General features: G+C 45.8%; 3 protein-coding genes across 4 annotated transcripts; all 3 read left to right on the forward strand.

Annotated features, from left to right (window-relative positions):
* Nucleotides 1–3,286: 3,286 nt before the first annotated feature.
* Nucleotides 3,287–17,935, forward strand: FASTKD5 (FAST kinase domains 5). Its single transcript, XM_084855318.1, has 2 exons — nucleotides 3,287–3,415; nucleotides 14,025–17,935. The coding sequence occupies exon 2, from the start codon at nucleotides 14,060–14,062 to the stop codon at nucleotides 16,532–16,534; it is 2,475 nt and encodes an 824-aa protein (XP_084711444.1). The 5' UTR covers nucleotides 3,287–3,415; nucleotides 14,025–14,059; the 3' UTR covers nucleotides 16,535–17,935.
* UBOX5 (U-box domain containing 5) lies at nucleotides 3,287–34,088 on the forward strand. Of its 2 annotated transcripts, XM_084855319.1 has the most exons (6): nucleotides 3,287–3,415; nucleotides 24,165–24,265; nucleotides 27,882–29,073; nucleotides 30,473–30,634; nucleotides 33,082–33,253; nucleotides 33,804–34,088. In XM_084855319.1, the coding sequence occupies exons 2-6, from the start codon at nucleotides 24,212–24,214 to the stop codon at nucleotides 33,856–33,858; spliced, it is 1,635 nt and encodes a 544-aa protein (XP_084711445.1). In that variant the 5' UTR covers nucleotides 3,287–3,415; nucleotides 24,165–24,211; the 3' UTR covers nucleotides 33,859–34,088. The 2 variants fall into 2 exon arrangements, with proteins under 2 accessions (XP_084711445.1, XP_084711446.1); XM_084855320.1 differs by lacking the exon at nucleotides 33,804–34,088 and having other exon boundaries at nucleotides 33,082–33,390.
* A 26,729-nt stretch (nucleotides 34,089–60,817) lies between these two features.
* Nucleotides 60,818–66,011, forward strand: LOC146343576 (vasotocin-neurophysin VT-like). Its single transcript, XM_084855321.1, has 3 exons — nucleotides 60,818–61,000; nucleotides 63,600–63,801; nucleotides 65,693–66,011. Exons 1-3 carry the CDS (start codon nucleotides 60,818–60,820, stop codon nucleotides 65,854–65,856), a joined length of 549 nt encoding a protein of 182 aa, XP_084711447.1. The 3' UTR covers nucleotides 65,857–66,011.
* Nucleotides 66,012–71,010: the final 4,999 nt, after the last annotated feature.

Consider the following 71,010-nt stretch of genomic DNA (forward strand, 5'->3'; position numbering starts at 1 on the left):
TTCGTAGCCAGTCATTCACCCGTATTTTTCGTTCCCTTTCTATCCCTCTTCTAACTACTGGAAGGATGAATGAGAAAACTATCTGGGCCCCAAAGTTCTTGAGTTTCCTTCCCAGAGCTTCAAAGTCTGACGCGATTTCTTCGTAGCTCCGCTTGGCAGTATCATTTGTTCCCACATGGATGAGAAGAAAGGGATACCTGTCAGTGGGCTTTATGAGTGCAGGCAGCCTTTCAGTCACGTCTCTAATTCGTCCTCCCGGGAGACAACATGCCTGGCGAGTCCACGGGTCTTCGCGACATACTTGGGTCTTGATCCCACGCAGCAAGGAGTCTCCCACTACTACCACTCTTCTCTTCTTGTTGCTGTAGGCCTGGGTTTCATCGCCTCTGTTTGACTGACCTTCAGCCTCTTGCTCACTCTCATGTAGGTTCCCCTGTGATTCTTCCTCTGCAGGCTGTCCTCCAGTCTCATCCGCAAGTACCTGGAATCGGTTCCACAGCTCCACTGCTTCCACTGGTGCAGAGTGGCGTCTAGTTCTTCTTCTCCTGTCACCCTTTTCCAAGGAGTATCCTCTACTCCATTTTTCTTCACCTCAGCATTTCCCACTGCCTCATCTTGCTGTTGCTCTTCAAGCTTCTGGTCTTCCCTTTGCTGCTGTAGTTCCCCCATTCTGTCCAAGAACTCTTCGTGTTCTCTTATTCCCCGGAGGGTCGACAGTCGCCACTCCAGTCCACGTACTTTTTCTTCCAGCAGCGTGATCAACTTGCACTTGTTGCAGGTGTAGGCCATGTTGTTCTCAGGCAAGAAAACAAACATTGCACACACCTTGCAGGTCACCACCGCTGGAGAGTCCTGTCCTTCCATAGCCTCTTTTCCCTTTTTGTGTCTAGCTTTGTGATTGTTCTAGACTAGCCTGTGCCTGCTCCTCTACTCAGTAGAGGTTAAAAGCAGAGTCCCACTGGTGTGGAAGTGTGTGTTACAAGACAAATAAATGGAAAAAAGTTAGTTAAAATAAAAAATAAAAATAATTTTAAAAAATGTTAGGGGCCTCCCCCTTGACCTCCCCTGCCGAACTCCCCTGGCCAACTCCTGTTTGCTCCCCCTGTTCACTCGCTCTGTTCGCTCGCTCTCTGGGAGCTTGCCTGCTTCTGTAGTCCCTGGACCAGCTGGAGCAGCTTGCTCTGCTCTGCTCTGCACTGCTCAGCTGGGAGGCGGGAAACAGACTGAAGCTTCCCGCCCAGTCAGCTGCTGGGAGTACTCAGGCCACACCCCTCCAATTCAGTTGGAGCTCTCAGAAGCACCTGGTGAGCTCACAGCCAATCAGAAGGATAAAGGGCAGCGCCCTGGGCTTCCTGCAGCCCACTTACCTCTTAGCCTCTGTCTCCTTTGTCTCTTTTGTGTAACCTGCATGTAATCCGATGTAACCTGCATGATGGGGGGAAAGTGGTACCCTAAACACTAGCAAATATATCGTGGCATGAATGCTTGTGGCCCCAAACGTATGTTACGGTACATAATAAAACATTGTACACCACTGCTCTTTACATTATAGGAAACAAGCATGTAAATAAAAAAGGTGTGTGTGTGTGTGTGTATAATCATAAAAGCACATAAATCGAAGCAGCCTCAGAAAATTTAAAACCTTGCTTAATGGCTTGATGAATAGGAAGGTTTTGAAAAGACAGAAACACTGATGCCTTTCTGTTCTCTTCTGGGAGGATGTTCCAAAATCTGGGGGCTATTGCTGAAAAGCCTGACTGCTCTTCACTGTCATTAGAACTTGTCATAGGCAAGGAAAGGACAGCAGCAACGCCAACTCCCTGGAAAAGACCCTGATGCTGGGAAAGATTGAAGACAAAAGGAGAAGGGGACGGCAGGGGATGAGATGGCTAGATAGCATCACCGATGCAATGAATATGGACTTGAGCACGCTCCGGGAGACAGCGGATGACAGGAAGGCCTGGCGTGCTATGGTCCATGGGGTCACGAAGAGTCGGACACGACTGAACAACAACAAAGGCCAACTGACTGGACTTCAATTGCAGCGTGGGCTCACCCCAGTAGAGGTGACCTTTGAGGTATAAACGTGTAACCATCAATGTTAAATGAGCCATTCCTACGTGTGTCAGAAGTTAAGTCCCACTGGTTCCAAGAGGACGTACTCTCAAGGGAGTACGTCCTCTTGGAACCAGCACAACAGCACAATCCTATACATGTCCTCTCAGAAGTGAGCCTTGCTGAGTTCAAAAGGGCTTATTCCCAGGTAAATGCCTATAGGATTGCAGCCTTACGGCACACCTATGCATGTTTAGACAGAAAAGAGACATGACTGGGGAATGTGGGAGTTGTAGGCACTGCAGGGAGTTATCTGCAGTCCTAGACACCATTCTAGGGAGTAAGCCCCATTGGGCTCAGTGCAACTTGCTTTTGAGTAAACATGTTTAGGATGAGCACTGTAAGGTGGTACAACTGTTGATTACACTGCAAACGACTAACGCAGGAATGAGTGTCCCTTAGGGCACAATCTTACACATGTGTAGCCGGAAAAAAGTCCTGCAGTTTGTAGGGCTTTTTTCTGTCTAAGCATACACAGGATTGCACCCTTAACGATTCTGGAGTCCATCATCAGTGGCGAACACAGGAAGACGCCTACGCCACACCCGGCCATCGGCTCATCTCTACACACTGCCAAGGCACTGGCTCTCCCAGGGGTCAGGCAGGGGCCCTTCCCAGCCCTGTCTGGAGATGCGCCAGGGGCCTTTTACATGCAAAGGCAGCCGGGCATGGCAGCATCAGGCTGTAGGATTGGGCCTTGCTTCACTGTGACGGCGCTACTTATTTTGGCATGCCACCCTCACCCACCGGCGCTTACTCCCACGTAAGTGTGCACAGGAAAACTGCAGAGGAACAACATGGGAGACAGTCTCCCAACACCGCTCAAACGAATAATCGTCTTTATTAGGCCTCCAGCGCCTCGGTTAACCACACCGGGCCGATTTATGAAGTTCGCCTTGACAACGGCAGCAGCGCACAGCCCTAGCAACAGCGGCAGCGCCCTCTGCCGGTCGCACGCAGGCTTGATCCCCGCGACCCCCCTGGGCATGCGCACAACAGAAGAGGGACGCGGCGCCTGCGACACCAAGCTGTCCAACAGCGCCTGCGCGAAGGCTTCTCCTCCCCCCTCCCACCCCCGGTCCGCCTCAAGCTGGGGAAGGCTGTTCAATTCCGTGAGGAAGAGGATTGACCCCAGCCGCCTGCCGTAAGCCGCTTCCGGAATTACGGCGGCGAAGTGGGTGGCGCCACGTGACCGGAAGTGTCCCTGTGGTGGGGAGGGAAGAGGGGACTCGCTAGGAGCCGCGAGACCTGAAGGCGGAGGGGACGACGAGGACAGTCACGGCAGGGCGGCCGGTGCGCGGTGAGTGAGGGGAGAACGGAGGCAGGGCGGCAGGGCCTCTCGCCCGGAGGAAGAGGAGGCGCCGTAGGCCGGCCCTCTCCACGCCTGTCGCAGAGGGCGAAAGGGCGACGCGCTGACCAGGGATGCGGGCGGAGCCCCTGCACTGCGTCACAGTCGGCGCCTCCTAGCCCCGCCCCCAAGCGCTGCGTCATAGCAGGGCCCTTCGGGCACGTCACCCCCGAGGAGTGACGCAGGCCGGCCGCTTCTCGCCCCTTCCCCCCCGCGCGCGGCATTGCCACGCCCCCGGGCGCTTGCGTCACTGGCGCCAGGGGCCTGGCCTCGAGCCCCACCTGTCCTCAGGTGCCTCTGTGCTGGCGTCTCGGAGTGCCATGGGCCGTGCTCGGAAATCAGTCTGGGTGGATGCTTCCCCACCCAGGTGCCTTCCAGATGTGTTGGGAATACATCTCCCACCATCCCCCAGCCAGCTGGCTGGGGGATGCTGGGAATTGTCGTCCAACACCTCTGGAAGGCACCTGGGTGGGGAAAGCTACTTTCTTTGGGGAAGAGGTAAAGGAGTCCAGCAGGGGAAGAGGATCTATTTCTAACGGATTTGGGGTGATGCAGATCTGTTAAATCCTGTACAATGGGCACAGCCCTCTTTAATGGAGTATTTCACATGTAAGTTTTAAGGCAAGTGCTTGCCTTTGCCAATATAGCCCAGCTTTTGTCTACTCTGATTGACAGCAATCTCCTTAGTCTCAGGCAGAGAAGAGCCTTTCCCAGCCCTACTCCCTGGGAATCTTTTAAGTGGAGAGGCCAGTGGCATGCACCCTGCCATCAAGCTGTGAGCCCTCTTCAAATGCATATTTTTTCATATACTGGTGTGCATGTGTGTTTCAGGCGCCATGGGGCTCAGGTGAGGAGCCCTAGGAGGCAGCTGGCATTCTGTACAACATGTTCTCCCCTTTCTATGTGTGACATTTGCAGGGCAACTGTGCAATGGCAAGTATTTCTCACGCATACACACATACCAGAATTCTACAGATTTTCTATGCATGGTATCTGTATATAAATATGCCCTAACATTTTCTCTGGTTGTCTCTGGGCACTATCTTTAATCTTTCTTATCACACTAAAATAATAATAACATTATTAGAGTTCTTGTATCAGCCTTTCCCAACCTGGTGTCTTTCAGGTGTTACGCATTTCACTTCCTATCAGCCTCAGTCAATATGGCCAATGGTCAGGAATTTGGGGAGTTGTAGTCCAAAACTTTCCAAGGGCACCAGGTTGGGGAAAGCTGTCCTATATGACCTAGGCACATAAAATAAAGTTAAAAGATACAGGCCCTACTTTCAATCTTGCTGACTAAGATGAGACACATGAGGTAAAGGAAATGACATCTTTATCTGTTAAATATCACTGATTAACACCTCACAGTTGCAGGCTACTGCGGAAAGTGTTATAGAAATTTTGTTTATGTGATTTATACCCTTTCTTTCCACCAAGGACATATTGTTCAAGGCAGATAATAGTAAGAACCAAAATTTAGAATAAAAATTTAGCTAAAACAAACTGAGCCTACCCTCTCTTCCTTGAAGGAGGGGGCATAGTTCAGTGGTAGACCACTTGCTTTCCCTGCAAAAGGTTCCAGATTCAACCCCTGGCATTTGCAGGTAGGGTTGGGGAAGCCCCCTGTCTCAACATATGAAGGGCTAGATGGACCAATGGCCTGACTTGGAAGGATGCGTCATGTGATAATATGTATGTTAGGTCTACTTGTCATAGACGTTGGACACTGTCTTGTGCAGTTTCCTCTCACTGTGGCTGAATACCCCAAGTTTGGCGTGAGAACTCTTGTATGCAAGTGGGAAAGTTTAACTGAAGAAGGTGTATGGCTGCAAATGAAGGAAAGGGCTCATGCTAGCTTTCTGGGGGCGGGGATCCTCCCCCCATCCTCAGAATAGCTTATGAACATGGGTGGTATGGCAAATAACAGAATTCAGAATATATGCGTCATCAGATTGCAGTTGCTGTTTAAAAACAAGGGCAGACTAGAAATTGTTTGTGGAATTTATTTTTCTGTTGAATTCTGCAGTGTGACTCAATGGAAAAAAGCTAGCAGGGCTACGTTACTACTGCATGCAGCATGGGCAGGCTCTGCTACTGCAGTCTGTACTGGTTGATGCAGCCCCTCCCACTTAGGCCAGCAAGGCCTCTTGCTGTGTGTTGTGACATATGCCACACTGCCTTGCTGAGCTTTGAAACCTCTTCTGCTTTTAGAACCAGCCCTTCCTATACCACAAGACACAGTCAGGTTATGCAGCTCATAAGTCACCTTGAGTGGCTCCATTTTTTTAGCTTGGGAGATGATGGATAAATTCTCTTCAATAAATACATAAATGTGCGAGGCTGTATCCAGGCCATCCACTTCCTCTCTCTGCCAGTTTCTTATGACATCTGTACAACCCAGCCCTTGCGGGATCTTAATGCCCTGAAGCTAATCTGGGCTGACCCTGCAGCTGCTTGGATGACAGACCCTCTGGGAGAGATCTGTAGGTGCCTCTTTCTAAGAGCTCTGAAGGTGATATATGATAGAAAATTATGATGGGTAAACAAGGAAGACACACTGAATGCATTCATTGCCTTCCCTGTATGTCTTCTGTACATATAGTGAAATGCAGATTGCTCTGTACAGGGAACCCCCTCGTGGTTTTTCATGTATGTTACAGCAGCACTTTTCCCTTGGGCCTCTAGAGGGGTAAGCAACTCTAGATGCCCAAGAGCCAAATCCAGCCTCCTTGGAAGTACCAGCTGTCTCCCCACCCCGCTTAGCAACCCAGAGACAAAGCAAATGCGTAGCGAGTGATGGTTTTAATGAAGGGGTTTGCTGACAGTCTACTTCTGTGTGTGTGTGTGTGTGTGTGTGTGAGAGAGAGAGAGAGAGCCATTCTTAATCCCCTCCTCAAAGTGGCCCTACCATAGAAACTCTTCAATATCCAGAGCTCTATACCAAATGTATGGAGTTGCCACTGAATACAGGCTATTTCAGTTGCATGCTGCTGGCTTTCTTGCATGTTTTGCCCTATGAGTCACTTCATGCACATGATGAGGTATGATGGCTCTAAAAATGATATAAGGCTTCTTTTCCTCTGCACTCCCAACGAATATGGCCACCCTAGTTCTGATTCACTGGATTTTATTTTTCAGCAGTTGCCACCCAGGAATAAGAAACTTGGCACTTAATCTGGCCGTGTATTACCAGCATCTCATGCTGACATGCTTCACTTTTTCCCACTGCATGATGGGGTAGAAGTTAGAGCATTTTCTCCAGAAATGTGAACGTTAGCCTTCCTGTACTCAGGCTCAATGGTACCTCCATTTACTTAGCGCCAGGTGGCAGCAGCAAATTCCTTTCCTTTAGTCCAAGATACGTTTCTGACTTCAATGTAATTTTATGGGTTTGGGGTTTTTTAACAGGTTGTTTTTTTTTACAGAAAAAATATGTGTGGTCTCTTATAGGGGTAAAAGCAGCTTGGAGGCATTGAAACTGCTAAGGAGCAGCTCTGCTGTACATCAGTCTTTCTCCTTCAGATTGCAGGCTTGGCAGCTGCATTCTGTAAAACAAAAGTCTGAAAAAGAATCTTGGACTGAAACAAAAATGTGGTGTTCTGCATTAAGCTTGGAGTTCCTCTGGGGTTTGTTTCTTTGGGAGAGCCCATATGATTTGCACACAGAAGGTCCTGGGGTTCAATCACTGGCACCTCCAATCACAAAGGATCAGGAAGAAAGTAATTGGAAAGACCGTCTTTCTGAAACCCTGGAGAGTTGCTGACATTCAGAGTAGACAATACTGGGCTAGATGAACCAGTAGACCAACCTGACATAAATCACCATCCTATGTCTCGATGGTGCTCATTCAGATTTCTAGCCTGACTTTTCCTGAGCTGATGGACAACCGTATTAACTCCACCAAGGGTTCTTCAATCCACTGGTGTCCAGCCCTGCAATTATTTAAGGAATGCATTCTCAAAATGGACTGTCCAGTTCCCAGGCCATGAGAAGAGTAGCTGCTGCGTATTGTAGCGAGTGCTTCAAACCAGAAGATACATAGGATTGGCAGGGCCAGATAGCAGTGGAGGGCAAGTGATCCCAGTAGATGATGGTGGATTTCTCTTGAGTAGTGGAAGGAGGGGGTTGCAGCATAGGGAGAGTGCACATATTATATGACATCTCCAGTCAAAAGGGGGTTGGATAGCAAGACTGGAAATATCTTTGGAGGAGCCTTTAGAGAGCTTCTGGCAGGCAGAGTACTGGGCTAGACAGACTAATGCTGTAAATTAGTTTAAAGCAGATCCATCTATTTTAAAAATCCTAAACCTCTGAAACAGGAGTTCAGCAGCAAGCAAAATAATTGGGAATTTCTGACTTGAGGTCAGCAGCTAGGCTGCCTTGGATCTTTGGGGATTCTTCTTTGATGTGTTCCACTTTCAACACCCATCAGCTGCTGCTCTTTGTTGGCTATGCTGCAGCATTTCATTGGGGAAATCGAGTCCTGAATTGCATTCTTGTGAGCAGTGCCTGGCTTACTCCTCCTTTCCTGTTCTGACAATACAGTGCCAACCTAAAGTGGGGAAAATGTTCATTAAAAAAATAGAATATATTTTTCTTCCACTTACGTTGTTCAACAATGGTAGGTTTTCTTCTGACTCTAGAACTAAGTGCTGCAATGTCAGAGCAGATAAGCTACCTGCAGTGTAATGGATAATTGAGCTGAAATCTGTAAACTTAGCTAATATTGGCAGCTTGCGGGACTATAATGTAACTTTATTGCTTTATACACTTGTTCTTTGCACTCTGCGTCCCATCATCATGCAGTAGATAGAGTGCCTGATTTGGACTGGGGAGGCTTGAGTTAAAATTCCTGCTCAGCCATGAAGTTCTCTGTGTTGGTCACCATCTTAGTCTAATTATCTCCACAGCGTTGTTATGAGGGTAAAATAGGGAAATTTCATGTGCGCTGCCTATGTTGAACCATCTGTATTTAAGTCTCTCTGTCATTGGTAAGCTCAGCCTCCAGCCTGAGAGCAGGTAATGCTATAGTAGGGGTGAGGCTAAATATTTGTGAAACTGACCAGAGCCATGGCGGGTGATCTTGAGCTCATTATTATGGCCCTGTTTGGGTGTTCCTTGCCCCCTCCATCACGTCCTGACAGCCTGACCCCACAGCTTTCCATGTGTTGGGGATGAACTGCAGTGGGGAAGCTGCCTGTGCAATTTATTACCCCACTGCAGAAGTTCAGCCCCAATGTGTGGAGGGCTGCAGGGCCAGGCCATTTGGAACATGACAGAGTGCGTCCCCAGTCCCCCTTCACGCGATGGCTTCTAACAGGGCTAATATCTCAGCTTAATCTGTCTGCTGGGGTGGTTGTGAGAAAAATATGAAAACCTTGAGTTCCTCGGAGCACGGGTGGAAATACAAATGTGAAATATGTGCATTTTATAAACAATAATATAGTAATGTGATTTGCAGATGAGAATAACATTTCTCACTGCTGAAACATCTCTCTTCTAGGTGGGAAGGCAAAGCAAAATGATAGCAGGCAGTGCTGTGTAGAGAGAGCTTTTGAGAGCAGTAGTGTGCCTGGTTATACACACTGTTTATGGAAAACTTCTCTGATGTCCCTCTACAGAAGGAGCAGAGCAAGCAATGATTGAGGCAAGGTTGAAGCTGGTGTGAATCTTAAAGCTTTTTAAGTGGTAGGAAGCCATATGCCACCTCTAAACCAAAATATTTTTTGTTGTTGCAATGTTTTTTATTATATTTATTTGCTGTCATAACTGCAAATGAAATGAAAAACAGGGAGATGGTAGGGGTAGTTTCTAGATGATCAGCTTGGAGGAAATGTGAAACAAGTTTTCAAGTCGATCTGACTCAAGGTAAAATTGGAAAAATTGAACAGCTTTGGATTATGAAATAGTTTCTTTTAGAATTTAAGACAAAGTATTTATATATTGTTATCCAGCCCCTACTCCCCACAAAATGATCTCTAAAAACTATGTGACAAGAACACTTCTAGAGAGAGACTAGAGATGTAAAATGTCTGGAAATAATGAAGCCATGGGGAAAAATGTTTTTTAATCCTCTCTGTAAGATTCACAGCATAGTTAGTTCTTTCATTTCTTATTAAAATTATTGATCTAAAATTTTACCAATAGACATTTATGCTCAGTTTCCCAACATGTGAGTAAAGTCACCATTGTATACTTGACAGTAAATGTGCATTATTGATAGTTTGGGTTTTGTTCTATAGAGTCCGATGTTTCTGATGCTGTAGCAGTCGTTCAATGTAATTCTAATCTATTCAGACAATAATTACATATTTACTAATTGATTTTACTTTTAATAGTTTTAAAAATAATGATAATTTTATGAGCAAACTAATACATAAAATCACTTTAGGAACAGAATGTCTGCTGTATGTTCCTAAAGCAGCCCTCCCCAACCTGCTGCCCTCTGGATGGTTTGGACTACAGTGCCTAGCATTTCTGACCATTGGCCATGCTTCCTGAGGCTGATGGGAGCCAATATCTCAGCTTAATATTAAGTCAAAAATATCTGGAAGGCACCAGGTCAGGGAAGGCTGTCTTAAAGCAACAAAGTGACTTTAGATCTGTAAAGAGCGCTAAAAAAAGTATTGCTTATTTTTCAATTTTTCCCCAAATTTCTGTTTTTTCCTGGAGTGAGGGGAAATGGTTTTTTCCCATGGCCTCAAAATTTCTGGAATTTTTTACATCTCTAGTTAGGAACAATAATTGGGTTTGGGAGGCTGATGAAGGTAGGACCATTTTATCCCATTCTGACTGCAGAGTCCTTGCCCTGGGCGGAGAATAGAGCATGCATTTGGAACTTTAAAGATCCCAGCACAACAGTTGAGTTTATTTTATTTTTTGTTAGAGAAAATATTCGTTGCTGCAGTTAAATATATAATCTTTACTGTATCTGGTGTTGCAACCACCACAGCAATACTGTTCTGAATTACCTTTGCTGGGTTTTTGCCCTCTTATGCCTTTTGTCCTTATATAAGCATGGCATGGAAATCCATCAAATACTGTTTCTCGTCTTGTTTCTGTCCATCTTAGACATTGGCCAGCACTGAAGAAAGTCATTTGCCTTCTCTTCACTCTTTAGGTTGCTAGTTCTTCGGAAGAAATCAGTATCTGCCCAGCTCTTATGCTTGTGACACTGGAAACTTGAAAAATTTCATATAGTTCCTCCTAATGTTTCAGCTTTTCACTGATTTGACTTTGAAAACTTCCTTCTAGGAAGTGATGGTAGTTCCTGGAGAGCTAATTGAAAACCTTATAAAGCCAAATGCTTCTTGGCTCAGTTCAGATGTCCTTGCCATTATATTACACCACACCCATTTCCATATCTGTTTTTGGTTTGACATTGGAAGTCAATCTCAAAATGAAAAATAGTAGCTTAAGTTTTACTTAATGGTAAAAAAAAAAAAAATCTTTTGGCTTGATTCAGATAACATGTTTCTACCTGTCCCTTTGTTTCTCCCCTCTTGTGCGTAGATTCCCTGGTTTGCTATAGGTATAAGTTTGCTGTTGCATTTAAATTCGAGTTAGCACTAACTAGGGTTCCCCAAAAACATGCTTAGCAAATCCCCTTCAAAGAACAGTTTCAAATCATGTCTTGGAGGCATTTATGATTAGTGCTAACCATAGTTTCTGTTTCAGAGAGAACCACAAGCAATGGTTATAGCAAACTATGAGAGGAAGGATCCTCTCAAATGGCACAAAAGCCAGGAAACTATCAAACAATAGCTGGTTGCGGGGAAAGGGGTGGTGCCAGGAGAAACCAAGGTTGTAAGCAACATTTTGGCATGGAGACCTCAGCAACTGGATTGCCTTTCCTATGCAGATATGGCTCCATGTTTCCATAGGAATGCTGCCTGGCAGCTGAGGTCTTGCAACGGCGACTTGGCTTTCTTTCTAAATGGAAGGAAAAACCCAGACCTCTCAACACTGTAAAAATGTCAGTCTCCCATTACCAATTTTTGGGAAGGTTTTGCCCCCCCCCCCATATTTATAGAGTTTGAATGTATTTGGTTCAATTCTAGTTTGAAATCAAACATTCTGTTAGAATAGCCAGTTTGTTTAAAACAGGTAGGCAATGTGCTGCCCTTGGACACCTTCCTTGGTGCTCACTTAGGTGTCCTAGCACCCACCCACCCCAAATTACCAGCATCTCGGATCACTGAAATAAGTTTCTGCTGGTGCTGAAAACTGTGGGTTCAGAGGAGTTGCTTAGTGTATTGGGGTTCAAGCCTCACCTGTTCAGTCTTTCGAACAGGTTAATTGTCCTTTGCCACACCTCCCATCATGGCAGCCATGTTGTGGTTCCTGCAGTGGTTTTTCAAATTGCCAAATGTGCCCACCGCTGAAAAAGGTTGCCTATCCCTGGTTTAAAAGCTGGATGTTTCATCCTGTGAGGTGGCTCCTCAGGCATGAATCCAAAGCCATCTTCTCTTGCCAGGGCCATATGGACTAACTGAATCAACATTGCTGTCTGCCCAACAGCATACAGGAACGTTGGGGGGGGGGGCAGCGCTTGCTTTTGCATCTTGCTTTGAACATCTCCTCCTTCTAAACAGCCAATTTAATGTTTAAAAAACATTTAAACTTATTCTTTATTTCTCATTCTTCAGGGTCAACAAATCCCCAGTGCCTTGACTGGCTTCTAAAGACCTGAGACATTTAAAATGCACTCACTGAAGTTGAGAGAGATGGGCTGCAAATTGACAGTTGTGAAGATTTTTTTAGCTAGGGCTGTTGCCCAATTAAAGAAATGTTTTTTGATAAGGGTATTACATTTGCTTACAAATAAAAACAAAAAGCACATGTATACATGTGTCATAGCAGGCACCATCTTAGTGGTATTCCCTCTTCTGTGTGTGAGAGAAGGGAGCATGGCTATTAAGATGATGCTTGCCATCTACAGTTTTTATAAGTGTCATGGACTGGTAGAAGGGAAAACAGGAAAAACAGTGTGCCCCCCTTTTTTGCCCTTCCCTCGGGGGCCTATTCTGCTGCCACCAGGTGGAAATCTCTCTTTTTTTTCTGGCTTTCTGCACCAACCCAGCCTTAAAACTCTTTGAGTCTCAGGTATCTACTTTAGGTAGTATGGGGGTTGGCTGTTAGATGTGGGGTTGATAACCCAGAAAGCAAAAGAGACCATGGAATTTCAGTATTAGTTTAAGCTTAAAAGTTTAAACTTTTACTGAAGAAAAATGTTAATAGAAAAATTTTATAATCTGAACAGATACGCGGAAAAAATCCAGGTCCCTTCCAAGCAATATCTTACTGTCATTGGTCTAGTTCTCTCAATCAGTTCTCTAGTTCCAGCAGCTCTGCCTCCAGGATTTTGGCCTGCCTGCCCTCTCTCTCCTTGCCTTCCAGCCTCTCTGCCTTTGGCTTTTATCTTCTAAAGGAAAGTTTATCTCTAACTCCATGCAATCAGGAGAGTAGTTTTTTGTTCATTTCTGTGAACTAAGTTTCTATTTCCTGAACTTAACCCCCCCCCCCTTTCTCTGACCTTCTGTTGAGCTTCATAATCCCTTGGCTTCCTGAATAAAACTTCCTGAGCTCTACATTCTACCTAAACATTTGACCTCTAAACTTTTAACCTTGTGGCTGAAACTGACATACACGCACGCCCGTGGGCACACACACACACACTTAACCCCATAAAGCTAACTACGTACAAAAATGGTGGACAGCTCTATTCCTTTACAATAAGTACTTGTATTTAAAAACTGTATTTCAAAAACTCTGCCCAAGCAAGTTACTTTTTAAAGTTTCATAAGTTTTGTTAATCAATTAATCATTGCAGTCTTACTTCTAGCAATGGATCCATTTACAATTTAGCAATGATAGCTTAGGGCGTTGATCATGAAACTGTGAATTGATCACACTAGTTGTTCAAGCTGCCAGAGGTTAGGGTAAAGGAGGCACAAGACGTTTTTACTTAATTGTCACGGGTTGGATCCCAGCAGGTGCTTCTTAATTTTTTTTTCCAGAGGTAAGCCCTGGATGTCAAAATGGTTGCTCACCCCTGCTTTATTTAAATAACCTTGGTGTATTTCCTTAGTAAGATGTTTGAGAGCCACCATTGGTCTCATAATGTTTGGTAGAATTGGTTTATTTTATCTTTTCCTTCTCACAATTCTTATGAAAGTTTTGCACAAACTATTCCAGGGTAACTTAAGGCATGCTCTTCATACACATGCATGATTGTATACATATATAAATCTTACTATGTGTGTCTGGTCATGTAACTGAATACCTAATCTCTGAGTGCAAGGCACCTGACCGTCACTTTTGCAAAATAACTTGATTGTATGAGGGGATGAATAGGACTGTTAGCTGTGGAGTTAGTAAGCTTTCTAGCAGACATCCAGTGTGCTGTGTTTGTTTGAAGTGCTCGGTAGATGTTGCCTTTCAGAACGTATCTTGCTATAATGTTTTAAAGGGTTAGTTCTTTTAAAAAAAAAAAAAAGGAAAGAGAACCCATCATGACAGTTGGAAGCCACTCATTCTTCATCTGCCCTTTTTTCAGTACCTGGAACCAATTCTCACCTGGTAATTGTGGCCATGGCTACGGGGATAATATGCCGAAGAATTGCAGGGCGATCTTGCAGGGCAGCTGCATTTTCTACTACAACCAAGGCTGGGTGTAAGAAGATATTCTTCAGAAAGGCACAAGAGAGCCAGAGCACCAGAAAGGCAGATAAGGGTTCCAAGCATACTGTCACACTCAGATTGTGGAAGCCTGCAGAATACAGGGTATCGTTTAATCCCTCAGCCTACCCAGGAACCAAATGCATAGATCATGAAGGTGCCTCAAGAGGTCTGGAGGAAGAATCACTTGACAGTGACTACACCAGAATCGGCGTCAAACAGATCCAAAATACATATAGTGTTACCTGCTCACGAAGGCTTTCTAGCACAAAAAATGTGTTGCTGGATTGGGAAAGCAGTAAGCTCTCCAACCAAGCTGTCTTGTTGCAGCCAACTAAACTAGCTCCAATGAAAGATGATGGGCAAACTGCTTGTGTGGAGGCCTATGACACGAAGGAAGATCCTAGAGCATTCCAGAAGCAAAGGCCTGAATACAGATCTCTCTGTTTCAACAGATGTGAGCTCCCTTCTCCCCTTTCCATGGAGGAATTTAACCTGATCCTACAGAAAGTCATTGTGCTGAAAAGTAGCCTGAAGCCAGGAACAATTGCAGATTATTTCTCCAGGCTGAGCCACTTGCCAGCAGAACAGCACATACGTTTGAGGTCCGATACCAGGTTTACTACACTGTGTCGCTATGGAGTTGAGAATGTCCAGCACTTTGATATTTTTGAGCTTATTGTGGTTTTAAAGGCGTTTGTCTGCTTAGCCGTTCCACCCACCCACTCTATGCTGAATGTGTATGAAAAGGAGTGCTGCCGTCGGGCCTGGAATATGAGCCTGGATCAACAGCTGCTGGTGGCTGACCTGTGGCGTTGCTTAGGGTGCAGTGTCCCTCGGTATTTAGATATTGTGTTGAGCTATGTTAACTTGCATTGGCAAGATCTCACTTTGACCCAACTGGTTCAGCTAGCTTACATCATTGGTGAAGGCCGTAAAGCACCTGAAGAGTTAGTGCAGAAACTAGACATCTTGGTGTTGAAGCAGTTGGACTTCCTCAACCTAGAGGAAGTTGGCGCCATTTGCTTAGGCTTCTTCAAGTCACACAATGGTCTTTCAGAACGTACTATGCAAAAAATTGGAGATAAAGTATCTGCCCACATGGCAGATATGAGTAATTATGCCTTGGTGAATGTCCTTAAGATGTTTCGCTTCACTCATATTGATCACACTGACTTTCTGAAGGAGCTTGGGAATGTTGTTCCTCCTCGAGTACCGGCCATAGGCATTCAGGGTGTCATGCACATAACACTTGCCTGTTCAGCTTTGCATTATCTGGATGAAAAGATTATGAATGCTGTCGCCTCTTCTGTGCCTTCCAGGGCAGCTTATTGCCGAAGCAAAGACGTTGCCAAATTTTTGTGGTCTTTTGGGTGCTTGAACTACAAACCACCCAATGCAAAGGAATTTTATGCCAGCCTCGAGGAACAGATCCACGCAAAGATGCACGAATTTCAGAAATTTCCCGAGCATTTGCTCACCTGCCTGCTAGCTCTGGCATTTGCAGAGCGGTTCCCGAATGACTTGATAGACTACACTCTGAGTCCTGAGTTTATCAAATTAAGCAGCAAGAATAAATTTGACCTCCAAAAGGACTTCTTCACCCTTGATGGTACAGTGGAGATTGAATGTCCTGGCTACATGGGCAATCGCCTTGCGCCACAGCTTAAGCAAGAGGTGACAGAGATGCTGTGGAACTTTGCCAAGAAGGATATCTGCTTGAAGCAGGAAGTCACTGAAGCTCTGTCTCTACTGGAAGACATGTTGGGCGGGCCCCAGTATGTCAAAAACCACATGATCTTGCCTCACACCAGATCAATAGATCTGGAGATTCATTTAGACCCTGACCAAAGACCATTGCCATTTAACTCAGAAGTTGTTACACCAGTAAAATTAGAACTAAAAGAGAATGGACTACCCCTTACAGATGACTTAATGAATCAGCTTTTAAGAGGAAGGTCGAGTAGCCAGTCCCCTGTGGATGACTATGAAAGCAAGATTGAAATGTGTGCCCAGGAAACCAAAGCAGTACAGGAGCAGTCTCCATCCACTTGGAATCATTTTGCGGTTTCCAGTGGAGTTCCACTTACCGGCGCCATCTTGGATGCTTTGACTAAATCAGATGCCTCTTGTGAATGTCCAGCCCCTTGGCTGAATGAGCCACACCGTGGAGGCATGAAACTAGCTGTTCAGGTGTCCAATAGGAACCACTACTGCTATGGCTCAAAACGCCTACTGGGGCTCCACAATTTGAAAAGGAGGCAACTCCGTCAAATTGGATACAGAGTGATAGAACTACCTTTCTGGGAATGGTTTCCGTTACTCAGACGTAGCCGTTCAGAAAAACTGAGCTATTTACACCATAAAGTGTTTGGCTCTTTGGTATAACAGAAAACCAAACTGTCATGTAGAACCAAAATTCTAAAGCTGACATGCTGATGCCCTTACTTTCAATCAGGTTCTGTGGCACACCGTAGCTGGATGGCTTTCCACTGGAGTATAACTGGCTTTTCCTAAGCTACTTAATTGGTTTCATCTCTTTGCAGGGCCCATTCCTCAGTATTCTCAGAAGGAGGGATACACATATCTAGCATGTTCCTTCTTTTGTAAATGGATTTCACAGTAGTTTTCCTGTAAATAAAATGTGTCTTTTATGTGACTTTACCTGCTGCTTTTTCCCCCTAATGGGGAAGTTATCATTTTTTGAAAGTTAACAGAGAGAGAAAGCTCTTCCAAGAATTAATGATACCAATATGGTCCAGTGGCAAGATCTGGAGTTAAACCCCAGTTCACCTATAACTCGAGCGAGTCTTAACAGTTTTGGTTCCCCATTTGTAAAATAGGAATTAACTCTATAACAAAGCAGATTTAGAGATACATAAATGAGAGAGAAATTATAAAATAATTGGCACGTGAAACAATATTTTAGTATTGTTTCTTGGGTATTATGCTAATAAAAATATCTGGTATTGGTAAGGCATTGTGGGGTAATGTTGAATGCTCACATAAGCATAACATCTTTTCACAATCCATTCCACTTTAATCACCTTTTCGTTCAGAATAGTTGGCATGTGGGGGTAAGGGGTGGACTTTCCAGTGTTTCAGATAAGTGACTGGAACCTATCACGATTTAATTAATCTACATTTATTGATCTTAGACACTCAGAATGGTGATTTTTTAAAAATGTTACTAAACATGAGATCCAAACCAAAGAGCTGTTGATTAATCAGAAATTATGCTGAAAATTCCCCACTTAGATTTCCAACCACAGAAAGAGAGTAGGCATTTGGTGTTATTAGTCAAGTTCCATTGATATTCATATGCACGCTTTTATTGCATAGGCTTGAGTATTGCCATGCCTTTGCTTTACAGATGGCATCTAGCTTAACAAGTGGGTTTGCAGTAATTTTTGACAACAACCCTGCACCACGGCATGCTTCCCTCTCTCAAGGCTTTGTGCTGGATTCAGAATGTCTCAGTGGAAGAATCCCATCCTTTTGGGGGGGTTTAAACCTACAGCTGGGCTGTGAGCTATTGCTTCTTGTGAAGGAGAATGTTATAACCATAACAGATGCACGTCACCATGTTTCATACATATTTATTTATTACATCGCTATACCACCCAGTAGCTGAAGCTCTTTGGGCAGTTCACAAGAGTTAAAACCATAAAATACAGCAACATAATATAAAACATAATACTAAATTTTTTAAAGTGCAAAAGTACAGTATAAAACCAGAGTAAAAAACAGCAGCTGTGTAAATATCTGAAACTACAATAACAAATTTAAAACAGTAAAAACTGAAGAACTGAAAATGCCTGGGAAAATAAAAAGGTCTTTCCCTGGCACTGAAAAGGCCACAACATAGGTGCCAGGTGAACCTCTTTGGTCAGGACGTTCCAAGACCAGGGTTCCACAGCTGAAAAGGCCTTCTCCTTAATAGCCCCTTGCTTCACCTCATTTGGCAGGGCACTGAGAGAAAGGCCTCTGCGGACAATCTTAGCATCCAGGCGGGTACATATGGGAGGAGACACTGCTTCAGGTAATCTGGCCCCAAGCTGTTGAGAGCTTTAAATTTTAATACTACCACTTTGAATTGGGCCCGGAAACAGACTGGAAGACAGTACAGATCATAAATCACTGGTGTAATATGTTCAGATCAACCGGTCCCTGTTAACACTCTCTCTGCCCTATTTTGGACCAGCTGACGTTTCCAGACCATTTTCAAACTGAGCCCAACATATAACATGGTGCAGTAATCCAGGTGAGAGGATACCAGAGTCCAGGTAAGGGCGTAGTTGGTGTATCAAGTTAAGTTGATAAAAGGTGCTCCGTGCCACCGAGGCCACTTGTCCCTCCTGTGGCAATGCTCGTTCCAAGAGCACCCGCAGACTACAAACCTGATCCTTTAGGGGGAGTGCAGCCTCCACAGAACAGGTTGAACATCACTTAACCGGGCAGATGAACCGCCCACTAACAGTACCTCTGTCTTGTCTGGACTGTGTCTCTGTTTATTGGCCCTCATCCAGTCCTTTACCCTGCCCAAGCTCTGGTTTACTGGGGGCAAAGGCTAAAGTGAGTGGGACCAAATACACACTTATGTGTGTGTGCACAAATAGACAGCACATACAAACACTTGCTCACTTATGCTTACTTGCACATAGCACAGTCCCCCTCCTCAAAATGCCCTCCACCGTGCTCCAGTTTGGCTTTTAAAAGCCTCCAGTGGCACCAAGGGAAGCTTTTTAAAGTCTGATTGCAGTAAGGGAGGGGCAATTTTTCACGGGGGATTGCAGCATTGGGGGTATTAGGCCTTCCCTCCCCAGAAGAGATATCCCTGAAAATGCCCCTCTTACTGTATTTAGCATTTTTCAAAGCCTCCATTGGTACCAATAAAAACCTACATGCATGGGTTGGGGGGTGCACGGGGAAGCAGGGGAAATTCCTTCTCTCTTATCAGTGATCCTGCCTATCAGAGATTTTAAAAAATCAGATCTGAGGAGCTGGTGGGGTCTGGGGGAGGGGGAAGTAGCCCGCAGGCTGTGTTCCCCAACCCTGAACTGTTACGAACAGAGTCATGTTTGAGTTTTTTTAAATGCTTAGATTTTTTTTTAACGGCATCACTTTCTTGCCTAGGAGTTGTTCCTAGGAGTTGTAACACAATCTCCTATATACAGTCAGGGCCAGAAATATTGGAACAAGGATAACTGTTTTGGCAGTTGGCCTCTGTACACCACCACATTGAAGTTGAAAGGAAACACACCCAGATGGGAGCGAAATCAGGACTTTCAGCTGTAATTCAAGGGGTTTGACAAAAGTGGGCCACTAACCATTCAGGAAGGACAGCCAGTGGCATACACACACACCCATCGTTGGTGGCTCATAGGTAATGGAACAAACCAACATCATTTCAAACTTAAGGATTGCCTTTAATACCTGGATGAAAATCCTTTGCAGTCAATGACTGCCTGAAGTCTGGAACCCACGGACAAGACCAAATGCTGAGTTTCCTCCCTCAAGATGCGTTGCCACGCCTGTACTGCAGCTGCCTTCAGCTGCTGCTTGTTTGTGGGTCTTTCTGCCTTTAGTCTTGTCTTCAATAAGTGAAAAGCATGCTCTAGTGGGTTGAGATCAGGTGACTGACTTGGCCATTGAAGAACATTCATTCATTCATTCATTTATTTATGATTGCATTTATATCCCGCCTTTATTCCTCTTGCAAGGAACCCAAGGCGGCTTACATTATCCTCCTCCTCTCTGTTGTATCCTCACAACAACAACCCTGTGAGGTAGGTTGGGCTGAGAGTCTGTGACTGGCCCAAAGTCACCCAGTGAGCTTCCATGGCCAAGTGGGGACTAGAACCCGGATCTCCCAGCTCCCAGTCCGTCACTCTCACCACTACACTACACTGGCTCTCCCACTTCTTTGCCTGGAGAAGCTTTTGCTGTATGTTTTGGGTCATTATCCATCTGCAATATGAAGCGGTGTCCTATCAGTTTGGCAGCATTCGGCTGAATCTGAGCAGAAAGTATAGCCCTATACACTTCAGAATTCATCCTGCTGCTTTTATCAGCAGTCAGGTCATCAATAAACACCAGTGGCCCAGTTCCATTGGCAGCCATACATGCCCATGCCATAACACTGCCTCCACCATGTTTGACAGATGATGTGGTATGCTTTGGATCATGAGCTGTTCCTTTCCTTCTCCATACTTTTGTCTTCCCATCATTCTGGTACAAGATAATCTTGGTTTCATCGGCCAAAGAATCTTATTCCAGAACTGGGCAGGCTTTTTTCGGTGTTTGCTGGCAAAGGCTAATCTGGCCTTTCGGTTCTTGAGTGTTACCAGTGGTTTGCACCTTGTTGTGAAGCCTCTGCATTTACATTCATAAAGCCGTCTCTTGACTGTAGATGTTGACAGTGACATGCCTACTTCCGCAAGAGCATTCTTGACCTGGCTAGATGTTGTGAAAGGGTTCCTCTTCACCATGAGCAGAATTCTGCGGTCATCCACTTTAGTTGTCTTCCATGGTCTTCCAGGCCTTTTGCTGTTGCTGAGCTTGCCAGTTAATTGCTTCTTTCTCGAGGTGTTCCAAACTGTTGTATTGGCCACTCCCAATGTTTTTGCTATCTCTCTGATGGGTTTACTTGATTTCCTCAGCCTAATGATGGCCTCCTTCACTCGCATGGACACCTCCTTGGACCTCATGTTGGGAGTTGCAGTGAACATCTACCAAATGCAAATGCAACACTCAGAACCACCTCCAGGCCTTTTATCTGCTTGATTGGTCATGGGGTACCCAGGAAACAGGCCACACCTGGCCATGCAGCTGCTTGTCAGCCATTCGTTCCATCACTTATGAGCCACCAAGGATGGGTGTGTGTGTGTGCCACTGGCTGTCCTTCCTGAATGGTTAGTGCCCCACTTATGTCAAACCCCTTGAATTACAGCTGAAAGTCCCAACTTCGCTCCCATCTGGGTGTGTTTCCTTTCAACTTCAATGTGGTGGTATACAGAGGCCAACTGCCACAACAGTTATCCTTGTTCCAATATTTCTGGCCCTGACTGTACTAATCACACACAGGGCTCTCCACATCTTGAGGGGACCCAAAGGAGAGGGAAAGGTCACTCTTAGACGTCACACTAGGCCTTGGAGACATCTCCCCTCAGACTTCCACATGCACAGTATTGGTGGCAACCGCAAATAATAGTAGCCACAAGATTTGTGGAGACCTCTGGGGAGGGCTTGGTCTCTCCTGACTGGCATGGTCATGCTGTTTAGGGATGATGGTATAAAAGACAAGCCCCAAACCCAGTTCAGGTGCTAGAAGCAGTTGATGCTCATCCATAGCAGAAAACGTTCCTGCCAGCTCCTGGACCTGACTCTGATTATTCTCAAAACCAGAACGACTCCAACTATTCTTCAACATGTCCCTATATCTTCTTGTTCCCCCCTTGGCTTTGGACTGATACTCTTTGCTTCTTGACCTTGGCCTATTTAATGACTAATGCTAGCTGTTGCATATCGCTCAAATCGAGTAATTTATGACATTAGAGGTATAAACAAGCCAGAGGCAATTTCCAAAAGAAATAGCAACATTTATTGATTAGCATTAAGGCACATGCAGTGAAACAGTTCATTTTAGCTGTCAAATGAGAACTGGCATTTACAGGGTTAAATGCAAGCCCAAAATGCCTTGGATGCTGACAATCCTTGCAGATATATATACAATGGCTTTAAAAACATAGGAAAAATATTTATGAGCTTGTGTATGTAGCTTAATATCGAAAGGGGGGAAATAAGAGACAGACAGGCATGGGGTCCAATCAGAGTTCGCGGTGGTGGTTTTCTTCTGTTGGAGATATGGGTAGGGATGTTGAAGCAGGGATTGGGTGCAAAAAGATTGGAAATTGCTGCAAAGAGATGTGGGCGCAGGAGAGAGAACTGTTGGGGCTGGGGGAGAAGGAGACAGTGAATCCTGAAGGAATGTGGGTAGGAAAGTTGTAGGGCCTACGTCAGGGTAGAGATACTGCAAATGGGGGTAGGGGTGCGGGTAGACATATTTAGGTACAACGAAAACTGAGTGAGTCACTGCAGGTGAAGGAATGCGAGGAAAGGACAACCTGGCAGCGTTTTCAGAGGTATTCAGTGCTTATGAGCACTTAGCCAACAAAATTCTAAATGATAGAGTAAAACCTTAGCAAAATATAAGGGCAAGAAAGAGCAATTGACCAACTGAGAGGAGGACAGAGGTGAGTCACCAAAAATATACATCCTTAATCTATGTGGCTGGTGTGCAAAGCATTTGAACAAGGGAGCTCTTCAGGAATACAAAGAGCGTGATAGCAGCAAGATCCCTTCTTGCAACAAAAATGAGGGTTCCTTGAGGTAAAAGTTCCTAAAACTGGCTTCTAACTCTACCTGATATTCCTGTTTTGGAGTTTAACAATTACAATACAGACACAAGCTGTGTTCTCACTTCCCAGTTTCTTGTCAATGTTTTAAAAGGTGCCAGCTGCCAGGAGATGGTTCTGTGACTCCTTCCCTCCTGGCCTTGATGGAAGCTGGGAGAGATCTTACATTAGTGTAAAGGTTGAATGCATTCCCAGCCAGGCACTCGCATGGCAGGAGCCTGGGATATATTTAACCTTTTAGCAAGTAATATAAGGGAGGAATGACAAGATGCTGGCAATTAAGGGAGACAAAAGACTCCGCCAGATACTGCATCCTTGTCACCCAGACAGAATTTGCAGCTTCTGAACTCTTGGAATGGAGGCAACTCTTTGCCAGTTTGAGTCTGAAATGGTTCCTTTCACTCCATGGCTGTGTCACTGCTCAGAAATAATGGGTTTGTGCACTTGGCAACATGGGGCAAGCAGGCGGAAAGTCGCCAGAAAGAGCCGTTGCAGACCTTCTGTGATCCTGTTTGTGGGCCTTTACAGAAGGACGTTCCCTGCACTTCTCTACAAGTAGGATCATGTCCAGTGAAGCCTTGTGAGCCTCTGCTTTCTGGGCTGGACATGTCTGTTCTTTCGTTCTGGACAGAGAAGGAAACTGATGAAGGATGCCTTTCTCCAAGTAGGAGTATGGATTCCTCCTTAAAGGGGATTCAGGCAGAATTCTTCCCTTCTACTTCCAAGGCTGCTCTCAGTAAGAACAGAAAAGGCTTTGAAGCATGCTTGTTAAGCATTTAGACTGAACAAGGCCATAGAAATGGAGATGCCGTTGTTACAACAACCAAGTGAACTCTTTGTAGGACTTGAACATGGGATTCAGTCATTCAAAGGCAAATTGCATGGTGGGGAAAGAAATTGAAAATTGCCAGTATCCTAAGTCCCTCCCTGCGGCACCTCAAAAAGGAGATTGTAGAACTGGAAAAGTGCAGAAAAGGGCAACCAAAATGACTGAGACTCAAGCAACATTGCAATGTTTGAGATTCTTTAGCTTGGAAAAAAGGTGAGTAAGGAGGGGGCAGGACATGATAAGACGTGTACAAAATTATGCATGGTGTGGAAAAAGTGAATACAGAGAAGTTTTTCTCCGTTTTTCCTAATACTACAACCAGGAGCCATCCCATGAAGCTGAATGTTGGGAGATTCAGGACAGACCAAAGGAAGGCCTTCTTTCTTCACACAGCGCATAATCAAACTGTGGAATTCACTACCCCAAAATGTAGTGATGGCCACCAATTTGGATGGCTTTAAAAGGGGGTAAGACAATTCATGGAGGAGAAGGCTATCAGTGGCTACTAGTCATGGGGGCTATATATTACCTCCAGTATCAAAGGCAGTTTGCCTCTCATACCAGCAGCTGGGAAACATGGGTGGGTCCTATTGCACTCATTTCCTGCTTGTGGGCTTCTCCCAGGGCAGCTGACTGGCCACTGTGTGAACAGAATCCTGGACTAGATAGGCCTTTGGTCTGATCCAGCAGGGCTGTTCTTACGGTTTTTATTCGCTCACAATTTGTTCCATGCAATTTTTTTAAAGACACCTTCTGTATGTGTTCGTTTTAGAGCGAAAGTGAAGATTGGGAAGCTGATTTTCACCTCAAGCCATAAAGATGGTGATCAACGCCTGCCTTCCACAATTCAAGCCAAGAATTCACTGCAACAAGGTATTTTGTCTGGGGTAAAAATAGCACAGGAGACCGGCTCAGAGCAGCAACTCTGGGTCAGAGGAGTCACTGTTCCAGGGACCGAGGGGCTCTTTGACTCAAGAGCTCATTGCAGAACTAAATCGGCAATGCTTATGTATGAGGGCTCCCTGCTGCTCATGCCAGTCCTTTCTGAGAAATATGGCTAATGGCACCCATGGAGCGGCATCCGGCAACTTCTCCCAGCAACTTATTTGCATGGTGCAACCTCCCTCAGAAAAGCAGCAGGCGACTGGATTTTGTAACTCTGCACTGCAGAGGTGCAACTGCAAAGCAGACTAGGTTTGCTAATTGGCCTGTTTAGGACTGGTCAGGCATTCCAACCTTTGGCCTGGAATTTTGACCAGACAGCCCCCCCTAAATAATCTGGTTTTGTTTTTTCAATCATCAATAGCTGAGCAAAAGGCTGAAGAGAAATGGACCCAGCGGTCATTGCTCGGTGAGGCTAAAACAGTGCAACTTTGGTTCTCCCACCCCTAATGGGAGAGTGGTAGCATCATAATGAAGATCAGAAACCAAAGTGCTTGCATGACAGAGCAACAGTCTTCCTACCTTGCAGGTGGCCAGTGGCTCCCTCACAGGCAGGTGTTCTGGTACTAAAGGAATAACCAAAACTCCCCACAGTGGAAAGGCAGCTTTGCCAGTTAATAAAATTTACTGGGCATCTGGGAAACCTTGTGCATGGTCTTGCTACACTAGTGGAATCTCTTTCCACATCAGCAAATGATAAACATGGAATATGCTTCCATAATTAGCGTGGAGTCCACTGCCGTGACTTCAGAAGGGGCTTAAAGAAATTTATGGAGGAAGTTCTAGAAATGGCTATTGGCCATGATTGTGAAAAAGAACTTGCAGGTTTAGAAGTAATCTTCCTCTGAATACCAGTTGGTGGGAAGCAATTGTGGGAGAGAGCTATTGCCTTTGAGCACTGCTTTTGGGCTTCCTGCTAGTGTCTGGTTGACCACTCTGGGAAGCAGGGTGCTGAACTTTGGTCTAGTCCAGCAGGGCTCCTCTGCCACTTCACTTTTCCTCGTGCATCTTTTCAAGAAAGTCTTTTAAGGAGTAGAAACTTGCTTCACACACACATCCCTGCCCAGATTCTCAGGATGTTGAACTCTACATGCAAAATATACACAGCCCTGATTACAAGTTTCACTACAGATTCTGGTAGCACCTGCAGAAGTGAGGGAACCTCCACTATTAGCTTTCCTCTCCCCCTTTTTAAAAAGCAGATTTCTTCATTGTTACAGGGAGAGGGTAAGGGGTTCAGAGAGGAGCCTCAGGTTATTAAGGAATGTTTCTACAGTGGTGGGAAAAAGTTTGTGAACCCTAATGATAATTACAAAAATTCCATAGTTTTACCATGATAGCCTTTGTGAGTCAAATCCAGTCTTTTTCTAAAAATCCAATAGGGTTTATATTAACCAGTCCCATGTCTTGTGAAATAAAACAATGTATAACTTAGGCAAACAATGAGTACTTAAGAGTCAGAGTATGTGCGAACCTCTTGTTGTAAGCGAACCTCTTGTTGCGTCAGTTCAATTAAAGGGAATAATTAGAATCCGGTGTTTAAGCAATTAGGTAGATCTTCAGGGGTGAGTTTGGAAGGCCCCATCCTATAAAAGGATCAGAAACCTGAGTCTGGTCTTCACTATACAGTTGTGTGGAAACACATCATGCCATGATCAAAAGACATCACTGAGGACCTCAGAAAAGCAGTTATTGCTGCTCATCAGTCTAGAAAGGGTTACAAAACCATTTCTAAGGATTTGGGGCTCCACCAATCCACTGTCAGACAGATAGTCTGCAAATGGAGATGGTTGAAGTCCACATTCACTCTACCCAGGAGTGGTCGTCCTACCAAAATCTCTCCAAGAACAAACCAATGCAACATCAAGAAAGTCAAAAAGAACCCCAGAGTAACATCCAAGGGTCTGCAGGCCACTCTCACCTTGGCTAACGTGAGTGTCCATGACTGAACAAGAATGGTGTTAGTGGGAGGATGGCCAGGAAGAGACCACTGCTCTCTAAAAACAACATTGCTGCCCCCCTGAAGTTCGCTAAAGATCACATAGATGATCCTCAAGACTTCTAGAACAATGTTCTCTGAACAGACAAGTCAAAGGCAGAATTTTTTTGGCCTCAATGAGAAATGTTATGTTTGGTGAAAAACAAACACTGAGTTCAAACAGAAGAACCTCATCCTAACTGTCAAGCATGGTAGTGGGAATGTGATGGTTTGGTCCTGCTTTGCTGCCCCAGGACCTGGAAGGCTTGCCATCATTGACACAACCATGAATTCTGCAGTGTATCAGAAGATTCTAGAGGAGAATGTCAGGCTGTCTGTCCCTGAGCTGAAGCTGAACCGAAAATGGGTCATGAAACAAGACAATGGTCCTAAACATACAAGCAGATCTACAAAAGAGGCTGTGGAAGAAGAAATGCCATGTTTTAGAATAGCCTAGTCAAAGTCCAGGCCGAAACCCCATCGAAATGTTGTGGCAGGACCTGAAGCGAGCAAGGAAGTCCTCAAATATCACTAAGTTGAAAGAGTTCTGCAAGGAGGAATAGGCCAAAATTCCTCAAAACCAATGTGAGAGACTGAACAACAGTTATAGGAAATGCTTACTTGAAGTCATTGCTGCTCAAGGGGGTGCCACCAGGTACTGAATCTAAAGGTTCACATACTTTTTCACACATGGATATTAAATGTTGAATCAGTTGTGGATACATAAATGTTGAAAAAGCATGTTTGTGTGTTGTTTCTTTACTCAGGTTATCTGTTGTTCTTTATCTACGATTATGGGGTCTAATAACATTTTAGGTTAGAAATATGTGATAATCCTAAGGGGTTCACAAACTTTTTCTTGCCACTGTAAGGGCAGCCTGCCTGTCTTCCTTCTCCTACGGTGACTTTGTGTAGGTTCTTGTGAAGTCAGCTATTATTCACCTATGTGTAACTTCCTCCATGCTATGGCTGAGCTGCACATCAGGTAGGTGCACCTCTGTGTGGGAAGAGAGGCATTGCAGTGCAAAGGCATTTGCTGTCTGGAGACCTTCTTTAGTCAATATGGCCTACGTGACTTCAAGAGCAGTGTTGGTAGTGGATTGTCCAACTCCAGGCTAGCCTTTCTTTTCAGGGTACAAAAGAAACTTGTAAATCTTCCTGCTGACATGGCGTGGTGATAGAGCAGACAGGGCAGTCCCAACTAAACATTGGAACCATGGGTGGAAAATGTGACTCTTTGTTTTGATTAATTACTCACGTATATATGGAGAAAGTAGGGGCTTGGTTCAACCAAAGTTACGGGCTTAATTCCCAGTTACCTCGATGGGAGAATTTTAAACATGCAAGTTTAAGAGTGCAATCCTATACATGTCTACTCAGAAGTAAGTGCCCCTGAGTTCAATGGAACTTAGCCCCAGGAAAGTGGGTATAGGATTGCAGCCTAAGCGTTTTAATTGTGACTGGGGCTTGCCCTTGATGGTTGAGTTAAAGAATTCTGCTCACTGTGTTACAATGACATACGAAGACAGTTGAAAATGTTTTCAGAATCCTTTTTTGTTTGAACTGTAGATCTCCGCTGATGGATATGAAGTAGAAAACCTGATCTCAGAAGACCTTGCCAAGAGAAATCGTGGTTTCCGCTGTGAATATTTCATCAAGCCCCCAGTCCATGTGACTCTTTCTTTCCCCTTCAACGTAGAAATTTGTCGGATTAATATAGACATCTCCTCAGGGGGCTGTCACAATATCACTGGCCTGGATATTTGCACATCTACCTCGTCTGGGAAAGCCTCTTGGAGCAGCCTGGAGTCTTCCTTCTCAGGTCTAGCCGGTCAGCTTGCCTTGGACAAAGAGATTTTCACACTGGTAGGCAAAGCTGTGCTGAAGAATCAAAGCAAAGTGACATTCAGCCACCGAGGCTTTAAGCCGCGGCCCCCTTTCCATCACCAGACGGACACTCTCTTCTCTTTTTCTGGCTCCGCATCTCTGGACCTGTGGAACAAAGGCCCAACGTCCTTGAGCAGCGTGTCACACTTGAGAATTTGCATCACCCATGTGGCAGGTGGTGGTCTCCCTTGCATTAAGAAAGTGGAGGTTTGGGGCCAGCCAGCCAAAGCCTGTTCTCACGAGGTGGTCGACAACGTGCTCCGGGTTGCCTCGGAATCCTTGGCACAAGGCTTTGGAGGGCAGGCCGCCAGCCTCCCGTCGCCCATGGAGAGCGACATGGTGCCCTTTGGCAACTCTGACAGCCAGGAGCACAAGCTGATGGATGCCATTCAGGACATCCCGGAGGAGTTCTTGGACCCGATCACTCTGGAGGTAATGACTCTCCCCATGCTGCTGCCTTCCGGCAAGGTGATCGACCAAGGCACCCTGGAGAAGTGCAACCGGAGCGAGGCATCTTGGGGGCGAGTGCCCAGTGACCCCTTCACTGGGGTGGCTTTCAGCCAGCACGCACAGCCCCTTCCCCACCCCTCTCTCAAGGCAAGAATAGACCACTTCCTGCTCCAGCACAGCATTCCTGGCACTAATCTCCTGGGGAGGGCTCAGGCCTCGGGGACGGTGGTCGCCTCTTCTATAGCCATGTCTTCTCTCAAAAGGAAAATAGACCTTGTGGAACAGAACCCGGGCGGCCACCACAACATGGAGCCTTTCCATTTTTCTACAACAGACTTTGTAGTCACGTCTGCCTTGGAGTCCCGTGCTAAAAAAATGAAAATGGAGTGTGATTCAAACTCCTTCCAAATGGACTGCTCAACAGGTACCCTGGCCCCTCTGTTCTCTCTTGCAGGAGGAGTCCTGCCCCATTGGCCCACAACATGAATTGCGAGTGCAGTTTCTTCTCAATGCTTAAAACCTTCTGCAGATTGTTTATTTTATTGAAAGTATTTTTATGCTGCTTCTCGGCCAAAAAGGCTCCTGGAGCAGCTTACACACAGTCAGTAAGAGCAAGGCAGTCCCTGCCTGCAGGCTTACAATCTAAAAAGACACGACACGCAAGGAAAAAGGAATGTGAGGGGGGAGGAAAAAATCAAGTAGCCTCTCAGCAGGGCTCGTGGGGTGGCCTCGCTTCCCCTCTCATTATTGGTTGTCCAGATCCATGTGACGCTTTGTGGAGTTTATGGGGGTGGGTGGTGAGCTGGCAGTTATAACTCCGTCGCTGGCACCACAAGATGGGTTGTGTGTAAATGTGTCCTGTCCTCATTTCATGCAGCTGTTTCCCATTTGGATTGGTCCTTGCTCTCTTTCCACTACATTCTTACGTTGGTTAATTCTACATCGCCATTACTCTTTGCCTCATTTTCTTTTCTTTCTTCCTTTTGGTGAAATGCTTGATGTTTGCAGGACTATTCATTCTGCCTGTCTGCATTGGGCAACATAGCATCTGGACTTGGGTTCTGATCGTGGTGTTCTGAGAACTTCTCTAAAAGAGGGTCTCTAGATCTCATGGTTATTGAGAAAAACTGGGCAACGCAAGCTGAATGGGTAGATACTCTAATGGCCCAGAGGTGGAAGTGCCTTGTTCCACGCACAGTTTCTGTCACCAGTCTCCATGTTTTCGTGTGTCATTTCACACACTCCCTCCTTCATCCCCCTTTACCACCCCAGTCTTTGCCAAAATAACATGAATTCCGAGAACAAATGTCTGTCGTCCTTTTTATTCAGCCATGTGCCCCCTGAGAACTTCTCTGAAATGGAATTCAGCCCTCGGGCTGAAAGAGGTTCTGCCCCCCTCGTTTAGGACTGCCTCTGATCCACAGTATTGATGACTGGAGGGTGGGTGTATCAATGTTGGTAGCCATGCTAACTCAAATGGAGTCTCCATGTTCAGAGGCAATGTATCTCTGACTACCAGATGCTGGTATTTATACCCTGGCTGGCTGCTGGTGGAAGCTGAGTGCTAGACAAGCAGGACCCTTCACCTGATCCAGGGAGGCAGCTCTGACATTTGTAGGTCTGTTTGGGATTGACCACTGGCACTGAACAACACAAATCTAATGACGCTATTAGGGAGAAGGGATGGCAGGTGTTGGTTCCTTTAAAATAAATTGGCTGATTTTGTAACTCACCCAAAAGACCGACTTGCCAGTTGACTTGTTGCTTGATCCCGTTATAAAACCAGAATGTCTGTTTCTAGATTTTTGCACCTCTCCTTGCAGATCTGGTTTCTCACGAACAGAGGCTTTCGGAAAGCTTGGATAGCGCCCTGAACTCTGCACTCAGCAATATGCCGTTGTTCACAGCTAGCTTGACAAAAGGTCAGCAACAGCCCCACGGCGGCGGCGGCTCTAGCAGCCTGTGGAATGCAAGCAGCGCACATGGTAAAAAGGCATGCCGTTGAGGAGGGGTTGGTCGGGGTGATCATGCTTGGCTTTCCCATTTCTGAAAGAGGCTGGGAAACAGGCTGGGGGAGGTGGACAGTTCCCTAGACCACCTGGCACTCTGAGAACTAGAATCTTGAAAAGCCCAATAAGGCAACTTCTAACGTGGCTGTTTTCAGGCGCACGTCTTCAAGATGCTCGCTTCATGTTGCATGTTTGTAAAATGTTCTGAAGGCCTGTTGTGTGATAGTTCTGGGAAGAGTCCCAAACCACACAGCAGCCTAATGTAGGTCTTCTTTTTCCACCCCACCCCACCACTCCAAGTTTCCAAGCACAACTGAATGCCTCACTGTTGTCATGCAGTGGCCTGATAGCCTTCCTTACTTCAAGCCTACTGGATCAAAACAAAGCGCCTTCAGTACAGCATCCTGTTTCCAGCAGTGATGAGAAGCCATATAAGAGGGCCATTAGAGGAGGCACTGTACTTTTTCCATTCAGTAGCCACGTTAAACGTGTGCATGTACCCACTCGCACATATGCACCCTGCCAATTTGGCACAGCTAGAAGACAGATGTATTGCACTGTTTTCTGCGGCACCTTGCCACATACAAGAGAGGGGTATGAGTCTCATCTTCAGTGTGTGTTCTCATGTTTTTTAAGTATATCAAGGTAAAAGAAAGTGACCTAAGTCTAGATACAGGAACCTAATTGAAGTCCAGTACTACTATTTTGTTGTTGCAAAGGCATTAGAATCATAGGACCACAGAGATCATCTAATCCAACCCCCTGCTCAATGCAGGCTCTGCACTGCAGGCTGCAGCTACAGCATCCCTGACAAATGGCCATGCAGCCTCTGCTTAAATACCTCCAGTGAAGGAGAACCTACCACTTCCCAAGGCAGTCTGATCCACTGCTGAACAGCTCTCATTGTTAGGAAGGTTCTCCGAATAGTTAGCTGAAATTATATTTATTTATTTATTAGTTTTATTAGCCACCCATCTGGGTGGCTACCCAGCCACTCTAGGCGGCATACAATACAAATAACAACACAAAATACAACATAATCAACTAAACAAAACAACATTGCTCTAAAAACCCTAACCCACCCCAAATGCCCACCTGAACAGCCAGGTTTTCAAAGCCTGGCAGAAGCTCATCAAAGAGGGGGCATGGCAGAAGTCACTAGGGAGGGAATTCCACAAAGTGGGGGCCACCACAGAAAAGGCCCTCTCTGTTGTCTTCACCAGCCTAGCTGTCCTGGCTGATGGGACAGAAAGAAGGCCTTCCAAGGCCGATCTCTTTGAACAGCATCCCTGGTGTTGCTGGAGGTGCTCCTTAAGACAGACTGGGCCACAACCGTATAAGGTTTAAAGGTCGATACCAACACCTTGAATTGGGCCTGGAAAACAACCGGTAACCAGCGCAATTCCTTCAGCACTGGAGTGATGTGATCTCACCAACAGCTGCCTTTAATCAGGCAGGATGCCACGTTCTGCACCAGCTTCAACTTCTGAACTGTCTTCAAGGGTAACCCCAGATAGAGCGTATAACAAAAGTCTAGTCAAGAGGAGACCAGGGCATGAACTATTGATCGGAGCAGATGGTTATGGAGGTAGGGGCACAGCCGCCCTATCAGATGGAGTTGGTACAGCGCTTCCCGGCTCACAGCTGAGACCTGAGCCTCCATGGACAGCTGGGAGTCTAAGATGACCCTGAGGCTGCTTCCCTGCAGTTTGCATCTTTGGGTTCTAGTCCTACCTGTGGAAGCTACGGAGAACCAGTCTGCTCCATCTTCTGCCTGGCAGCCTTTCAGATATTTGAGGATTACTGTCATGTCTCCCCTTAATCTTCTCCAGGCTAAACAAGCCCAGCTCTTTCAACTATTCCTCATTAATTCATATTCACTTATTTATTTCTGTAGATTTGTCAAATTCTTGCAATAAAGTAAGGGTTTGTAGCTCTTAAGCATCGTTTGTATGTTTGAGAGTCTCTTTAAAAGTAGGAAACCAGAAAATGGTGCTCCTCGAATTCTGTAAGGAAACACCCCTTTGATTTGTTTGATTATTTATAATTTGAATACTGATTCTCTTTTTGGTGCAAAATCTGTATATTTTTGGCACATGGAGCTGGATATACTGAATATGTTTAGGTTTTTGTAGCCTCCCCAGTCACAGAGGCTTGGGGCAGGTAACAATAGCAACAGCAACAACAAAACCCGTTGAAAATGGATTGATGATTATTCCATGAAATTTCATTACCCTTTTGCAATTTAGTCCTGAGCCTTTAAGGCTAGCCCAAATGGTAGGCCTTGCAACTCTTCAGTCTGCAGGGGGAGGGAGTTCCTTCACTGGGGGACAGCCCCGAAAATGTATTGCCAATCAGCTGTTGCTGTGGGGCTCTCACATGCATTTCTTCTCTGTGTGTATGTCTTTTTGTTTTTTCTGCAGAGCATAACAGGAGCAGCAGCAACGCCCAAGGATGCTCTTCCTGCTCTCGGACCTTTTCTTTGTACTTCAAAGCAGAACCTGTTTACCAGCTCCCTTGCGGCCACCTTGTATGTCGTTCTTGCTTGGCTGAGAAGCAGAAGTCTTTATCGATACTGTGTATGAATTGTAAAAGGTTGGTTGCCACCCATGACATCATGAGGGTCCATTTCTAACAATTTTTTGTGATGCGCTTTCTGGAATTGGGTGATCAAAAAAAAAGTGAGCTGTGGGGGACCAAGGAGCAGGAGATGCGACTGTTCCCCCTCCTTTGAGTCGTGCAAGGATAGGATCCTACATAGACCTTGCAAAAAGGAACTTTGTGAGGTTCTGAAGAGGACTTGGTGCCCTTAGAGAGAATAGACGGGGCTGTAGTATTGTCAGTTGTGCCAGAGCTAAAGCGATCAAAGGATAATAAAGCCATATGCTTCTCTATTTTTTTTCCCAAAAAGCTCATTTATAGACAAAAGTGGCATCCATGTAACCACACTCTATTTTGCCACCTTTCAAACAGCCCAAGCGTAGATGGCTTCTTGTTTTGGGGGAGGGATGCTAAAAGTTCACATCCATGTGATCTATTCAGTAAGAGCTTTTTGGTTAAGGTGAAGAAAGTACATGATTGAGGAGAAGATACCTGCCATGGCACCTGTCCATTATCGGCATCCTCCCTGCCTTGTTTTTTCCAGACATGCAAAAAACAAAGAACAGGCCCACGGCTTGCCTTTTCTGAAGCCCAAGTAACTACCTGGGCGAGGGGAGCATTGGGCAAAGTTTGAACAGTGCTGGTGCCAATTTTCATTAGTTGTGCAATCTGTATAAAAGGTTAGTGTGTAATATATACACACATGCACCTGTCGTCACTCTTGATTTCTGTTGTGCAGCTGGGGAGGAGGGGTGGTCAGCTGTCTTCCTGTCTAGCAGAAAAAAATGTATAAGCCTTAATAAAATTATGGTCAGAAGTCGCTGATCTCCTTTCGGCTTATGACAGTTGTATTTCTTTCTGCTTGTTAAGATCCTTTCATTAGATACACACGTAGCTCATCTAAGATGCTTCTGATTTAAAATCTCCAGGGCAGATTCACACATGACACTTCACATATATGGACACGAAGGTGGAAAATGTATGTGCCATCATGTGAACAGTGCACAGCTGCTTATGTTATGCACATGCCTGTATATACAGAAACATGGAACCTGCGGCCAGTCACGGTGTCCCTATATACACTACCCTTATTTAAATCCCCCTCTTCCCCCTGTTCTCAAACCCACGCTCTCATCCAGTTGCTCATTGAACCCTGTTGCCAATGAATCACATCACACAGACCTAACACTCTCGTTCTGGAACCCAAATGGCTACTAGGCAGGGGTGTGATGAGGGAGGTGGCAAGATTCACAGTTAAGCTCAAAGGCCTGTTTTGGGCTGCACTCAAGATTATACTGTAAAACAGCGGTGTGAACGATGAGCTACTTTTGTGTTCACTTTTTGTACCTCGCAGGAAGTCTACATCATATGTGGCAGTTAATGGTGGGAAATGGGTGGAGAGGAGCAGGAAGGAAGGATAGGTGGAAAATGTGACTTGGGGGCCTGAGGAGGTGGGGTGGCCACAAGAGAGGACTTCACAATGCTCAAGATCAGGAGGGCCCGTACACCAGGGAAGGCACATGAGGGAAGCAGAAGACGAGAGGCAGGGCGACAGAGTGAGTGGTGGCGAGATGTAAATCCGCCTTTCCCAACCCAGTGGCCTCCAGCTGTGTTGTACTGCAATTCCCATTATTCACAGGCATCATGTCCACTGGCCAAAGCAATGAGAGATGTGTGTGTGGGTTGGTTTGAATTAACCCGCTTTCTAACTGTAACTGCCATCTAACTGTAACTGCCATCAGTCATGGGTTCTTTTAAAACTAATAAGTAAAAATAGAGGTTTTCCCCCATGTGCACCTACTTCTTGGACCCACATAATTGTTAGCAATAGGCTCTCACTGTGCAAACAGTTGGAGATGTAGATGTTTCTGAGAGGAATCCCCCCCCTTCCTAAATGGGAGGGATGCAGGTGATGCTCCTTAAATGACCCAGACAACTGCTGTGGTAGATGTGAGTGGCGGCAACTGCCAGACAAGGCTGTTTTCATGGGGAGTGCAGCAGTAACTTGGGAGTTGGGGGGACTAGGGCTTAATAATGGTAGAGCATGTGCTTTGCATATAGGAAGCCCCAGGTGCAATCCCTGGCACCTCCAGGAAGAAGGATCAGATGGCAGATAGTTGGGAAGCTCCTTCTCTGTCCTGGGACCCTGGGGAGAGACTGCCCACCAGAGCAAACAGTCCTGGGTTATATAGACAAATAGTCTGGCCTGGGAAGAGGCCGCTTCCTGTGTGCACCCCCACCAACACCCACTGAATGTTTATGTATGAGCTGCACAAAGCTAATCTTTACTTCTAAAGCAGGCTTCCCCAAACTGGTGCCTTCCAAATGTGTTGGGATTACAACTCCCATAATTCCCAGCCAGCGGAGGAAGGCTATTCCAAAAGGATTTTACATCAGTAGGACAGAATTGTGTGACTCTTCCATGTTTAGCGTGCAGTTTCAGCCAAACCCCTGTTTTTTTGTAATAGGGCCACACGAAACGGCCTCCTACAGGGTAAGACGATCAGCCTGTCTTGCCTTGCGGTGTCTCCCAAGAATGGCAAACAGCTGTATGGAACGTTAAGCCATGCTCTTTCCCAGTCCCGCTACCTGGATTCCTTTTAATTGGAGGTGGGCATATTGGAAGAATTTGGTACCTTCTGCATACAAAACAGGTGCCTCTGTAGAGGAACTGTCCCCCCCCCCCGCCCTTCCGCCATAGTAGTTAAAGCAGATGTGTAAGAGTGGGCTGTGGGAGTCAAAGCCTCCCAAACAGACACAGCAAATGTCATGGAAATCGTTCATGTTGCATTCTCATTGCTGCCCTTTTTGGCATCCATTAGCTAATATTCAGTGGGACAGAGTTTAATGGGGCTTCTGGAACCTTCCCTATGTGCAAATGGCTGCTCTCTGTTGTCATATTACTGCTCCTCTGTACCTCATTTGAGAAGGTTTACCAGACAGAAGCGGGCTTCGTTGAGCTGCATGTTTTTATGTATCCTCCCCTCACCCCAACCCGGTCATCTTGTTTCTACTTCACAAACTTCACTTCCTTAGCATAAATCAGGGGTAGTCAACCTGGTGCCCTCCAAGTGATTTGGACTACAGTTCCTATATGACCCAACCACCCTGGCCCATGGTCAGGGATTATGAGAGTTGTCCAAGACATCTGTAGGGCACCTAGCTGCCTACCCGTAGCATCAACAGACACCATTCTATTGTAATTTAATTCTGGGAGAGGCCTGTTCACTGGTACACACACTGGTCTTCCCTTGTTTCTCGATTTGAATGCTCAGCAGCTGAATACGTGTGAGCAGTTGGTTGTAAAGCGGTGCATTTGAACTAAGGGGAGGTCATTGGGAAATTCTGCCTGTGGCGTTTCATCAGTTGGTAGCTCTGATGCGGCGCTCATTGAGTGGTAGCACGTATGTCCGTCTGTGTGGGAGAAAACCAGCCCTATGTAGAGATAGATACAAGTAGTGCCCAGAACCTTCTGCATCATCTCTAAGACTGCCGTCCAAAGTCATAGAATAGTCGGGTTGGAAGGGGCCTATAAGACCATCAAGTCCAACCCCCTGCTCAGTGCAGGAATTTAAGTCAAAGCATTCCTGACACATGGCTGTCCAGCTTCACCTTGAATGCCTCCGGTGTGGGAGGTAATCGGTTCCATTGTCGTATTGCTCAGTCAGGAAGTTTTTCCTGATGGTCAGCCAGAATCTGGCTTCCTGTAACTTGAGCCCATTATTCTGTGTCCTGCACTCTGGGATGATCGAGAAGAGATCCTGGCCTTCCTCTCTGGGACAACCTTTCAATTACTTGAAGAGCGCTATCCTCTGTCCCCTCAGTCTTCTCTTCTCAAGGCTAAACATGCCCAGTTCTTTCAGTCTCTCCTCATAGGGCTTTGTTTCCAGTCCACTGATCATCTTCGCTTCCAAGTAACTCCCCTTACTTGAAGCAGTTTCCATTGAAACAACTTCCTGTTAAACCTGGTTGGGATTTGGCTGCAAAGCCCCTATTCCACAAGGCTACCTGGAAGTACTTCTAGATTCTAGTTGCAACTGGAGGGAATGCAGTGGTTCAAAGCTAGTGGGAAATCCCCCAAATTTTGGCCATGAATGCAGTAGATCAGCCTCCCTCAACCTGATGTCATCCAGATGTGTTGGGCTGCAACTTCCATCATTCCCAGCCAGCACAGCTATGCTGGCTGAGAATGATGGGAGTTGCAGTCCAACGCATCTGAAGAGCACCAAGTTGGGGAAGGATGGTCTGCTGCATTCTGTCAGAGTCTACAGCCTCTATTCTGTCAGCCCCTACAGATGCAGGTGGCCCCCACCTGTGCTATAGGCATTATAATACTAGTTTACCTCCCAGCGCTGGTGTGACTGTTACAGAAAGTATATGTGATGCTCTTAGAATGCTTATGGAAAACGCTACATAAGTAATGGTAATATTCCAGTCTGGCATAATGTCAAATGCAGTATTAGCAAATTGCATACTACAGCTCCGATCCAACTGTGTGTGGCAGCCAGGGCCATGGGCTTATAGCTAAGAAGGAACGCTGCCAATCAGCTCCCGTGCACGCACGCACAAGCACCTTGGCTCCCTCTCCCAAACAGGTGATTGGTGGGAATCCAAATATGCTTGTACAGCCCCCACCAATGTGTGTGGATCGCCTCTTTATGCGTGCAGGTTCCTCCACACCGATGGATTCATGTGTAGAACCCTCCAGCTCAGTAATTCCTAAGCTGTGTATGCTCAAGACACACTAGAGTGGTAGAAAAGATGCTGAAGTGTATCTCGGAATTAAGCCCTCATGTTGGATGCTTCCACCTTGCTATGCCCATCAGAGTGGGGGAGGCATGCTGGTGCCCCGCCCTCTCGCTGCCGGTATATGAGCATTGACATCATCCTGAGCAAGTAAAGGTGCCCTGGAATTCACTGGTGCGACCTGCACTTTAGCTGATGACTGCAGGAGAAGCAGCATCCTGAAACCCCAACTGATCAGGTAAAGGGGAAAGCAGGACACCACATGGCAGTATTAACTGGGCCATCCTGCATTTGCAAGGACGATGGCTCTCCATTGGTCCTGGAAGCTGACCGGAAAAAGTCCATGTGTGTCTCTTTGAGCACAAGAGTGGAGTGTGGTTCCAATGTTATCCATGGGGACTGGGCCCCAGATACCAAAAGTTGGGGAAATACTGCCCTAGCTGGCTCAGGCTAACACTCAAAGAAACTGGAAACCTACTCTGGTAGAGACACGTTTAGTGTCCACTGCAGCGGTAACTGGCGGTAAGACACTCATACTGGACCCTTCCACCTTGCTGCCCTTTTGCTGCCTTCTCTGTTGTTCTTAATGGTCGATTTTTGCCTTTAGACCCTGAGCCAATCCATCAGCTGATTTCATTAAGTGATTCCAGGCTGGGAAGTCGTTTTCTTAACTCGGAAAACATTTCATTAACCTTCCTTGACTTTAAAAAGTGTAATTGCATTTTAATCTTTTATTCCTGCATTATCATTCTACACACCGAGTAATTTGAGGGTGAATAATTCCTGCTAATGTAATTTTAACATACAGTAATCTGGAGTCTGCCCTGGTCTCATACTGCTGTCATTCAGTCTAGAAATGATGCTTGGGATGGTGACCGGCTTTAAAATAATGATAATGAAGTTCTCAGTTTCCATGTCATACTTTTGCAGACTTGTTTGGAGGCTAAAATTGGGTCTCTTTCAAAAGCTATTGAGAACTGAAGGGGATGGGAAATCTGAGATGAATATAATTACAGTTTATTGTTTATAACCGTTTGCTTATATTAATTTTTAAGCTGTTCAAATCAAAGAGGCAGAACAGACTATTAAAATACATAAAATAGCACATTAAACCAGAAAAACTCTCCCTGCAAATAATCTAAAGAGACATTTGTCCAAGTGAGATCACAAGTATCCAAGAGATACAAGCCTGTGTACAGCGTATCCAAGAGTTTATGATTTCAGCATGTCCCAGTAGAAGCCGGGGCGGGCAGCTTGTGGCCCTCCAAACATTTTGGCCTACAGTTCCATCATCCTTCACCATTGGCTATGCTGTCTAGAGCTGATGCGAGTTGTAGGCCAAAACATCTGAAAGGCCCCCAGTTCCCCAGCCCTACAGCAGAGGCAAACTAGCCTCTCCTTAATTTCAAGAAGGCAACCTGGGGTGCAATCCTATGCAAATTTAGACAGAAAAGCCTACAACTCCCAGCATGCCTCACCCAGCATAGCTGGCTGGAGCATGCTGGGAGTTGTAGGCCTTTTTTCTGTCTAAACTTGCATAGGATTGCACCCTAAATTTGTCAGCTGAAGACCATTTAAACCAGAGAACCTCCCCAAACATTAAAAAAGGAGAAGCAGGAGCCCAGTGCCCTAAAGACTGTGGAATTTTAAACTATTCACAGCCCTTTAAGGCATGATTCACGACTAACTTAAAATTTAGGGCATGGTTTAGCCAAAGTTAAGTCCCATGGATTGCAGGGTGAGAAATTTAGGAATGTGCTCAACTCTCTGATTGAAGCAACTGACTTGCAAGTGCTTAACGTTAGTTGGATCATGTCCTTAAATTCCAAAAGTACAGAGATATGGGTGATTTCCTACAGAGATTCACGAGTACTAAGATTATATGTATCTGGTGAACTGAATTCTACTCGATGAACGCTAATACATCCATTAGTCCTAAGGTGCCACAAATCTCTTCGTTGTTGCTGCTGATACAAACTAACATGGTTGCCTCTCTGTAAGATAACGTATGTAACAGGTTGTTGGTGATTGATCTAACAGCACATTGCATTACTAAAGGTTTCTGAATCCCAGGGGGTAATCAAGCAAATGGCTTTGTTTGTTATTTTGTGGCTTGTCCTCACAGATGCCTTTTTGGAGCTCTTCACAGCCCATTTGGATTTCACCATCCTGAATAATTTGATATTATCTGCAAATGTGGTCACTTCATTGTTCACCCATAACTCCCAGATCATTTATGAAGAGGTGAAATAGCGCCGGTCCCAACTCAGGTCTTTGGGGGCACAACTACTTACTTCCCTCCACTGGGAGAACTATCGATTTACTCTAATCCTCACCTAAACATTTCTTTAATCAGTATGCTACATTACATGTTTACAGGTAAGTGCTAGAGTTGAGAGGCATTTCCTGACTCCAACCCTGTCTCCAACTTGAAAATTTTAAAGTTTCAGATACCTGGGAGAGCAGGCTGAAACCTTAACAATATATATTTATTTATGGCAACTCCACAACATTTTGAAAAGGCACCCCTCCCCACACACACACACACACACACACACACACTTCCCCAACAGTGGAAGGGCAAGGGATAAAATAGAGCCAATGATCTAGCAGGGATAGGTACCAGGAAAAACCTGCCCTTAATAAATGGCTCCTTGTTAACCTTGAGATAAGTGACACGTGGGATGCCACAGGGTTCTGTCCAGGGTCCAATTCAACATCTTTATAAATGCCTTGGACAAAAGATGCTCATCCAATTTGGCAGTAACACCCAACTGAAAGTGGTAGCTAATACATTAGAAGACAGAAACAGAGCTCAATGTGAGCTTGACAGGTTGGACAACTGGGCGAAAACTAACCATGCATTTCAGCAGAGATAAATGTAAAGTTCTCTATTGAGGTAGGAAAAATCAAACGTATAAATACAGGATGGGGAAATGCCTGTCTTGATAGCAGTACACATGAAAAGGAGCTAAGGGTTTTAGTAGACTACAAACTAAAAGGAGTCAGCAAGGCGTTGTGACAGCTAACGCAATTCTAGGCTGCGTCAACAGAAGTATTGTGTCCGAATCAAGAGAAGTAATGGTACCACTCTATTCTGCTTTGGTCAGACTTCATCTGGAGTCCAACTCTGGGCACCACATTTTCAGGAGGATATAGAAAAAACTGGGACGTGTCCAGAGAAAGGCAACAAAGATGGTGAGGAGCCTAGAGACCAAGACCTATGAAGAAAGGTTGAAGGAGTTGGCTATATTTAAACTAAAGAAGAGACCATTAAGAAGTGATACGATAGCCATCTTCAAATATATGAAGAGCTGCCATATAGATCAGGGGTAGGCAACCTTTTGGGCCCATGGAAATGTGAGAAACTGTCCTGGGCACAAGCATAAAATGGCTGCTATGGGTGGGCATAGCTAGTCACAAAGGACAAGTAACCTGTCTAGAGGTATTCATGGGAAATTAAGATGGAAGCAGCTAGAGGCTCCCACCTCCCTTTTGAAGCAATCCCAGCTGCCAGTAAGAAAATATAAAAGTATTTTTTAAATAAAAATTGGGAGGACTAAGGTGCCTCAGCGGCATCAAGGAAGGTATTTTCCCCAACCTGGTGCTCTCCATTTGCGTTGGACTGCAATGCCCAGCATTTCCCTGAAGAGCACGACATTGGAGATTCTGCCTCACTTGACATTAAGCAAGAGAGGGTTGGTGGACCACAGCTGGGTCATTATGACACCAATTCGCCTCAAACACACCTCTTCACTCCTCTGCCCCAGGATGTTAAATTCTTACTTGGGTACAGACTATATTACAGCCATTTGGCCATTTCATCAAGTATGTATGTGGCTTTTTCTGTTTTAATAAGGCCAACTTTTCCTCCTTCGTTGTAAATTGGATAAAGTACAGTTTAAGCTACGCTTGAAGGAGTAATGTCCATTAATTTCCCTGTCTCCCTTTAAGTGGCTCTGACAGCAGTTTCTCAGGCACCGTGGTGCTCTCTGCTCTAACTGCCAAATGGACATATAGATAATATAATTTTATATAGCTTTGGCCACTGCAGGAAAGCTAAATGGTACCAATTTAAACACCTTCTGTCACTGTAAGGTTTATGTTTCTCACAGCCACCCATCAAGCACTAGGTTTTCCCCAGTGAAGGCTGGTGTTTCTGCTGTCAGTGGGGTGGTGAATCCAGCCTGGGTTTCAGCCAGAACCAGTCAGAACTCTAAAGGAGCTATCCAAGGCAGTAAATCCACTCTGGGTTTCAGTCAGAACCAGTCAGAACTCTAAAGGAGCTATCCAAGGTACACACCTTGGATAGCTCCTTTAGAGTTCTGACTGGTTCTGGCTGAAACCCAGAGTGGATTCACCACCCCACTGACATCAGAGCCACCAGCCTCCACTGGTTTTCCCTCAAATGCCTGGGGTGAAACCAAAGCACCTACCATTATTGCAGGATTGGAGGATTTGCATCTTTATATTATGGTAATGTTTGCTGTACATAGTTTTTAAGAAGGTTAACGGTGGTACGACGGAGGCGTTGTTTAGAGACATTATTTATTCATTTAAATCACATTTATCCCACTCCTCGGCCAAAAGAACTTCCAGAGCAGCATGCATACAATCAATATAAACAAGACTGTCACTCCTTGCAGGCTTACAATCTGAAAAGACATGACACAAAAGGAAAACGGGATGGGGAGGGAAGAGAGGGGTCCAAAGAACATAAGAAGAGCTGTGCTGGATCAGATCAGGGTCCATCTAATCCAGCATTCTGTTCACACAGTGGCCAACCAGCTGCCCACAGGAAACCCACAAGCAGGACACAAGTGCAACAGCACCCTCCCGCCCATGTTCCCCAGCAACTGGTGTACATGAGCTTACTGTCTCTAGTACTGGAGGCAGCACATAGCCATCAGGTCTAATAGCCATTGATAGCCTTCTCCTCCAGGAATTTGTCCAAGCCCCTTTTAAAGCCATCCAAATTGGTGGCCAGCACTACATCCAGTGGTAGCAAATTCCATAGTTTAACTCTGCACCGTGTGAAGAAGTCCTCCCCTTTATCTGTACTGAATCTCCCACCAATCAGCTTCATGGGATGACCCCATTGGGTTCTAGTATTTTGAGAGAGGGAGAAAAATGTCTCCCTCTCCACATTCTCCACACCATGCATAATTTTGTGCACCTCTGTCATGTCTCCCTTCAGTCACCTTTTCTCTAAGCTGAGGGAAGAAAAAGGTGGTTATACCTTCTTCTGGAAAGGACTGCCTGAACAAGAACGACGAATACATGGAGTAGGCTTTGCTATTAAAAATGAACTTATGAAGCTCTTGTCAGAAGTTCCTACTAGCATTAACGAACGACTCTCAACCCTCAAATAAAACTCACCCCAAACCAGCAGGCAACTATTTTAAGTGCCTATGCACCAACATTAGATGCTGATGAAGACATCAAAGAAAAATTTTACTCCCAGCTGGACACCATCTTATCAGAGATACCTAAGGAGGACAAAATTCTCCTCCTGGTTGATTTCAATGCAAGAGTTGGGCATGATTTTGATTTGTGGCTGGGGACCACTGGGAAAGAAGGAGTCGGCAACAGCAACCAGAATGGAATTCTACTTCTACCAACACACACTTTCGCCAGAAAAATAAATTTAAAACATCATGGAAGCACCCTCGGTCAAAGCACTGGCATCTCCTAGATTATGTAATTGTCCTTGCCAGAGATCACTGCGATGTACTCCTCACCAGAGCCATGATGAGTGCTGACGACTGCTGGACAGACCACCGATTAATTCGTTCCATGATGGCCATTAAGATTGTCCCTCAGCATAGGCTCCAAGGAAGAAAACTAAGACATAAAATCAGTACCCAAGCCCTTCAAGAGCCTATTAAGTGAGCCTGCTTTCAAACAACTCTCAAGGAACACCTACCTATGGAAACCCCTGAAATGTCAAGGAATATTGGAATAAACTGAAGACCTCCATTATCACAGCCTGTGAAGAAACTATTGGATACCAAACTAAGAAACATCAGGATTGGTTCGATGAGAATGATAGGGAGATTGAACATATTATTGATAAAAAAATGAAAGCCTTCCAAATATGGCAAAAAGACAACAACTGTGCTGCTAAGAAAAAAATCCGCACCAGTGCAAAGGCTGAGGTCCAAAGAAGAACTAGAGAACTTCAGAACACCTGGTGGATAAAGAAAGCTTAAGAAATCCAGCATTTTGCAGATGCCCATGATGTATGGGGCTTTTTTAATGCCACAAAGGCCATCTACGGACCAACAAATCATGGTACAAACCCCCTACACTCAATAGATGGTGCCAAACTCCTAAAGGACAAAGAGTCTATTGCATAGGGATGTCAGAGAATTCCGCCACAGATCTTGGCGAGGCCGAATGCCAGTGCATTCGGCCCCCCGAAATCCATGGCGGAATGAAGCCCCCCACCCCCCCACCCCACGAAAGGCACGCGAAACGGGACACTTAGGTTCGCGCTGCTTTGCGAATGGCGGCCGCATCTGCGGCTGCCATTCACGTCCCTATTTTTGCCGTGATAGGCTACGTAAATACTTACATAGCCTTTCACGGCTAACGCAGGGACGCCATTTGCGTCCCTGCAGAGGCCGTGATAGGCTACGTAAATATTTACGTAGCCTATCATAACAAAAAAAGGGAACGCAAATGGCGGCCGCCGTAGCCTCCTAAATATTTACGTAGCCTATCAGGGCAAAAAAACAGGAATATAAATGGCGGCCACTACGCCATTTGTGCCCCTGGTTTTTTTTTTTTTTTTTGCTGTGATAGGCTACGTAAATATTTACGTAGCCTATCACGGCCAAAAAAGAAGCACGCAAATGGCGGCCGCCGTAGCTGCCACCATTTGCGTCCGCAGGCTCCACTCGGCGCCTGCGAATGCACCCAGCCAGCGGCTCCGTGGAGTTGCCGCAGAGCGGAGCTGGCCGGGTTAGGATTTCGGGGGGAGGTGCGGAGCGCCTCCCCCCCCACACGATCACCTCGTCAAAAAGGTAAGTGACTTTCGTACATCCCTACTATTGCACTGCATTGGAAAGAGCATTACCACAATCTCCTTAACCGTAACTCTATTGTGGCTGATGAGGTCTTCTTGCAAATCCCACAAAACCCAGAGATGAGCTTGCAGTATCCCCTAATTTGGAGGAAGTCAGTAAAGCCATCAACCAAATGAAAAATAAAGCTAGCGGACCAGATAGGATCCCTGTTGAAGTCTTTAAAGAAGGTGGGCCTGAAGCTACACGACAGCTTCACAAGCTCATCGAAAAAATCTGGATGAGGAAGGAGATCCCAGCAGACTTCAGGGATGCCATAATTATCACTCTCTTCAAAAAGGGTGATAGAACAGATTGTGGAAACTATTGAGGCATCTCCCTTCTAGCCACGGCAGGCAGAATCCTGGCAAGGATCCTCGCAAACTGCCTTTTACCTATCTCAGAAGACATCCTCCCTGAATCCCAAAATGGCTTCCGCTCCTCCAGGGGGACAGTGGATATGATCTTCACCGCACGACAGCTCCAAGAAAAATGCAGGGAGCAAAACCAACCTCTGTACATGGCGTTTATTGATCTGACCAAGGCCTTCGACACTGTACACCGAACCGCTCTATGGACCATCCTTTTGAAAACCAGATGTCCTAATAAATTTGTGAACATCTTGCGGCTCCACCATGACGACATGATGGCAACAATCGTGGATAACAATGGCTCTCAAAGTGACAGGGGTGCGCCATTGCTCCAACCTCATTTGCTATCTTCATCGCTATGATTCTACACCTTGTTGAAGGGAAATTTCCCACTGGTGTAGAAATCATATATCGAACAAATTGAAAACTTTTTAATCTCAGTAGGCTGAAAGCAAAAAGTAAAGTAATTACAACCTCTGTCATAGAACTTCAATATGCTGATGATAACGTGATCTGCACACATTCAGCGGAAGATCTCCAAATTATTCTAAACATCTTTGCAGAAGCATATGGAAAACCTTGGCATCTTGCTTAACATAAAAAAAAAAGTGCTTTACCAGCAAGCACAAACCAACCCCTCTGTAGCGCCATCAATCCAGCTTAACGGTGTGATGAAAGCCGACATAGACGCTGAAATTCAGCATCGCCTGAGCTCTGTGAGTGTTGCATTCACCCGAATGAAGTATAGAGCGTTCGAGGATTGGGACATTTGCAGAGAGACCAAAATGCTTGTTTACAAAGCCATTGTACTACCGACCTTACTGTATACCTGTGAAACATGGACCACCTATAAACGCCACCTCCAACTTCTCGAAAGATTTCATCAGTGCTGCCTCCGAAAACTTCTGCAAATTACTTGGGAAGACAGACGGACTAATGTCAGCGTATTGGAAGAAGCAAAGACCACCAGCGTTGAAACAATGATTCTCCAATATCGCCTTCGCTGGACCGGCCATGTTGTTCGAATGCCTGATCATCGTCTCCCAAAGCAGCTACTTTATTCCCAACTTATGAATGGAAAATGGAATATTGGTGGACAGCAAAAGAGATTTAAAGATGTTCTCAAAGCTACTCTAAGAAAATGTGACATAAGCATTGAGAACTGGGAAGCTCTAACCCATGAGCGTTCCAGCTGGAGGTCAGCCTATATTAAAGGTGCTATGGACTTTGAAGAAGCACGAGTACAGGGTGAAAGGGAGAAGCGAGCTCAGCGGAAGGCGTATCAAGCAAGCCCTCACCGTGACCGCCTCCCACCTGGAAACCTGTGTCCTCACTGTGGGAGGCTGTGTGGATCCAGAATTGGCCTTCACAGCCACCTGCAGACCCACTGCTAAGACTCTACCCCTGGAAGACGATCTTACTCGGTCACAAGTGATCACCATGATGATGATGGGTCCTCATCCATCAAGGAAACCTGTGCTTCTGTCTACAGTGCTCTCTCTCTCCCTCTCTCTGATTTCAATAGGCCATACCAGCTTTCCCCAACCTGGTGCCCTCCAGATTGTTGGACTACAGCTCCTACCATCCCCATTGGCCAAGCTAGCTAGAAACACAGGAACTGCCTTGTACTGAATCAGTCAATCTACCCCAGTACTGTCAACACTGACTGGCAGGGGCAGTTCCAGGCAGGATTCTTTCCCAGCCATACTCGGATCTTCTGCATGCAAAACAGGTGCTCTGCCACTGAGCTATGGCCTTTCCAGCACATCTGGAGGGCACCAGGTGGGGGAAGGCTGGGCTTTAGAAACAGCATTTACCCTACGAGCACTGAGTGCTGCTCCATAACCTTCTCATGTTCTCCCAAATTTCTTTGCCCAATCAACTCCCCTTTCCTTCACTGTCTTGTGGCTTCTTTTGCAACAGGCCACATGCAGCAGACCTTTTGGATGTGTTGTTCTGTTCGTTCTCTTTTCCTCTGAGCCGTCAGTGCTTTGGCCTCCTCCCCCCTCATTTTCTCCCCCTCTAATTGAACAATGAAGGCGACCTTTAATAATTGCTTCTAGAAGATGAAAGGAGTCTTCCCGGGGAAGCAATGAGCCCTCTGAGGGGGGTTTGCTGACGTGTTCGTTATTTGCAAGATTCCCCTTTGCATATTAATTTCACGTTCCTGGGGTCACTCCCTGCTGCTGTCAGGCCTGGGATGCTTCTTCCTTGGGGAACTGCACCGCAGGGATGGTGTAGTGCATCCAAGGAGGAGTGTTTGGGGGAGTGCAGCTGGGCCTGGAAAAGTAAGAACACAATAGGATGACTAGGGAGGAGCGGGGGCTCTGTTCATCACCTCTCCGCAACCCTCCTTCCTTTGGCAGTAGTTCTACTGTAAATTAGTCTGAAGCAAGCATGGAAAAGAAAAGAAGGGTTTAAATGGAAACAAAATGTGGTCTCCATGTTTAGTTATTTATTCATATTTATTTATCTGTACATTTATGAGTTGCCTTTTGGCCTAAATAGAGCCTCCAGGGCAATTTACAGTTAAAACTTGCAACAATTTAAAAACTTTTTTAAAAAATTAACAACAAACTTTAAAACAATTTGAAAACTTTACAAAACAACTTAAACCTTTCAAAACAATTTGAAAACTTCAAAAACACTTTGAAAACTTTAAAATGTTCCTACTGTTTATCAGTTATGCCAGTGGTGTGGAAAATAACTAAGCAAAGGCCATGTCATCTCGGCGTCATCGTGCCTAAGTGGCAGATTCCTCAAAAGCCTATAACTGTTGTATTTTTCTTTCATACAAAAGAAGAAACTGTTATGACAGTAGAGATAATTATCTTGTTTCCACAGCAAGTCACCCCAGACCTATGAATCGTCGTCCTTGCAAAAAGTTATAGGGCGCTGAGAGAAGAAGCTGGGGGTGGTGGTCCAGTAAAAATTTAGTTGATAATGAGCAGACATGCGTGCTAGGTTTGGCTGATGTCACTTATTTAGCCACATTATGATTATAAATGTAACTGGTGAGTGTTGATCTGGGCTGCCTCTGGGTTGACAGAGCTGCCTACGTTGTACATGAATAAACTCAAGTTGAATCTTACCTGCGTGTCCAGAGCTTAATTGGGGGGCAGCTGGGCACGGACCTCTAAGTCCAGTTAGGACTTTTACCACAGTGGCCACTAGTCATGGTGGCTATACGCTACATCTAGGACCAGAGCCAGCATGCCTTTCAATACCATTTTCCGGGGAATGACATCAGGGAAAGCTATTCCCCTCATGCCCTACTATCAAGCATCCTGAGGTACTGTAGCTGGCTGGGTGTTATGGGAAAAAGGATGCTGGACTACACAGGCCTTTGGTCCGATCCAGCAGGGCTCTTCCTATGTTCTTATGAGTTCCCATAGATCCAAGCCTTGAGATCCTCTTCAGAGGAACTGCTCTAGGTGTCCCCATGAAGTGAAGTGAAATGGCTACCAAGAAGAGCAGGGAAGTGTACTGTCTTTTTGGTGGTGGCTCTCTGGTTATGGCATGCCCTATCCAGAAAGGCTCACCTGGCACTTCCTTTCTAGTCATTTTGGTGCCCAGTAAATACTTATTTTTTAATTCTCCAATGCTTTTAAAAAATCTGTGCTTTCAACCACAGTATCCGCTATATATTTGTTAGCCATGTGCTTTTATTCTGTCTGCTGGACTTTTTTTATATATACTGGGAATGTTTATGCCCCAAACTGTCATTTTATAATCTTGACACTGCAGTTTATCATTTTATGCTGTAAGCTGCCCAGAGAACAATGTTATTGCATGGCTTTATATACATATAGTAAAGAAATAAACAAAAACTAATCACCCACCAGTTGCCTCTTTTGTAAAATAGGAGGATGGATTGATACCCTTGAGTTTAAGTCCCTTTGTCCACGCTCCTTCAGTTTCTGGCTGCCTGATTTATATTTTAGACAGACATGGCAGCATGGCATTGATGCATATTAATTACACATGACTGCACTATCAGATGCCCTCCAGACATCTCCCTCTGGGATCTAGTATCGACCTTCATGGACTCTGGATGCCAAACATTAAACTCCCATATGTTTCTGGGGCTGGCACATTCTACCGGAAGCATTAGCTCCAACCAAACCTGGGATGTCCCTAATTATTATGGCACTTGGCCATTCCTCCTGCCGCTGGTCAACTGCCCCACCCTGTTGCCTCATCCTACCTACTCTGGGATTTGTAGTTCATAACAGTGCATGCCCAATAGGGAGGCACAACATCTCTCAACAAGGAGTCCTAGAATTTCCTATATAAGTCCTCGCTCGCTCACTTTCTCTCTGTCTCTCTCATTTTCTCTCTGTGTGTTTTAAAAGGAGGGCCTGCCCGGCCACTTCCCTTTATATAAACATAAGTAAATAAATAAATACATGACTCTATATTTCATGCCTATATTTCAGAATATCCCTATAATTCTGTTGTAGGACTGCTTCTGACTGGTTCCACAAATTCTTACAGGATTTCTGGAGCCAGTCAGAAGGCATCCCACACAGCAGGGGTGGGTAATACATGCAGCCCCTGTCACTGGCCCCCTGCTGCCTCCCCAGTTCAAAAAAGAAAACCTTTTAAACAACAAAAACTTGTTGTCTGTAATCCTATGGAATGCCAAAAGGGACAAATTTAGCTTGTTTTGCTTGTTCAGAACCTGTTGGGGTGGTGCAGCCTGCAGGGGGAGGCCAGGGGCGAAAATGCCTCCCAGATCGCCCACAACTGCCCATTCCATAATATAAATATTTATATTCTGTGTTAGATTGTAATTTAAGGTTTTAATCTTTTGTAAACTACTGAGAAAGCTTTGGCTATTGGATGGTATAAAAATGTAATAAATAATAATATAATAATCCCTGCCATACAGATACAGGGAAAGGAGGTTGCATGAATATCCCCAAGCATGATCTATAACAGGAGTTCCCAACGTGGTGCCCATGGGCACCTGATTTTTTTTTAATCCCATTTTTTTAAAGCATACATGGATTTGTATGAAATACATAGAACTTTCTAGCAATTATACATGGGCTGCGACAAAAGGGGACCAAATACCCAAATAAATATTCATCTGTTGTTGTTGTTGTTGTTGTTCAGTCGTTCAGTCGTGTCCGACTCTTCGTGACCCCATGGACCATAGCACGCCAGGCCTTCCTGTCCTGCGCTCTCTCCCGGAGCGTGCTCAAGTTCATATTCATTGCATCTGTGATGCTATCTAGCCATCTCATCCTCTGCCATCCCCTTCTCCTTTTGCCTTCAGTCTTTCCCAACATCAGGGTCTTTTCCAGGGAGTTTTCTCTTCGCATTAGGTGGCCAAAATATTGGAGCTTCAGCTTCATTATCTGTCCTTCCAATGAGCACTCAGGGTTGATTTCCTTTAGGATGGACTGATTTGACCTCCTTGCAGTCCAGGGGACTCGTAAGAGTCTTCTCCAGCACCACAGTTCGAAAGCATCAATTCTTCGGTGCTCAGCCTTCCTTATAGTCCAGCTCTCACAGCCATACATTACTACTGGGAAAACCATAGCTTTGATTAGACAGACCTTTGTCGGCAAGGTGATGTCTCTGCTTCTTACTATGCTGTCTAGGTTGGCCATAGCTTTCCTCCCAAGGAGCAAGCGTCTTTTAATTTCATGGCTACAGTCACCGTCTGCGGTGATCTTGGAGCCCAAGAAAGTAAAATCTGTCACTGCTTCCATTTCTTCCCCTTCTATATGCCAGGAAGTGATGGGGCCAGATGCCATGATCTTCGTTTTTTTAATGTTGAGTTTCAAACCAGCTTTTGCACTCTCCTCTTTCACCCTCAACAAGAGGCTCTTGAGATCCTCTTCGCTTTCTGCCATTAGGGTGGTATCGTCTGCATATCGGAGGTTGTTGATCATTCTCCCAGCAATCTTAATTCCAACCTCTGATTCATCCAACCCGGCATTTCTCATGATGTACTCTGCATATAAGTTAAATAAGCAGGGTGACAATATGCAGCCTTGTCGTACTCCTTTCCCAATTTTGAACCAATCGGTTGTTCCATGTCTGGTTCTTACTGTTGCTTCTTGACCCTCGTACAGGTTTCTCAGGAGACAGGTAAGGTGGTCTGGGACTCCCATCTCTTTCAGAATTTGCCACAGTTTGTTGTGATCCACACAATCAAAGGCTTTAGCGTAGTCAATGAAGCAGAAATAGACGTTTTTCTGGAATTCTCTTGCTTTCTCCATGATGCAGCGAATGTTGGCGATTTGATCTCTAGTTCCTCTGCCTCTTCTAAACCCAGCTTGTACTTCTGGTAGTTCTCGGTTCGCTTACTGCTGAAGCCTAGCTTGTAGGATTTTGAGCATCACCTTGCTGGCATGTGAAATGAGCGCAATTGTGCGGTAGTTTGAACACTCTTTGGCGTTGCCCTTCTTTGGAATTGGAATGTAAACTGACCTTTTCCAGTCTTGTGGCCACTGTTGAGTGTTCCAGATTTGTTGGCATATTGAGTGCAGCACTTTAACAGCATCATCTTTTAGGATTTTAAATAGCTCGGCTGGAATACTGTCATCTCCGCTAGCTTTGTTGTTACTAATGCTTCCTAAGGCCCACTTGACTTCACTCTCGAGGATGTCCGGCTCAAGTTCAGTGACCGCACTATCATGGCTATCAGGGACATTCAGATCTTTCCTGTATAGTTCTTCTGTGTATTCTTGCCACCTCTTCTTAATCTCATCTGCTTCTGTTAGGTCCCTGCCTTCTTTGTCCTTTATCATGCCCGTCTTTGCACAAAACGTTCCCTTGAGATCTCCAATTTTCTTGAAGAGATCTCTAGTCTTTCCCATTCTGTTGTTTTCCTCGATTTCTTTGCATTGTTCATTTAAGAAGGCCTTCTTGTCTCTCCTTGCTATTCTCTGGAACTCTGCATTCAGTTGGGTATATCTTCCCCTTTCTCCCTTGCTTTTCGCTTCCCTTCTTTCGTGAGCTACTTGTAAAGCCTCATCAGACAGCCACTTGGCTTTCTTGCATTTCTTTTTCTTTGGGATGGATTTCGTTGCTGCCTCCTGAACAATGTTACGGACCTCCGTCCATAGTTCCTCAGGCACTCTGTCTATCAGGTCTAATCCCTGAAATCTATTCCTCACCTCCACTGTATATTCATCAGGGATATGATTTAGGTCATACCTGAACGGTTTAGTGGTTTTCCCGACGTTCTTCAATTTCAGCCGAAATTTTGCAAGAAGCAGCTCATGATCTGAGCCACAGTCAGCTCCAGGTCTTGTTTTGACTGACTGTATGGAGCTTCTCCATCTTTGGCTGCAAAGGACATAATCGATCTGATTTCGATATTGGCCATCTGGTGACGTCCATGTGTAGAGTCACCTCTTGTGCTGTTGGAAAAGAGTGTTTGCTATGATCAGCCTGTTCTCTTGGCAAAACTCTATTAGCTTTTGTCCTGCTTCATTTTGTACACCAAGGCCATGCCTGCCTGTTATCCCGGTGATTTCTTGACTTCCTACTTTAGCATTCCAATCCCCTATGATGAAGAGGACATCTTTTTTTGGTGTTCGTTCTAGAAGGTGTTGTAGGTCTTCATAGAACCGATCAACCTCAGCTTCTTCGGCCTCAGTGGTTGGGGCATAGACTTGAATTACTGTGATGTTGAATGGTTTGCCTTGGATTCGTACTGAGATCATTCTATCATTTTTAAGATTGTACCCCAGTACTGCTTTTCCCACCCTTTTGTTGACTATGAGTGCTACTCCATTTCTTCTAAGGGATTCTTGCCCACAATAGTAGATATGATGGTCACCGGAATTAAATTCGCCCATGCCTGTCCATTTTAGTTCGCTGATTCCCAAGATGTCGATGTTCAATCTTGCCATCTCATGTTTGACCACCTCCAGCTTACCTTGATTCATTGATCTGACATTCCAGGTTCCTAAACAATATTGTTCTTTACAGCATCGGATTTTCTTTTCACCACCAGACACATCCACAGCTGAGTGTCCTTTCGGCTTTGGCCCAGCCGCTTCACTCTTTCTGGCGCTACTTGGAAATACCCTCTGCTCTTCCCCAGTAGCATATTGGACACCTTCCGACCTGAGGGGCTCATCTTCCGGCGTCATATCTTTTAGCCTAGTGATACGTTCCATGGGGTTTTCTTGGCAAGAATACTGGAGTGGGTTGCCATTTCCTTCTCCAGTGGACCACATTTTGTCAGAACTCTCTGCCATGACCTGTCCGTCTTGGGTGCCCCTGCACGGCATAGCTTATGGCTTCACTGAGTTACGCAAGCCCCTTCGCCACAACAAGGCAGTGATCCATGAAGGGGGTTCATCTGAAGGGGATGTCTATATGCCACTGTCAAGGTTCCTCTTATGACCTAGACCCCCTGAGCAACCCCTAAAGGATCTCTTGCCTCTTTAAGAGTCCCACCTTCGTTCTTTTACCGTCCCCTTTCCAGTAACGTGGGGTTTAGGCTGTAGACGTGGGGTGACTGACACTCTAGACACAGGGTTTAACCACAACAATTTACTGGTAAATTAAAGCAAGCAAATCACAACTAAAGGTATTTACACAATAGAGCTGAGTGATACAAAAGGCATTAAGAGAAAATAAAAGTTGCAAAATGCAAGTTCCTTTAGCCTAGCTGCACTTAGACTTTTCCAGGCTGCTTCTTCCTGCTCCCTCTTCAGGCTCTGGTCTCCTGACTCTGCTCTTCCTGCCCTGATCTTTCTGACTCTCTCTTTTTATATCCTCCTCCCTCAAAACCGAAAGTGCTGTTTCAAACCTGAAGAAATGAAACATAACTGGGGAAATGAAAATGAAACTTAACTGGGGAAATGAAACTACTCCTCTTAGGATTAATCCCCTCCCAATAGAAAACTCCAGGCCTCTAAGCTTGACCATTTTCTTGCCTCTGTAGGCCTCAAACCTTCACAGCCACCCTTTCAAATATTAAAAGTGTTGTAAAGTCCTCAATCCGTTGCATTTTAGGAGGTGAGCGTTTATCTTTCCAATGTTGTAACATTTGCCTTCTAGAGAGCAATCCTATGGGGATAGGTGGCCGTCTCTGAACTCGGAGGCAATCACCTATCCAATGCAGGGCTCCTCCATGCTCAGCTGCCCTGCATTCACAGCTATACAGCCAATTTCGGAGTGCGGAGTGCAGAGGACCTCGGAGTGCGGGGTGGGCAGGCCAAAGGACACATAGAAAGTGTCATACCAGCACTTCCAAACTTCCCGACCCGACCCCAGGAATGCCCCGTTTCCCTCACTCTGCACTGCTCTTCCAAGCATGGAGTGTGGGGCTGATCCGTGCTGCCTACAAGGCGGGGAGAGGGCAGTTCTCCGGGAACCGACCAATCCTATGGCTGCCCAGCCACTGTCTGGGGGCCACAGGATCACTCCCTTAGCTGTCAAAAGATAGCTGACCGTTTGTGAATTTCCATGAAGCAGGTACATAATTTCAAAGAGCGTGTACATCCATGAATATTAAAGACTGTTCCAGTACAAAACTTATCTGTGTAATAATATCCCTCCCCCCAAGAAGCTACTACTGGACATTGCCATAGCATATGTTTAAAAGATGCATTCACTGTATTACACCACCAGCAATTAGCTGAATTAGTTAATCCCTTATTAAAGAGACATTGCAGTGTCCAATAGACATGAAGTAAACGTTTTTGCTGAATAAGACTCAGCCTAAGATCCAGAGAAAGGTAGACACCAAAGCAACTGATTAGGCATCTTGTGGTGGCACCCACAGCAGTATCTCAAATTCCCAAATGCACCCACAGGTCTAAAAAGCCTGGGGACCCCTGATCTGTAATATAGCCTCCATTTTTTCCTGACAGTAATGGGCTTGCAGCCCATTGCCCCTGACTCTCAGACCCTAAAGTGTACCTGTTCCCACCTCCCATGACTGAACCTTTCCTAAAGTATACTAAACATTAAAATATTTCATATTGCTATAGAGGGGGTGAATAACGGAGTTAAATCTTTGTTCTTCATATACTCAGAGCATCTCTACACCTGCCAAAAATCCCACATTTAAAAGGGGGCTTTCTGCTTCCATTTTAACTGCAGGATCACAACGAGCTCCCTACACGAGCTTTGTCCCCACCCCTTCCCACCCCTTTCCCCCTTATCTGAGTCTTCCATGTGTTTCATTGGTCTAGCTCCTCTTATAGCGGCTTTTCCTTTTTCACGGAGGGAACTCAAGCAGAATTCAAGCGCTGTAATTTGACCACTCATTATCGCTGAACTTTTAAAAAACAGGTCATTTAGTGCGGGAGGCACCCTGGAGGTTGACAACGTCATCTAAAGGATCTGCAAACTTTTGTGAGTAACCGATCTCCATAGCAGGATAAAAGCTCCGTGTGAAGAAGCCCTCAAACCAAAGAGCCATGGTTTAGCAAATAAGTTTATTTTAATGAATAAGAGGAGCCAGGGTTGTTGCTAGGCCTACGCCCATGGAACCCTGGTCCCAAATCTATTCACCAGGGCCACAGATCTATTCCATAGAGCTAATCCTGAAGCTTCAGATCAAACCCTAAGTCATGCCAACCCTACCATTACTGGGATTTTCTGCCTCAGGGCTGTGTTGGTGGGGGGACTTATTTGCCAAGGAGTGCTGTGGGAGCACGCTGGTAAGTGAGGGACAATAAGGGCCCCCATTGATCATATGTCAGTAAACGGGAGAAAAGGCAGGTTGAATCACTAGGACTGGTTTTATACATGCACCCAAATGAGTGGGAAATGGGGTGTGAGAGTCCTGAAGTAGTAGAATGGGTAGTATCATTTCAGACTGAAGATGGAGACTTAATATTTGTGAATACTTCCCTATTGGGGGGGGGGGAATACTCCCTGCAGTTAGAAAACTAGCATTGCGGGGAGCAAACTAGGATAGCATCTTTCTCCCTGATGTGATTGTTCTTTTTAGTTTGCAGGGAGTAGAGCTTCAGCTATTGGGCAGTATAGAAATGTAATACATAAAAATAATAATAAAATGATGATGATGATGATGATATTTGACATGGGGAACATAAAAAAAATGTGATCCCCCACCTGCAGGGCCAGGCTGAGACATTTTACTGCCAGTGGAGAAAGACAAGAGGACACCCTCCCCTCTCCATTCCATGTACAGAAGCTGACCAGACTGGCAGAGCAGACACTTCACTCTGCCCAATGGTAGGGCCGGCCAGCCTAAACGTCTGAAAAGGGACCATCTGTTCTAACACTTCAGCATCTTACCACCTCATTCTGTTGCATGTATAGACCAGGCCTAGATCTCAAAAGATGGGGAGTAGCCCTCCATGGCAGCTATACTCAACTGGGCTCTTTCAGGGAATTTTCTCCAAAACAGTAACAAGAAGCTCGAGAAAGTTCTTCCTGAGAAGGCCCCTGTGGACGTCGTTAGTCCTTGCACAGATGGGAATTTGTGCGGGGGATACTTTTTGGCTGGATGAACTGGGGCTGAATGGTTGCACCTCCGTCATGATGTTGAGTCAGCGTGGGATGCCATCTGCACCCTGGCAGAGACATCCTCTCCAGGATTTTGTTTGGAGCGAGGTATGGGCTTCGAGGAGGGTAATCTGAAACTTGTCAGTGAGGTGCCAAGGCCCTCATCCACTTACTCCTGGGGACAAAGAAAAGATTCAAATAATCTGTGTAGCTGGTTCAATCTATGTAGCTGGAGGAAGCAGCCACCGGCTCTCTTTTCCTTCCCACATCACAACACGCTACCTCAGAAAACCGTTTTCCTCAAGGCTGCAAGCTGAGGGCTCAAAAGAGCATCTTATTTCGGATGCTTAAGAGAGCCACAGCTCCTGAGGAACTGTTTTGGGAAAAGAAAGACATTTGTGAGGAGCAGAAAAGGGGGGCAAATGATTGGGAGCCTGGAGCTAAAACTCATTGGGAAATGCAGGGATTTTAACATTTGGTGAGAGCGGAGGACAGGAAGGCCTGGCGTGCTGTGGTCCATGGGGTCACGAAGAGTCGGACACGACTGAACGACTGAACAACAACAACATGTCATCTTACTACCTTGCCCCAAGAAAAGATCCTCTACACATATTTTTATGAAGCCTTTCTACAGCACTTTTAGACCCACATCTGCTTTAAAATTCCTGTCTCAAATCCCTGTCACAAATATGTGAGGTGGGCTTTTACTGAAAGGCTGGCCAACTGCAAAGGAGGCCTGGCCTGCTCTTCCTTTAATAGTGGTGTCAACGGGAGAAATTCAGCAGGGGCTGTTTTTCTCACCCTGGCTTGACAAGCACCCCCTGCCAAAAAAAATTCTCTCTTCTACACAAATGTGAAATGAATGCTGAGATTCTATGCTGGGGGCATCGAACCTCCTTCAGCTCAAGGGCTAAATTCCGTTCCGGAGAAGTTTTCAGGGGCCGCATTCCAGTGGCGGGCAGAGCCAAAAGCAACGGGGGCGGAGCTGAGGGCAAAGGGGGCAGGGCCAAAATGCAAAAAACGCCTGCATCTTTTAGCTTGAAGCTCTGACTGCCAGTAACTGAGCCGTAGGAGAGGCATTTCAACCTTTCAGAGTGGAGAGAAAACCCATAAAAGCTGAGAAACCCCCAAATGATAGGCAGCTGGACTGATTTCAATTAAGTACATCTAACTCTGCATAGAGCAGAGATGTTGAACCTTAGGCTCGGGGCCTCACCTGGGTGATGTGGGCAAGGGGTGTGGCCATTTGAGGAGCCCAGACTGGGACCTCAGGTGAGGCCCCGAGCCTAAGGTTCAACATCTCTGCTCTATGCAGAGTTAGATGTACTTAATTGAAATCAGTCCAGCACAGGGCTGGAATGTGAAGATCAAGAGCTCTGACCCCCACTGCCCTGTCCCCCTATGCATCGGTTTGCCCTAGCAACTATATTCCCATTTTACAGATGAGGGAATAAAGCTACTGGGCCAGGTTTAAGGTATTAGTACTAGTGTACAAAGCCCTAAACAACTTGGGACCAGGATACTTGAGGGACTGCCTCCTTCGTTACCAACCTGCCCAGTCACTGAGGTCATCAGAGGGCATGTTCCTGGTGGTTCCACATGGACCCATGGCCTGTTGGAGTCCACCAGGAAAACAGCCTTCAGTGTGGTGGCCCCCTTCTTGTGGAACTCCCTGCCTTTGGAGGTCAGGCAGGCACCAACGTTGTGTTCCTTCTGGCGCCTTCTGAAGATGTTGTTATTTCAAGAGGCCTTCCTTGAGTGACCTCGAGGTTTATTAAATTCAGTCTTCCTGGAACTCGTCTTTTAAAAAATGTTATAACTGTTTTAACGTGGTGTTTTATTCTTTTCTCTTTGGTGTTCACCGCTCCGAAATCTTTGATATGGAGCGGTATATACATATTGTAAATAAACAACGCTGCGAGAGTGTTTTCTAAGTAAAAGTGAGAGGACATTTGAACCACAAAGGTTGTGTTCATATTCAATGGGAGATCTGTGATGACAGCCAATATGTGAAATTTGCCTGAATCATCTGTTGACAGCTCAAGTAAAGGCAACATTTTAGTGTGGGGCGTTTGACACAGCCTCAGTAACTTCACAGCTGTTTTCAAAATTATGCTCTTGAGCCTTATGGAAGAAGCTGGAGGGGACTCAAAATCCCTCCACAGTAGGGTGGGTGACAGGACATGAAAAAGACATATTTCTTCTTCATTTCCTAATACAGTAACACACCCAAACCAAATTACACTTTGATCCCACTCTTCTTCCAGAGAACTCAGAGCAATGTAGATGTTCTTCCCTGCCCTTTTTATCCTCACAACAACCCTGTGAAGTAGGTTAGAATGAGAAATGGTGATGGCACAAAAGTCACCCAGTCAGCTTTATGGCTGAGAGAGGAAGGAGATTTGAAGTCATACCTTCCCTAACACTCTAACCCGGCCTTCCCCAACCTGGTGCCCTCCAGATATGTTGGACTACAACTCTCATCATCTTCAGCCAACATGGCCTTGTTGGCTAAAGATGCTGGGAGTTATAGTCCAAAACATCTGGAGGCCACGAGGTTGGGGAAGGCTGCTCTAATCCCTATACCAGCTATCAAAATAGTCCCAGAAATTAAAACAAGTGTGTCCTTAATTATATTTTATTTATTTAAAGAATGTTTATCCCACTCCTCACTCCTGGAGCAGCTTATTCACAATCAGTGAAACAAGACAGTCCCTGCCCATAGGCTGACAGTCTAAAGAGACACAACACAAAAGGAAAAAAGGGATGGGGAGGGAAGAGGAAAAAATGAAGCAGTCTTTCAGCCACCTAGTGGAACAACCCCACTTCCACTCTCATCCCCCTCAGCTCAGATGCTGGAATGGCTGCTGCTGGCAACAGTTAAGGGAAGAGGAATCTTCATGGGGGAGGTCTTTCAACAGGCTGGGTGGAATGCCCCTGGTTCTCATCTCCGTCTGCAACATGCCTGCTGGAATTGCTGTTAACTTTCACTCACACCAATTAAAATGGCATCTCATGAAATCAAAGGTTTCCTTGATTAACACATTAATGAAACCAATAAAAGTTTACATACTTCGTCCTGACCCAAAAGAAGAGATTCAGGGCCATTTAAGAATGGCACCATCCAAATCCCATAAGATAGAGGCCCATCACTCTTTCTACCCCACCTTTATAAGTAGTGCTTAACTCACTTTTACTAGGCCCATCAATGGCTGAAATTCATTAAGCACACCTTGCGAGGAATGTGTCATACTGGAAGCACTATGAAATTAATGTGCAGCTCCAAATGTCTGGGACTTGCTGAATGCATCCTAGCCAAGAATGTGGTAGGCCCATCGCCCTTCTGAAGGAAAATTAAGGAGGCCACCTGGCCCTATCCTTCCCACAGGAGTAGGAAAGAAAGGTGCACCATGCCAGATGTGCCTGTAAGGTGTGGCATAGGTTTATTTGGGAACAAGATCTTGATGGCTCATGCAATCAAGCCGTGCCATGAGCCAGATGGAAAAGAAGATAAAAGAGAGTGAAGCTATGTAGACATTATTATCAGAATGGGTTTTCTTGGAGAAATAGGCTTTGTACAGGCAGGCAGAGAAAATCCACAGAAAGGGCCTCTTTCTCCTCATCCCAGGCAAACTCCCTCCCCATATACTTGAGTGCTGCAGTCCATCCTACTCAAATTTCTTATGATGCACATATTAAAAAATGACAATAAAGAAGAGGCTTGGGGGACCTGAGCTCGCCTCTGCACCAAATTGGCTCAATTATTGAATGTGATTTGAATCTCACTTGGGGTGGGAGGTGGGAGGTGGGGGTGGGGAATAAACACCCTGGCAATGATGATCATGGCATTACGTTGATGCAAAGAGAGGAGCCAGGAAGGGTATAAATAGACAGGTGGTCCAGAAGGCAGCCACATGCAAACAACAGGAGGCAGGAGAGCAGGACAGCCGATGCGTGAGCTCTGCAAGCCCACCAAGATGCCTGCAGGGTCTCTTCCAGTTTACTTCCTCTGTCTTCTCGCCTTGTCTTCAGCTTGCTACATCCAGAATTGCCCTCGGGGAGGAAAGAGAGCTTTCCCGGACACAGAAATCAGACAGGTACTGCAGACTGGCTTGCTTGATGTGTACATGCATGCGAGTGTGAGGGAAAGGAACTGCTTTCCACTACTTTTCTCTTGCAAGCCTTCATCATCAAGGAAGTATCATTCTGAATGTATTTTCATTTTGCTCAGTCCCGTCCATTTTCCCATTTTGTCAAGCCCCCTACGCTCTGCCTCTCAGTCTTTGTAGCTTCTCAGTAACGGACCTTGCTGGTGTGGATCACCTTTGACCCCTGAGAGGTGCAACCACTACAATGAGAAAGAAAATGAGAGTGTGTGTGTGTGGGGGAGAGAATGTCACTTAATGTGTGCCTTAAACAATTTGAGTCTCAAAAAATAGGAGGCAAAATTGGGGAAGCTCAAGCGAGGGTGGAGGGGAGCATGGAAGTCACTAGAAGGAAGGAAAGGGTTCTGCTGCGACCAGTGAGGGATTGCAGAACACAGCTTTGAGCCCTCCATGGTCATCTCCATTGCCTATGCTAAGTGGGGCTCCTTCCTGTACTTCCATCCCCTGAAGATGCTTTCAGGGCAAGCAGGACAAGGTGTGGTTGTTTGTGGTCCAGGGGGCTTCCTGACAGAGGGCTCCTAGCACTAGTAGCCAAAAGGCATTGTACAACTATTCCGTCTTTCCATCCCTAACAGATTTTTTTGTGGTAAGAAAAAAGACAGAAGTGCTTGAAAAACATGGGAGGGTTACAAGTGGATGGAAAGTGACAATGTCTGGACCCCCCCCCCGCCCCCAATTTTGTTTTTGAGGCAGGGCGATTGCACAGTAAAAGCCTTGTCTGAGAGCACCCCAGATTTGTCTCACAGGCTGCCAGCAGCCAACACACTTCATAGCTTTGGGCAAGCCACCCTGCTTTATTTCAGCTCTTCCTCTGTAAATTGGGCATAGTGAACCCTACCTCCTGGGCTGCAGCAGGGATTAATAGGATGCAGAGCTCATGTGGCAGATATGTGGCAAATTATATTTATAGACATTTTTATTCTGACAGCAGTTACAGCATTTTTTCTCCTTTAAAAGCTCTTTGCTTTTAAGGTGGAATGGAGAGTCTTCTGCCTTTTTCAAAACTCTGTTTGAGAATTCCTCTGCAAGTGTCATTCTTTGTGACTGGTCACTGTTGTGTCCAAAATGCAGGGCTCTTAACAATAAGGCACACAATATTTGCAACTGGTGCTTCAGAACACAATCCTTGGTATGCCTACTCAGAAGTAAGTCCCACTGAGTTCAGCAGGGCTTACTCCCAGTCAATTAAACAGAATCAATCACCTGAAGTTTGCAGCCTTACTCTTTAACCATCTTCTGTGTCCAGTAAAGAGTCGTCTGCTGATCAGGAAAAAAAAAGAAGGCCTGGTTTACTCTTGTGCCTTTAACAGCAAAAGAATCAGCAAGTGAAGGTTTTCACAGCACAGGGATAGATCTACTTGTTTGTAATACTTGCCCATCAAGCTACCATTGAAAGCATAGCTACACTGGCCATTTGAAAAGTTGGCAAACTTACTCCAGTAGGTGCGCATACAAAAAAGAAATCTCCTCTCCAGTTTTAAGTTCTCTGTGTTTGAGCTAATCCTCTCATTGCAGTACAAGTTAAGCCGTTTACTCCAGAACAACCCTACTATAATTAGTTGTGCTGTTGTGACGTAAAAGGCTTGTTGTGGAGAGATGAGGGCAATTCAAAAGAAGTTACCATTTAGAAAGGAGTCGTTCCTTCGGCTTCAGTGGAATTACATCACTGTAAGTGATTGCCGAATGATTCTCTTGGTACTGAGAATCAGTTTGTTAAAATTATATTCAGATTTGCAATCAGTGACAGACTAGCATCCCTGGTGAGACTGGAGATGATGACGACGATCATCATCATCTGTGATGGGTGGTCCATGATAGGGGCCAATGAACTTGACATAAGATAAGAGGCCTTGGGCAGTTCTTGCCACTGCTCTGTTTATGAATTTATTAATATAATGTTCATGGGACTAGCCTTGCTTGCCATATTTAACAGAAGCAGCCGGAGAATGGTGTGTGAACTGCAATTTTGCACAGTCGTTTACAACCTCCATTTTAGACAGAGCAGGTTAGAGCACAACCCTATGCATGTTTACTCAGATGTAAGTCCGATTGGGCATACTTTTAGGTAGGTGTGCACAGGACTGTAGCCTCAAATGGCTTTGGAAGAGGATTAGAGAAATTCGTGGAGCAGACCAGCTCACATGCCAAAGGCCTGCCTGAATAAGAACGTCTTTGCTTGTTGGTGGAAGGTTGGCAGAGAGGGACCCAACGCAGCCTCCCTCAGCAGGGAGTCACAGAGCCTGCAAGGAGCCACTGAGAGGGCCCTCTTTTGTGTCCCCACCAAACATGACTCTGATGGTGGTGGGACCAAGAGAAGGCCTCCCTCAAAGATCTTAAAACCCAGGCAGGCTTGTATGGGAAAATGTGGTCTTTCAGATAGCCTGGTCCCAAGCCGTATAGAGCTTTGTAGGTCATAACCAGCACTTTGAATTGTGCCTGAAAACAGACCAGAAGCCAGTGAAGCTGTGGTAACAAGGGAGTCACACATTTTAGCCAAGCCCAATGATGTTCAACTCCTTCTCCCTCTTAGTGTATCCCCTGCGGTCCTGGAAACAAGGGGAATTGCTTTGGCCCTGGTATCTGCTGCGGAGAGGAACTCGGCTGTTACTTTGGCACTTCTGAAACTCTGCGTTGCCTGGAGGAAAATTACCTGCCTTCCCCTTGTGAGGCTGGAGGAAAACCTTGCAGTGCAGGCGGGAGATGTGCAGCCGCTGGCATTTGCTGCAATGATGGTAACTATTGGAAAAGATAAAGCTCTCCAGAGGGCAACAGGGGTGGTGGAGAGAGGAAGAAGGATATGTGAGACAGCAATGACAAAGAAAAACAAATCCAAGTGATAGACACATGTGTGTGCATGGTTCCTTTCCACCTGATATCTGCCACGTTCGAGTTTTTGTAAGTGGCACTGTATCCCAATTCCCCATCTGTATACCTGCACAGGTATAAGATGGGGGATATGGGGGATAACTGGGTTGGTAAGAGTACATGTGAAAATGGTCTTGGAGTTGTAGTTGATCACAACCTGAATATGAGTCAGCAGTGTGATGTGGTGCAAAAAAGGTAAATGCAATAATAGGTTGCATCAATAGTGTTGTTTCAAAATCACGGAAGTAATAGTTCCACTCTACTCTGTGCTGGCCAGACCTCACCTCAAATACTGTGTCCAGTTCTGGGCCCCACACTTTAAGAAGGATTCTGGTGAACTGGAACAGGTTCAGAGAATGGCAACAAAGATGATCAGGGGACTAGAAACTAAGTCCTGTGAGGAAAGATCAAAGGACCTGATACGTTTAGCCTTGAGAAGGGAAGACTGAGGGGGAAATACAATAGCACTCTTCGAGTACCTAAAGGGTTGTCACACAGAAGAGGGCTGTACCATCCAAAACTGTTGGACGCAAAATAACAGGCTTCAGTTACAGGAAGGCAGACTTTGGCTGAACATCAGGAAAAACTTCCTCACGGTCCAAGCAGTCAGACAATGGAACCGACTGCCTCGGGAGGTGGTGGGCTCTCCGTTGCTGGAGGTATTCAAGCTGAGACTGGCCAGCCATCTGTCAGGAGTGGTTTAAATTGGATCCCTGCACTGAGCAAGGGGTTGGACTTGATGGCCTCAGTGGCCCCTTCCAAGATACACAGGTGCAAGAGGCTGGTAACTGCCTGAGAGAAGGGAAGCTTTGCTGCCTTGTGGTCCACTGGAGAAGGATAAACACCATGGTCATGGTCATCTTCTTACGCAGGGGTGTCGAACCTCTTTCAGCCAGAGGGCTGAATTCCATTTTGGAGACGCTCTTATGGACCATATTCCAGTGATGGCGGGCGGGCGGGAGACAACAGAGCAGGGCCTAAAATACCAGCATATTTTAGCTTAAACTGCTGGTAACTAAGCCTTAGGAGAGACATTTCAACTTTTTAGAGTGGGGGAAAAACTGTGCAAAAGCCAGAAAACAACTACAAGACTGGTTGCCAGGAGGAATGGGGGAGGGGCCATCTGGGGAACCTGAGAGGGGTGGATTGGGACCCCAGGCGGGCCACAATTGGCCCGCAGGCCTAAAGTCCAGGAGTCCTTGTCTAACATCTACAGAATAAAAGGAGACGGCAGCGTCTCACAACGGAGGCCAAATTTATTTATTTTACTCTTATTTTGTTTATTACATTTCTGTATTGCCCAACAGCCAAAGCTCTCTGGGCTGTTCACAGCTGTCTGGGCGACACCACTGCCCATTTTTAAGCGGGCAGTGAGAGCTGTTTTATTCCAGCATGCTTTTCATCAAGTACTGCCCCTTTTATAAATTGCTAAAGTGCTGCTATTTTAATAATTTACTGTCAGCTTATTTTATTTTATATTTATTTACATCTTTTGTGTTTTGGTAGTGAACAGCTACCGTGTTTGCTACCAAGCCCAATTCAAGGTGCTTTGCACCTTGGATTGCTCCTTTAGAGTTCTGACTGGTTCTGATTGAAATCTAGGGCAGATTTGTTGCCCCACTGACATCGGAGTCACCAGCCCCCACTGGTACATAATCCAACTGTGACAACCAGAAAGGGTTTCCCATCAGACTATTTCACATTGCCTCCTACCCAGTCAGCGAACATATTCTTTCTTTTCTTTTCTTCCTTCTGAAGAGAGCTGCACTGCTGATGCTGCATGTGTTGATGAAAATAGCGACGGAAGTCGGGTGTCCTCCGAAAGAAACCTGACCATGCTGGATGGCTCGGCTGGGGACCTCCTCCTGAAACTGATGCATATGGCAAACAGGCAACAACAGGGCAAACAGCAGTTTTACTGAGGCTAGTAGGGAGGCAGTCTGGAACGTGGTTTACGTTGCTTACATTTCCTAATGCCTGCAGAAAAAGAAACAGAAGACGCCCTAAACGATGTAAAGAAATAACTCTTTCAGAGTAAAATGTAAATATGCAGCTACTAATAAAAGTCTTTTCTTGCATTGTGTGGAGAATTTTGTTCTGTTTCATTCATGCACAGAATGAGGCAGCATTTTCAAATACACGGGTGTAGGTGCGGAATATCTGAACTCTCTATCCTAGGGGTGAAGAACCTCTTTCCACTTGGCGGGGTGGGGGGGGGCATTTCAGTGATGGCCAGAGCTGAAGGCATTTTGGGGCTGAAAAGACCCCAGATACCAGGGTATTGTAGCTTAAAGCTCGTACTGCCGGTAACTAAGGGCTTCTCTACACCAGGCTTTTTATCCTGCAAATTTACCATGGCTTCTGCTTCCAGATCCTTTGCAGGATTAAGAGCAGCTCTTTCATGTGTACTTCCTCTTTTTCCTCCAGGGATTGCCTTTATTTGCAAGTTCTATATGTTTCATTATTTATCCAGTAGATGGTGCTGCTGTTATAGTGCAACTCCCTCTTTACATGGACAAATTCAAATTGCGTTTTTTAATGAGCTCATTATTTCCGTTTCAAATAAAGCCATGGAAATGGTCGGAAAGCACGGGAGGGGCTCTGGAGGGTTGACAACGTCATATAAAGAACCTGAAAACTTCTGTGAGTAACGAATCTCAATGGTGAGTAAAAGGCCTGTGTGGAGAAGCCCTTTGTTTTGGTCTGAGCTTGCAAGTGCTCAGCCTGATTTCACTCTTGGAAAAACCCATATGCTCAGTCCCACAGTGTACATGCCCACCCACATGACACATTAGCTTAACCCTGGGAAATATAGTGCTGTGAGAGGGGAAAGGATAAGACATCTCTACAGAAGAAGTCTGAGTACATCACCAACTACAATTTCCAGGATCTGTTGAGGGGCACCGTGATGACAGTTAAAGCGCTATACAATGACAGAGGCCAGGGACAGGCAACCTGGAACCTGCTAGGTTTTGGGACTACAACCCCATCAACCCAGTCAGCATGATCAGTGGTCAGAGATTATGGGAGTTGTAGTCTAAACCATATGGAGGGCACTGTGGTACTTACCCCTAATAAGTGTAGATCGTAGATGGGACCTTTGGTGCCGCAGAGCAAAAAATATGGAACATAATCTGAAGCTCACTCTCCAGCCAGTAAAAAATGCCTCTGAGTGTTGATTCAAACGTTTGCTCTAAAACACACAGAGCGAGGCTGCCCTCCTGCCCCCACCCCCATGCTTCTGTGGCTTCATCCAAAAGCCATAGTTTTTCTGTTGGGCTTTTGCCACAAGTTAGACCAATGATCTCATGGAATGTCTCTGTGTTAGCACATGGTGACAATTGCCACTTGCATGGGAAGGCATTTTATTTATTTGTTTGTTTGTTTATTACTGCATTTATATTCCACCTTTTTTCCTCTCGCAGAGAACCCAAGGTGGCTTACACAGTTGTCCTCCTCTCTATTTTATCCTCACAACAGCCCTGTGAGGTAGGTTAGGCTGAGAGTCAACTTCACCCAGTGAGGTGAAGAGAGCCAACTTCACCCAGTGAGCTTCCTGGCTGAATGGGGACTTGATCCCAGATCTCCTGAGTCCACTACTTTAATCCCTATACTACACTGACATTCCATGTCACAGGGCTGACTCACGTGATAAGCCCATGGCTGGTGACAGCAGTGAGTAGGATCAGCTATTTGTCAAGGCCCAGAGCCTGTTGACAAGCCCACCCTGAACCTCGCTACCATTTTCTCTGCTAATGTGTACATTTCGCTTTCCTTGCGTGCTCATTGCAGGAACCTTTCATGAGAGGTGAAGTGACACCTTTGCTCTGGAGGTGTTCCTCCTTAATCTCAGATCCTGTGAATCATAGCATCTTAGGCTGTCTTTACATGTGGCATTTACCGTGGGCTCGTGATTGGTCACTCACGGAAGTTTGCTGGTCATTTACATGACGCCGTCAGCCTCCAAGGCACATCCAGCTATATTTGATCTTTATCCCGCTAAAAAAAAAAAACACACCCTGAGATAATCCACTATTTAAATGTAAATCTGCTTTAATGACTGTGTGTAAATGTGCAGTTTGCTTATAACCACAGCCTGGGAAGAAGACGCCACTGAGAAGAGCAGGAAAATCACAATTGCTTTCCCCACTCCCTTCCTCCAGCGTGTCTGCCTGCTGACCTGGGCTGGGCAGAGAGTTTTCTTGCCCAGACTAGGAGAGGCTCAGAGGAGCACAGAGTTGGCTGGGGGAGGAATAAGAAGATGATGGCAGCAACAAAACCACACACACCCCCACACACAGCGTGCTGCTTCGCGCACACAGAGAGAGAGAGAGAGAGAGACTTGAATCCCTCGGGAGACCCACTGGTTCGCTGCTCTCTCCCTGCCCTGGGACTGCAGAGAACTTGTCTGTGTACAGAGCTGATCTTTATCTTGCTTAGAATGCAGACAACAGAAGCTCCGGTAGATTGTGAAGTAAAAAGCCTCATGTGGTGACCCCATAGAGTTTGGGGCCCTTGCAGGCCAGGGGTGAGTGACTTCAGGGTTGTTGGATCTGCTTTGTTTTAGTTTTTCTGACTAGAGCTCTGTGATCCACCAGCCAGAACCAGGTGCAAAAGACATACAGTTAGAATTAACGATCAGGGTGCCTCTCACCACATTCTGAATTTGAGAACTGAACTGAGCTCACGGTCCCTTTCACACCCAAATCTACTCCTGGCATTCCCAGGCTTACTTCATTTCAGCAGTACAATTTCAGGGAGAGTAATTTTGTTGTTGCAATGAATATGGACTTCAGCACGCTCCGGGAGAAAGCGCAGGACAGGAAGGCCTGGTGTGCTATGGTCCATGGGGTCATGAAGAGTCGGACACAACTGAACAACAAAATTTTGTTGTCGCTATTGTTAAACAATTGGGAGTCAAAAATCCTGCAACTCACTCAGAAATCTACCAGTAGATCCTGATCTATTTTTTGCACACTCCTGTTATAGATCATCTAGTCCAATGGCTAGAGCATTCCCAACAGATGGCTCTCCAATTTCTGTCTGAAGACCTCCAGCAGAGCAGAGCCTAACACCCCATAGGAAATTGGTTCCATTGTCTAGCTACTCTTACCATCAAGAAGTTTCTTCTCATGTTCACCCAAGATCTACCCTCCTGTCACTTAAACCCATTGGATCTAGAACAGAGAGCAAGTCTTTGCCCTCTTCTGTGCTTTGTTGTTGTTGTTCAGTCGTTCAGTCGTGTCCGACTCTTCGTGACCCCATGGACCATCGCACGCCAGGCCTTCTGTGCTTATGCAGTGGTAAAAGAAAGAACTTTGTACATCCCCTGAGCGCATCGCCACTGTCATCTTCTTTTCATGGTTGGGGACAAAATGGAACTCGGAGGAGGCAACAACAGCTTCTTTTCCAAGAGCCCACAAAAACCTGGAGCTGGCTTCTACGTGAGGTGCAGGGTTGTCGTATTTTTACTGGCCTTTTTCTCTCACACACAAGCATTTCTAGCATGGTCTCATCCAGGCAGGCAACAATAAAAGCCCGCAAGGTAGGGATGCTGAAGCGAGGAGACCCAATCCGGGAATAGATTACTTAAGGCCCTGCCTCCATGCTTTGAGGGAAAGTTGTGAGGGAAAAATCCAGGAACGAGGGAAGGTTGAAGCTTACAGAATTTTCTGTGAGGTAATCAGCACCTGTTGATCATTTTGACGGGCACCATTTTGAAAGACTGTGTCCTCCAGCGTCAGGAAGATGAAAACAAGGATATTGGTTTTAGATTAAGTGCGGCTACCCCTAGGATACATAACACCACCCTTGGAGAATGCCCAGAAGCATCCATTGGTGCAAAATGCGGTAGCTTGGCTGCTAACCGGTGCACGGTGTCGCACAACGTTCCAGTACTGAAAGACCTGCACTAGTTGGCAATTGTTTGGGGGGCTCAATTCAAGGTGGTGGGTTTAACTGTTAGAGCTCTAAAACCAGTCTTCCCCAGCCCGGGGCCTTGCAGATGTGTTGGACTACAAGTCCCAGAATCCCCAGGCAGCATAGCTTGGCTGCTAACCGGTGCACGGTGTCGCACAACGTTCCAATACTGAAAGACCTGCACTAGTTGGCAATTGTTTGGGGGGCTCAATTCAAGGTGGTGGGTTTAACTGTTAGAGCTCTAAAACCAGTCTTCCCCAGCCCGGGGCCTTGCAGATGTGTTGGACTACAAGTCCCAGAATCCCCAGGCAGCATAGCTTGGCTGCTAACCGGTGCACGATGTCGCACAACGTTCCAATACTGAAAGACCTGCACTAGTTGGCAATTGTTTGGGGGGCTCAATTCAAGGTGGTGGGTTTAACTGTTAGAGCTCTAAAACCAGTCTTCCCCAGCCCGGGGCCTTGCAGATGTGTTGGACTACAAGTCCCAGAATCCCCAGGCAGCATAGCTGCCTGGGGATTCTGGGACTTGTAGTCCAACACATCTGCAAGGCCCCGGGTTGGGGAAAGTTGCTCTAAACAGCTTGTGGGCTAGCTATCTGATGGACTGCCTATCTTGGCATGAATCTGCTTGGATACTGAGATCTGCAGGAGAGGCCCTTTTGTTGGGCACATGGGAAAGGGCTTTCTCCTGCGTTGCTCCCAAACTCTGGGTGTCTCTACATTAAGGGATATTCCGCAGCCTTACCAGGGCATTTGGCTTCCATTCCCACAGCGCGATGAGGGTGTGCTCTTTCGCACGGCAGAAGTGAAAGCGCCGTTTCCCGGCAGCAGTACTGGGCTTCTGATTGTTTGTAATGGAACAGCGCCATCGACTGGCTTCCGAAAACCCACTTACCTGTGGAAGGAGCGAGAGACGTCCTGGAAGTTGATGATGTCATGTAATGGACCCCCAAACTTCTGCGAGTGGCCAATCATGAGCGCACAATAAATGCCTCGTGTAGAAACGGCCTCTGGAACTCGTTCCCTCTGGAGTTGCGACTCGGCCCCATTCTGTCTGCGTTCAGGAAGGCAGTCAAGATGCATATTTTTAACTAGGCTTTTAAAATTGTTGTCAGGGGCTTCTTTGAGTCTGGTTTTTATTTTCTGAGCTTTCTG

Source organism: Heloderma suspectum, chromosome 5 (genome assembly GCF_057233095.1).
Source record: "Heloderma suspectum isolate Gila_16-S chromosome 5, 16-S_ref, whole genome shotgun sequence".
In the NCBI taxonomy this organism is placed as follows: Eukaryota; Metazoa; Chordata; class Lepidosauria; order Squamata; family Helodermatidae; genus Heloderma; species Heloderma suspectum.

Excerpts from the sequence above, each read along its gene's own strand:
- LOC146343576 (XM_084855321.1), top strand. The coding sequence starts at position 60,818 with ATGCAAACAACAGGAGGCAGGAGAGCAGGACAGCCGATGCGTGAGCTC. Across the intron at positions 61,001-63,599 it reads CGGACACAGAAATCAGACAG|TGTATCCCCTGCGGTCCTGG; the intron begins GTACTGCAGACT and ends TCTCCCTCTTAG. Across the intron at positions 63,802-65,692 it reads TGGCATTTGCTGCAATGATG|AGAGCTGCACTGCTGATGCT; the intron begins GTAACTATTGGA and ends TTCCTTCTGAAG.
- UBOX5 (XM_084855319.1), top strand. The coding sequence starts at position 24,212 with ATGGTGATCAACGCCTGCCTTCCACAATTCAAGCCAAGAATTCACTGC. Across the intron at positions 29,074-30,472 it reads CCAAATGGACTGCTCAACAG|ATCTGGTTTCTCACGAACAG; the intron begins GTACCCTGGCCC and ends CTCTCCTTGCAG. Across the intron at positions 33,254-33,803 it reads CTGTGTATGAATTGTAAAAG|ACATGCAAAAAACAAAGAAC; the intron begins GTTGGTTGCCAC and ends TGTTTTTTCCAG.
- FASTKD5 (XM_084855318.1), top strand. The coding sequence starts at position 14,060 with ATGGCTACGGGGATAATATGCCGAAGAATTGCAGGGCGATCTTGCAGG.